A 69397-nucleotide genomic window follows, 5' to 3' on the forward strand; every position below is an offset into this window, starting at 1 on the left:
GGTCAACGGAACAAGGAATGACAATACCAAAATTAAATGCACGATTATTTTATCCCGCATTTAGTTATGAGTATTAGTTAGACCCGAAAACAATATTGTACATAAAAAGTGGGATAATTCATCTCAGAAGTCATTAGATATCATTGTCTATCCCATCCAGGTAACCAAAACAACTTCTTTAAGGTATATGACAATACAAGACAAGAAATGCATCCCCCAAAACTATACGACATACATACCAAGTATATTATAAAATATTTTTACCAAATTTGGTATACAATCTAATATTTCTGAAATGGGTATTTTTTTCTGGTAATATTTTTGAGCCTCGTGGGCAAACAGTAAATGACTAAATTCTCCCGATTTATATTCTCTCCCTGACTAGTCTACAGTGACAAAATACAAGACTTTAATTAAGCCACTAAGCATTCAAGTACAGCTTAGTGAAATTGTCAAAAAAATTGCTTCCTGAGAGAGAAAGAAAGGAGAAATTTGAATGTATCATGATACAAATTAGAAAGAACAAAAAATTAGTAACGAACGTTGATAGAAGGTCGAGTACCATTTGGTTCTGATAAGATCATGAGGTCTCCTCCACTCGACTTCGTTTTGCAGAAATATGATCATTTTCTTTTGATGTATTGTCCAGCACTGTAGTACTATCCTTATCCTTCATTTTGAAACTCCAACCAAGAAAATCTGACTCCGGAAACAACATAGTTGGAGTTGCTGTGTAGAACGCAAGGGGGACCTGTTTAACTCGCCTCCTAATCTGCAACGAGGTATTATAGTTAGAACGCTATTACATGGAACATTAACAGATACAGTAAATGAGGCAGATGGCCAGCATATGATAAAGGAGGATCTAAAATGCTTAAACCAGCAAAAGAAATGCCAAAAACCTGACAAGAGATTTAATCTTACTATGACAACCCCTAAAGATAAATGGAAAAGAAACTCAGGCCATTTAACTAATCATCGGTTACAGAAGCAATCATATTAATGAAGAAAGTATGCAAGCCAATTGGAGCAAACTTCTCTAAGAAAAAAGTATTGTCAACCAAGAAGTGAATGATTATATAACCAAAACAAATACAGTTGTGTAGTGAACATTACCTCATCACCAAAAATTGTTGCATATGAACCAGAACTGAAATCTTTGACTGATACTTCAGTAGTTTTAGCTCTGACTGTCAAATCGTTCTCAAGGGACAAAACAAATCTAACACATAAAGAAAAAAGTAACAAACTTAAATCAAAGGCTCAATTATACTAACCGTTAATGCACGTTGACACAGGAAAAGCTATAAAAATATGATACACTTACCTTGAAACTGGCGGGCAGTAGTGATGACGGAGTGTGTCAACTTCCCACAGAGAGCTCCCTGTAGAAAGGTAGAAATTTAACACATCATATAAGTCAAGAATAGTGTTATAAACAAATAAAAGGAAAAACTTTACATTGAGGAACGCGAACACTTCTTCTTTTTTTGAGAAGGTAACAATTTGTAATATAAACCAGTACTTATGTAGTACTGAAAGCCCTTTAACAAAAAAGTATGAAAATCTAGGAACAAAAACAGCAAGCCTAGCATGATTCTAATACTTCTAGGATTGCTTCTGCATCTACAGGGGAACTCTTTGTGTACCAAAAACATAATAATAGAATACAATCTGTTTTGATCAAGTTACAAATACCCCAACACCCAAACATTTCTAATGACTAAAGCAAAAACACTGAGAATGTTGGTCCAGAAAACTTAACATCCACTTAAAGGTACACTTGATCAAGTTACGCTAACAAAACAAAAGTTGAAATGCCAAAGAAGAAATTGCACTTGTTCCCAACACCAATGCAAAGATCATGTAGCTAAGAAAGGTCAAGTAATTCCTTGGCCATCCCTTTCCACCAAAAGAAGAAAGAAAAGTATTCTCCACCAAAAAAAAAGTAATAATACTAATAACCAAAAAACAAAGACAAGTACCAATTCAAGTTGATTGGGGACTTTGAAAAGCCTTTATTGATTAGAAAGAAAAAAGAGGAGATGGCAAAACGCTTGACACTACATTGGTTGAACGACTGAAGCTTAGAGTAATAAGGTCATGGGAATGCCTTTTCAACTCAATTTAGAAAGAAACAAGAAGTGGTATAGGAGACTGTGGTAGCTGAACAATTAACTTTATTTAAAAAATTGATTTTTTTTGTGAAATTGCTGAATGATTGAACTTTAAAATATGACAACTAATGAAACAAGAAAATTACTCATTGCGTTAGTCTTCAAAGGATCAGTCTGCTTGTCATCAAAAGGATCAATGCTCGGCTTGACGCTCGACATTTCTCTGCTGGGACTGGAGGCTTCAGTGCTATCATCGTCAGCCCCACTCTCTGCTCCTGTAGTGTCTTTAGTAGTCTCATTACCATCCTCCTACAAAGAATTTTTATCTCAAAAATGAGTTTTACAACTGTCACAATGATGAGGCAGCAGGCAAAAAACTTTACTATTGACATTTTCCGAGCAGAAATATTTTGCACTTATGTGTGTCATCCATTCATTAAAAAATAATAACTATTCCCCAATCCCAAAGCAGTTGGGGTCAACTATATGAGTGTTGTACATCCACTCTACTCAACAAATTAGTCTTCCACATAAACTAGGGGTTCTCTAAGTCTCACTTTATCCCTTCACTGTCCCACATAGATACGACATCTCAAACAATGACTTCAGCAGAAAAGTAGGGCAAGACTCCATAGTCTTACCTGGTGCACCAAGCAATTTATTGAAGGATGTCTCCGTAAGAGATTATGAATTAGAGCATTAATGACTAATGCTCCTGAAGGAGGGACAGCGAGCGATATCCGACTGAGTTTTTTACAAAACGCAGCCGCCAAATATGCAGGAAGAAGTGGTGATTTCAGGCACGAATCAAGAAGCTGCAAGTGACATTCTGTAGTTAGTGTCCATAAACATAATAACTAGATCTGACATATTGCGACAAATTGAAAAAGGTATTTCCATCTAAGACAACAAAGCAAATTAATTGACAAGTAAACCATGCTGTACTGGCATCTTCTTTTATTGCGCTCAGAAATCAACTGATTTTTCAATGAAGCAATACACAAAATATCACATAATTCAGATATCCCCTTTTCTGCTTTGATCAGATCAGTTCAGAATGCAATTCTCCAGAGAACCAATGATGGAACTACGATGAACGTTATGAACCTAAAATCCACTTCCTAAACTACAGAGATGACAGTAATCTTAAAAACATATGCAGAAAATGTAGCATATGCAGAACATTTCCAAGTGTACAGTAATTCATACTTTCATTGGAAGCATGCAACAAAGATGCACATATTTTCGGCCGAAGTACCTGCCCTCAGGTGGAAATTTATGTTACATATGGGATTTGGTATAGCAGCTCAAGTCAAGAAGAACTCCAAACCAAAACCTTTTAAGCACAAACTACAATCCCTCAAAACAGAACTGATAGTCTGATAGTCCACATAGCAAACCAATACAAAGAGGGGAACATACAAGTTTTTGCTATTACCTGGAAGAACTTTGCCCTATGTTTTGCCATAAAAATAGAAGGTTCCAATAGAGCATAGAGCTTTTCATAGAAGTTGGGGTATTCAAGACTATGTTGTGTCATGAGAACAAACAAGCTGCTAAGAGCCATCACACTGACTACCCCACCAATATCATATGACCGCGTTAAGAAATCACTGCATATGAAAAGTACTGCAGTTACTCAACAAAACTTATCAAGTATGAAAGAATAGAATCAATGAGACAAACAAGAAGAAAGTACAATGTGTTACCACAACATAAGAGGATTAGACAGATAGGGAATAACAACTTGATGAAGGTTAACCAGAACCTGAGATCAGAAAGCAAAAGAGAAAATGTTAAAAATCATCATAATAATCGTGTTTCAGGAGTAAAAAAGCAAAACAGAGTCACAAACAAAGCTGGCTGTGGAATAATACCACTTCAACCAAATTGTTAAGAGGGTAAAACAACAACAACATACCCAGTGTAGTCCCACACAATGGGGTCTAGGGAGGGTAGTCTGTACGCAAACCTTACCTCTACTTCGGAGGTGATGTAGAGAGGTTGTTTCCAATAGACCCCCGGCTCAAGACGAAGACAAACTAGGAAAAGTCATAATGGAAGTACAATAGACTATATCTAAACAAAAACAACAGACAGTAACATACCAATACTATAACAATGTAATACTACAAACAAACTACATGAAATAATAGATATTTCACAAAAATCGAGGAACAAGAAACTACAAGAGTAATCCTACGACCACTAGTAAGGACACAAGACAAAGCACTCCCACGAACTAGTAGGGATGCACTCCTACATATTAACCTTCTCCGCTTATTCGCATCCTCCACACCTTCCTATGTTCCACGGTAACTGCAATTGTGTCATGTCCTGTCTAATCACCTCTCCCTAATATTTCTTTGGACTACCTCTGCCTCTCATGAATCCATCCACAACCAATCACTCACACCTCCGCATTGGGGCATCTGTGCATCTCCTCCTCATCACATACCCAAACCATCTCAACCTCGCTTCTCGCATCTTGTCCTCAACCGAAGTCCCCCCCACCTAGTCTCAAATATCCTCATTTTTTAATTCTCTCTTCTGATATACCCACACATCCACCATAATATCCTTATCTCCACCACTTTCATCTTCTGAATGTGAGTTTTTGACTGGCCAACACTCCGTGCCATACAACATAGTTGGTCTAACTATCACTCTGTAGAACTTGCCTTTATTCTAGGTGGCACCTCTTATCACACAAGACTCCGAAAGCCATCCTCCATTTCATCCACACACTCTACAAATACGATGAGTGACATCCTCGTCAATCTCTCAGTTTCCTTGGATAATCGACCGAAGATACTTGAAACTACCTCTTCTGGATGATCTGTCATTAGAAAAATTAATGTGACATAGATTTTACTTTTCCGCCCCAGAATTGCTCCCCATCGGCTTTCAAAGGCTAGTTGAGGTTGGTTAAAGCTATAGTAAGGATAAAGTTTCACAATTTCACGATAAAGATAAATTCATGAAAATGCTAAATCATATATAAAGGGACTATTAACAATAGGATGCATTTCTATTTCTTCACATAAACATGCTATGCACTACAAAACTTTAAAGGTCAAATAAGAATCAAGGTGTAATATGACAGCATCACTTACACAACTTGGATCAAGAGATACCGGATAAGAAAAGAGGAGAGGAGCAGAGATCATGGAAGCACAAATGTTCCCGGAAAATGGAAATAAAAAGATAATACAAGTACCAAAACCCTGTTCCAATGCATGAAATAGATATCCAGTCAATGGAATTGTTATTCACCTCTTTGTAAACATCAACAGGAAGTGTTAGTCTAAGGAATGATATCCAGGCTTTTGTAAATTTCAGTTTCATCTTTTTTGCAATGTTGGCTGGAGATAGAACCTGAAGATCACAAAGCATTTAAGCTATTAGCTTGCATGAAAACCCAAAGAGAATCAGTAGATGTCCATAAAGGAACAATCCAACAATGTGAGGTACACAGAGGAAAAGGTTCTTTTTTATTCTTAATTTCTTTTCTTCTTAAATCACAAGGTTTTTTCACTAAATACCTTGATATTAGTTGATTCACCCTTGCGCTGCTTTCCAGTGTGTCCTTTGTCATTTTCTTTTTCAGTAAATATACCTAAATAGGATATAAATATAAAATCAAATCACTAGGAAATAAGACAAAAACATCAGGTAGAATATGTCATATTTCAAGCATTGGCAAGAAGAATGATATGGGCAGCTTGCTATAGGCCTAAAATAGTAAAAGCTAGAAACTGCTAAAACTTGAATTGTACAATCCCGTCAAATGAATGTTTCAAAAATCAAAACCAAATAGAGTGATATATGCATCGTATACACATTGCACCTGTGTGATTGGTATTTTACTTCCCTTGCTTTGCAAGTATCTAGCTACCACTCTCAGGGAACGCAACAACCAAGAAAGTACAGTCAAATCCAATTCATCGTCGCCCCTTATTAAAAAAGAAAATCCAATCCATTGTAGCTTGATCCATTGCCAGTAAAAGTTTTAGTTTTATTATAACTATATGCACAGTTTGGAACTCGATTGATAATGAACCTGCCCTACCTTTCTCCAATCAAATTCCAGACTCTTGGAGTGTTTGAATCCGCAACTAGAGGTATTTGAAGTGACAAAAGTTTTACTAGAGGTCAACTAGGCGACCTGGTTGGGACTTCTTTTAGAGAAGCCAAAATGCAAGTGAATTCAATAAAAGGTGGGAATGATGTTATTTAAGAAATCATAATGTTTTTAAAGCGATCATGTTCTTTTTTCTTTTAAATGTTATTTAAAGAGCTCTCACCATCATTCTAAGTATGGAACAATCTGAAGCAAAATGTCGGCCTCCTCCATGGGTAAGCCAAGTCATGGACAGAGGTCAAAGAAGCACACACATAAAACAGATAGGTGCAATCCCAGCAAAAAGCAATTACTTCTTCAATTCTAAATTTAAGAAATGAGGAAAAGAGAGAGAAGGGGAGGAGGGGGGGCTTCATGTACAATTTCCTGTTCTATTTGTCTGTCTCCATATTCTCTGGTTATTAACGACTCTTTTTGAGCTTCACTTGATATGATACTTAGTCCTTTTAACGATTCATGATGACATTTCCGTTTGTATAGGGTGTCTTTTTTGTTATGCCAAGTGCAAGATCCATTTACTACATCTATCTAAGATCTGGTCAGATATATACAGATATGTGCTTTACATGCTACATGTCATATAAAAATCAATTGTGCACTAATCTCCTCCATGAAAGGTATCAAAAAATGGCTTAGTTGAGAGTTCCTTCAAAAAGCATTTGGATGTCACAGAAGAATAAATTATTGGGGCTTGATTCTAGAATTGAAAGTTCTAATGTTCCGTGATTTTTGTTTTTGCACTTTGGACGCATGGACTTCCAAAAGTATTGTGCACTTTTATCCTTGACCATGGACAAACCCCTCAAATCTTAATAGCTTTCATATTTTGAAGTTATATTTAGATGCCTTGTCATTGGGTACTTGAGATTTGTCGTTCTATGTAGAGCTTGAGCTACTTCATGTTTTGTGTTTTCGAATCTTAGAGCGTGCAACTCAAGACATGACATAATTGGTCAACTTCAAAAAACAAAAAATTAACATCAGGGAAATTGTGTAGGTCCTCTTACTTTTTGAATACATCTTGTACATGTGGTTTCCCCATCATTAATAAATTTAGATACCTTATCCCAAAGAAAACAATGTAGGGCATTTATAATCTAAAAAGATCAAATCACTCATCAAACTATGAGCATTGCATTTCAGTAGCTACACTAAAAATGCAATCATACAAAGATACCTCAATCGTCAATCCAAAATTAGTTGGGGGCTAAAAATGCATGTACTCAAAATGCAATCATAATTAGACTGTTTCTACCCTGATCATCAACCCATCGCAATCCTTCCTCCTTTATACGGTTCTTCAAACCGACTTACTTTGCCAACTTAATACAAAAGGCATAAAAATTGCAAATACCCAAAATATAAGGCCATGAAGTGTAATCTTTATATCAAGACCATGAAATGTGATTATTTCAATTGCAATACATCATTAAAAACTTAAAAAGCTATTTGTTCATAAGAAGAGATTACACAACAGTAAATAGCAAAATTAAATACTACTCCCTACGTCCCATTTTATGTGGCACCTTTTCCTTTTTAGTCCATCCCAAAAAGAATGGCACCTTACTACAATTAGAAACAATTTATAACTTTAAAATTCCTCTTTTACCCTTAATGAAATGATATACAACCACACAAATATCTAAGGATTGTTTTAGACCACAAGATCCAAAACTCTTCCTTTTTTTTCTTAAACCCCGTGCCAAGTCAAACGGTGTCAGATAAAATGGGACGGAAGGAGTATGATAGATCATGAAATCCGTTAGGACAAACATTCTTTCATATCTTAAGAGAAGTAGATGTGATATAGAGGTAAATGGAATAACATGGGCAGTGAAGTTCTTATAACCAACCCCAACTTGCTTGGGACTTGGGCTTATTTGTTATAATACTTGTTTTAGATGTCAAACAGAAATGAAGCACTTGTTAGGATTCAACAATCGGTCAAGTGAAATTACCTGCAGGGTTCCACATATCATATTCTGCCTTGTCATCTGAACCTTCCAGGGGAGGGATACGAGATAGTAGATGAGATAACTTGTGAACTGATAGGTCCAAGCTTTAAATCATGAAAAACAAAGTTACAAAAGGAAAATCTTGAGCGCAATGTTTTGACATTAATAAAATAAAACCTCTGGGTAATCACTAGAGGTAAGAACTGCTTCTATGAGTTGAAAATAGACGTGGCACTCAAAACAAAAAACTGTCATGTACACTTTGTCAAATTGGATATCAAAGTATTTAATATACAGTAGAAACATCTTATGAGGAAGATAAAAAGACAAGACTTCTACTGCATATTAAATACTTAGATAACTATCATGGATCTAAAAAGGTGATAAAGCTCGGTTTACAAATGGCAAGCCGGAACTAATCAAGAGTATATTTAAAGGATTACTTTGAACCGATCCCCAAATATAAGAGATCATTTTTATCAGCTATTTCAGCTTCACCTTTTGTATTAACATTAAATAAATTATTATTATTATCTATAAGAAATTATATTGGAACACTTGAAACATATCATCGAGAAAATGCCAAGGCAAAATAAGAAAAAGAAATTAATTTCAGATAATCATTGATAAAAGAGTCGTCGTTGGACCCTATAGTTAAACATTTCTATAACAATCACTTTCTATAACGACAGTTCATTATACAAGCAAATTTTCTTCGAAGCTGATTTTTTCATATTATATTCTACCTTTTAATCTATAATCTTTTATCTATACACAACTTTCACCATTGTACTGGTATACTTCTATAATTAGAAGTTTCATTGCATATCTTTAACCTAATATTCACCATCTGTAGCTTATTGATATTTTAAGTTCATATTCACCAACCAATCATGAAATTTTACTGATTGTTGGAGAAAAAAGATATTGAAAACAGAAGACAAGTTTTTACTCTGACTGCAAGATTCTTTAAGACCAAGTTGCTTCCGAGTTGAAATGATAAAGAGATCTTGAAAGGCACTTCCAAGTTGGATTTCTGTGGCTCTATTAGAAATGCTATTTAATGCATACCAAGGAATGATAATTCCATTTTAACATGCTATTAGTGCTAAACTTAAAACTATTTCCAGGGATCACATAAAACCCCACCATTTTCCAGGCTTATATAGTATTCACTAGTAAATGGGCTAGGGCAACAATAGTAGTTTAGATTTGCTCAATGTTTAACCTGGTAATTGTCCAGAAAATTAACCAGAAATACTTCTTAAATGTCAACTAATGAGAATGTATCTTTGTCAAGTTTAAAATTCAGATTTATGCAAGAAGACCTGTTGAAGTGAAAAACAATTGACACCTTAATTCAGATAGCCACAAAACTTGGCATCTATATAATTGGATAAGGATATAGAAGGTGAACTCTACTGTTTTTGAGAACCATTATGCAGATGACACTCTATGAGAATTGACAGGCAAGATGCAATGACCTGGAAAATACAATTTAGCTGATCCTTTGTCAGACCTATCACCTATGTTTCTTTAACATTCTAGTTATCTATATTCAATTTAGAAGTGCTGCTATAAAATTAAGAAAAATAAAAGGTCAAAGAATACAGTTTCAGGATAAATAAATCACACTGAAGCATCAAAAGCGGATGACATAATCACAATTCGTAGTGCAACAACATTAATTGCATTGGCTTTCTGTAACTCATCTACCATAGTTAATCAAATGTTATAGAAGCAATCAGCATCCAATACAAAAAGAAGAATAGTTAGAAATACATTAATTGTGTAAGAAAACACTTTTGTATCATCCACTTGATAAAAAAAATTGTATTTTCCATTAAGTAATTTCTCACTGAAGGAAATAAGCATAAGCCGGATATTTAAGCCAACCTTGATTCTGGCTGATTCACACCGGTGGTGTCTAGTCTCTCCCTTCTATCGTCTGATTGTAGAAACAGCAAAAAAGGGATGAAAACAGGCACAAGATAAATACAAGAGGCAAAGACAGGATATCAACATATAGCAAATAAGGTAGTGATACCTGAGATATCATTGGCTCCTATGCTTCGGGAAAGCTTTTCAAAGCTGATATAAGTAAAATATCTGATGAAAGAAACCAACTGATCAGAAAAACATGTAAAAATCCCCTACTTCCATTCTCCTTAAAACTCCTACTTCGAATCTACCCGTACCCCCAACCTCACACAAGAAAACACAATCATTTGAGGACATAGTCTCCATACCTGATATCAATGTACTTAAAATACTTTGATGCGAGCAACTCGAGCAAAATATCATCAATTTCAAGGGATGAATGAACCTAAAATTTAGAAAGACAACAAAGTATCCTCAAATCAAATTCCTTGCATAAACTACAAAAGCAATAAATAAAAGAGGTGACTTACAATGTTATGGAGAAGCCTATAGTAAATAGCAGAGTGAAACTTCCCACCGTTTCCAACTTTCACAAACTCCATCAACGTGTCCAACACAACTTCCTAATCATCCAAACACGAAATTAACACATACACATCATATCCATAAATTGAAAAAAAAAAAGTCGAACTAGCACTTACTCTAAGTGAGTCATCGGATTGCGAACAGATTACAATATCCAGAAGTGATTGAACGAAGTCGTCAAACTTGGAACGAACCCATGTTCGATAAATAAACTCAGGATCACCTTGAGAGTCAGAAGTGAAGGAAGAGGATACGGTAGTAGAAGGGAGTTGGGGAAGTAAAGGAATGAAGAATGATTGAAGAGAAAGGAGAGATTCAAGTGCATATTTAGGACGAGTGGAAGGGGTGATGAATGAGAGGAGAAGAGGAAGGTTATTGACATGAGCTCTTGAAGAAAGAAGCTGGTGACCGAGGGTTTTGAGGTCCGAGAGTGAGTATTTGTCATGCTTTTTGTTCTTCTTCTGCTTCTTTGATGGCATTGAAGACGCCATTGTTAACTTCTTCGAGCTTTGGGAGAAAACAGCAGAGCAAGAAGAAGGACGCAAAAGTGAAAAACGTTTAAAATTCTAGGGTTTAAGACAATTTTAAATTCCTATTATACCCTTTCTTTGCTCCTCAAAATTTTTACGAAGATAAAAATACGAGTATCACTAATTTTTTTATGCTTGAACTCTTAAACTAATTAATTTGTGTTATTTGTCTTTTTTTAATTAAAAAAAATACGAATTATTCTTTATAGCCAACTCTCCATAATCTCTTCAAATTTACAAATAGAATTAGAACTACCAACCAGATTTGCGTTGGAAGTACTCTTTCATCCTTAAGCAGAGGGTCATATTGGAATCGTGGCCATCAACAAGCACTATGTCTTCCTTATTATAGGGATAATTGAAAGGAAGCTTAGTGAATATTGAAACTCTTACTTGATTACGGTGGGCAGGTTGTTGTATTCACAAATGGATGGCGCTTGGACATACAGAGGGAATGGGTGAGTCATCGAGCTGGAACTCTTGTCACTACGGTGAGACCAACGCCAGCCAGTATCCTAGCAGAATGTGGCATCGGTTCGTTTCGTGGGAACACTTACATCCACAGCGACAAGCCAGTACTCTCTCATGTTCAATAAGTGGAACGCATTAGTTGTCCGCTCTCAGGTTGGGCAGTCAGGATCGGAGAAGGGCAATGACTCATTCTTAAAATCAGCGCTCTTAAGACCAAAGAGTCGGGTGGAAGGGGGAAAGCCCTCCGTTCCTGGTTCTCCTATAGTTGGATCCTTCAGAACCACAAGAACCCTTAGTTAGAATGGGATTCCAACTCAGCACCGGTCTCCGATTCGAGCCCCGTGGTACAACAATCCTGACATTGATAGTGATGAAACATTGGGGCAATTTATTAAGTCACGTGATTATTTCAGAAGGCTTATCTGGTGACAATGTTGTTTGCCATTGTTATTGATTTTGACACTTGTATTGGCTTTTTTGTTCATTCAAAAATGTGTCCTTGCTATAACGATAAACACATATGTTCCACAGATTCCAATATGTGCTTCAATCTGGACCTGTCCCTTAGCAGGAGTACTGGGCTTTTCTGCGTATCAAATTCTTCCATTCTACCATGATCACAATCTTCTGCAGGTTTTTTTCCTCTTGTCTATTGTTCAAATAGCGCATTTTGTGTGTTGATTATAGCCATTTGTTGAATGTGTTGCATGCAAGATACTGAATTTGAATCCTTGCATTTACTCATATTCCTCATTTTATTGTCTTTATGCCTAAGGGTGCTTTTGTTTCTTTCTTTACAGCTCTTTGGCCTCCCTCAATTGCTCACTGTTACATGGCGGTTACATATAAACAAGGTGATTTTTCATTAATAGATACTTCAATGTTGTTGCTATTTCCCTGAGGAGAACTTCAGGTAATTACAATTTTAATTCACGTGATTTGTCAANTCCTCATTTTATTGTCTTTATGCCTAAGGGTGCTTTTGTTTCTTTCTTTACAGCTCTTTGGCCTCCCTCAATTGCTCACTGTTACATGGCGGTTACATATAAACAAGGTGATTTTTCATTAATAGATACTTTAATGTTGTTGCTATTTCCCTGAGGAGAACTTCAGGTAATTACCAATTTTAATTCACGTGATTTGTCAAGTTAAGCATGTATCATCCTTGAGAGTGATTTGATGACGGTATCGCAGGTTTAAGGAGGAGCTGGAAAAGAGAGGCTGCCAAATAAGAACTTGTTGTAAAGTAAATTCCATAACAACAAATGAAGAAGGTTTAGCTTGATTATATCTTTTGACCTCTTGCAAGAGTTCGTTGTGCTATTTATTTTTTCATAATAGTAGATGGGGCATATATCTGTTGGAAAACGAATAGGCTTAAGGGCAATTTGTTAATTGTATAAACCTTGTCACTTTATGTGGTTAAAATGTTCCTTTGCCAAGGTAAAATCAAAATTGATGAAGATTGAAAGAAATCACCTAATATTTGCACCCACCTCAGTGACTAATAGGACATAGCTTTTTGTCTTTACTTTGTTGTTTCTTTGATGGAATTCCTAATATACCACATTCATTTTCCCTCTATTTTACGACCATACATTTGTATTTTGTTACAAGTATAAAGGATGAGGATGTTTGGGGGGAGGGGTGAAGGCTAACTTGAGACATTAGTGGATTCGACTGAAGATCAAAAGACATTATGTTGTCTAATCTTGGCTTCTAGCTTGTTGATTTGTATAAGAACATGTGTTTCTTAGTTTATATTCATTTGATGATATTCTTTTCAAGTGATAGTGGTCTAGATAGAGCCGTGCTTATCAAAGGAAAAGCCTTCACTTAACTTCTTCTGCTACCATCAGATAGCTACAAACTATTCGTGACTCTACTGTAAATGAAAGAGCCTTTGCAGGTTGTACCATTGCTTTCAATTATGGTGCCAAAGAAGTATTTGATGGATGCATCATGGATGCAGATGCTCCAAGTACTCTGAAAATGTTAGGCAAAGAGGCAACATGCGATGAAACAAGAATACTGGGTGCTTTCCAGTATATCGATAGGTACTTTCGTCTCATTTATTGGAATACCTTGGCTTTCGTTCCTCTTTAATCTACTTTTATCTTTTTGGATTTTTATATATATACTGACGTCACTTATGTTGTTTATCTTCCTCTTTAATTTACTTTTATATTTGTATTCTATTAGTGGTTTGGTGAAGTGCAAACTAAATGCATGTTTAAATGGTGGCTGGTTTTAGTCAATTAACAGCTACAACCAGCTGCCAGATTTCTAAGCTAATATGAAAATTGTACTGGAGACCAAGATTAATATACTTAATCGTTTCACCTTATAAAATTCTACCCACGAGCACGACTTATCTTGTTGAATGGTTGAAAAGAAGGAAGTTGGTGGATTATACCATAGTCTTAACAATATTTATGATGTTAAAAGGCAAAATCATTTTCTCTTCCTCTGTGACAGTGATGTTTTCCTTCATTGTGACAAAACATTCCTACCTCACAACCCGACAACATGGAGTGCTTGTAACTTTCTTGGAACTATGAATAATAGAGGATGTGTGACATATTGGCTCAATATAATCCAAGTGTGTTATCCAGTGATTTTTAGGACATTCTATAGAAAATAGAAGATAATGCTCTGTAGTGGAGAGTTTTTTCTCTTGTAACTGCTCTCTTAATTTATGAGATGTCTAAATTTACAGAATCTTGGTGACTCAAAGTTACCTTATCTAGTAACTGTTGATCCTCCTCACTCACCATTGCATATGTTGCTTAAGTGAACAACACGCTACCCAGTCCTCTCAGTTGCTGCATCAACAGCTTCATGTGAGCTGTTTTATTTAAAAATATATGTAAAAGGAAAATGACTGAGTTTTGAAAAATCGATTAAACTTATGGTTTAAGAGAAATTGGGTTTCCCAAAAGGACAGAGTCGCCACTTAATTTTTAGTAAAAAATCAAGAAAAAATACAGGATTTTTCAAAAGACTTAAACAGATAAAATCAATTGAAAAAGGGTTCGAGTTCAAATGTACATTCCGAGAAGGTGTTAGGCTCTCGGAATGCCCGCTAACTTGCGGTTGACCGGCGATTAGACCAAAAGTGATTTTTGACTAATTTTAAAATTTTTACTAAGTAAAAGAACTCATTATATTTTAACTAATTTTTTTGAAAGAAAAACTTTAACTAAGTAAAATAATTTATTTACTTTAACTAATTTTTTTTGAAATCTTAACTAAATAAAAGAACTCATTTTATTTTAACTTATTTATTTATTACTATTATTATTTTTATCATTTTTTGTTTATTTTAAGGGGGAATGAACTAAAGGGGAATTTTCTAAGCACAGTATAAAATTATAACTATTTTAATCTAAGTATGTAAAAAAAATGACGAGAAATGGCCATCTTTGGGAATTTAATCAAATTAAACCAAATCAAATAAAAGGTTAGAGGTAAAATAAACAAAAGTAAATACAATCAAATAATAGAGAGAAGGAGAAAATAATTTGGGCCCTTTTTTGCCTGTTGCTGCCCAGAACATTGGGCCAAAATCTGCTGATTTTTGGGCTTTGGCCCAATTCTTATTTTTGTATGCAAACTGTATATTGCCCGTATATCAGTGTATATAACTCAATTTTTTAACTCCCGAGAACTGTAATTCAGCTCCCTTTTCGTTGTAATCCCGCCTTTCAACCTGTATCACGTTTTTGCCCTGTATGTGATATTTTCTGACTGTATATTGGTGTATACAGCAGGTATATCAGCCTCTTTTCGACTTTTCCGAAGCCTGAAAATTTAATTTCCAGCATTATCTTGTTGCTTTCAACCTGTACACCAGTCCACAGCTTGCTAGGGGGGTCGACTCGAAAGGAGAGAAGGATTTGGGGCCTTTATGGCCCACCCGAAATGCAAAGTAGAGAAGTGGAGTCCCCACGGACTCAAGAGGGGTTTACATTCAACAAGAAAAAAAAAGAAGGAAAAATATGTTAGTGAATTTAATTTTTTCAATGACTTGAGAAAAGAACATATTTAAAGAACTTTAACACCAACTTAATCAAACGAGTAAACCAAAAACATAGAAAGGGATTACACCGAATTAATATATTAAAATCTTGTGTAGTTGAACAATCATTTTATTATAAAAGAGGGAATGAGATAATACAATGATGGGTCGTTTGGTGTGAGGGATAATACCAAATAGTCTCGGGATTAAATTATAGTACCGCTTATTTTGTTGTTTGGTTGGCAAGTTCGGGATAACTTATCCCGGGATTAATAATTAGTACTGGGATAAGTTATCCCTCTCTTTGGGTGGTATAGTAATCCCGGGATAAGTTATCCCGGGATAAAATAGGTAAATGACAAAAATGTCTCTTTCAACCCTTTTGTTATATCACTTTTTATATTAATGAAGGACATTTTTGTAAACAAATAAATTGTTCTTAAAATTTATTATTTTGAATACAACAAACCAAACACTCAATAAAAAATAATCTCAACATAACTTATCCATCATAACTAATCCCAACATAACTTATCCGACCATAACTCATTTTCAAACCAAACGACCCCTGAAAGTATTAGCATTTCCACCCTTTTCTTTTTTTTTTTTTTTGCCTGACGATCTCAAAAATGAAGGAAATGTGGATATGCATTTTTTAAAAAAGTGAAAAGACTTAGCAACAGGCTTATAGGCTTACTGCAATACTACACATATGCCCCATGGCATGAATAAAATGGTAAACCATGCTAATAACTAAAAAAGGGACATTGTAAATGACATGCAACTCTTATCCCTTCAAAATTTAACATGCTTCAAAGTACATATAAAAAAAATGGGAAAGAAATACAAACATCAAAACTTTCTTAGAACAGTTAGAAAACGAAACAAAACAAAGCTGTCCTAAGTGAATATTCTAACAACTTATCAACTTAGCTCTTATCTTAGTTAAGTTAGGATAACTTAAGAAAAATGACTCAACATACAAGGCAATAGGGACTGCACGACTAACAATAATATGAATGAGATTTGGAGCTGCAAGTAACTAGAATACGAGCCATACTACTTCATTGAACACATATAGAATAAATACCATACAACAGAAGAAGCAAGACTATTCAATCTACAGGACTCATGCTAACTAAATGAATGAAACAACCATTGTATAACAGACCGAGATGAGCAGCACCCTAGATTCAGGAAAGTAATTTCGACCTCAAAGGAAAGCATCCACTCTCAAACAGCAAAGACCGAAATCGAAATGAATGGACTAGGTAAATGAACAGACCATCCATACTAACGATTTACAGCCAACAATCAGTTAGAAAATATCCCAGATCATAGCATTTAAACGCTCAAGGAGTCAAGGATCAGACAACCGGCATACCAAGAATAAGAGAGACATAGGTTGGGATTAGATTGTTACCTTTCAAGGTACAGCGAACAGGAATGAGAAACGAGTAGAGAAGCAGCGACTTCACCACCAACGTAAACCTCGAAAGAAATTCCAACAGGAACGAGCCAAGTGAATGAAGCTAGGACCGAAGAATAGTCCTCCCTTTTGCTTGGATTTTGTCCCCTATGTAGCTATATTTCTATATGAATGTTTCTTTTCTACCAGTGTACTATTGAAAAACGTCTAATTTTTCCTCAACTAAAGAATCGCTCAAATTTCTTAAGTAGAAATTTGTTTTCTGAAAAAAAAAAACCAACCTTTTTCTTGATTCTAAATTTTCCAACCTTTCTCCAAAATTCCCCCCTGCTCAACAGTGATAAGAGTAATTATATAGAAGGGAAAAGGATTCAAAAAATGGGGGGGAAAAACGAAAATCCCGCAGACCAAGGCCCAAATTCGAAATTCAAAAACAAAAACTCTTTCACCAATTTTGACAAACACTCTTTTCTCGCAGTTTCAACTCATTCCGAAAGAGGAAAGGCGCAGGACGCGTGCCCTACTGCTACTGTACGATTTGAGAGGGACATCGGAGGAAAGAGACAACAAAGTTGTTGTCTTCTGCCTGGCTTGCGTGTTCGTTTCTGCTGGGCTGCTGGAGCGTTTTTGGGTCTCGTATGCTATTTTTCTGAAGAAGAAGAGTAGCAGAGGCGGTGGATCTTTTATTGGAATTGGGTTGGGTGTTGTATGTATGGATCTTTTGTGTTGTGGGCTGAAAGTTTTGGGTGTTGGGCCTGGGTTATTTGGAATTTTGTTGAGGGGAAGACTGGGCTGCTGGAAAATACAAGAAGGGCCCAAATAATTGCAATTGTTGCCAACCAAAGTTTAAGAGAAAGCCAAATTGATTTAGTTAGTGAATTCGGCTAAAAATTAAATAAGATGAATCACTATTAATTAACTAACGAGCTTCTTAATCTTAACAAGATAAAATTAACCGACTTAATTAAAAACTAATTAACTCAAAATATAAGTATTAACTAACTAAACCAATTAGCCAACTAATTAAGTAAAATTAAAATCTCCTTGAGACAATTTTCAAATATTTATAAAATATACTAATTTACCTACATAATTGTGTAAAACATCTATATTATCTAAAAATTATAAAAAGTGACAAAACTATCTAGAATAACTTGAAAAAATATTTTGAATTTTATTAAGTCACTTATTTATAATCGTTTGGAATTTTAAGAAGCTCAAAATTAATTCCTATCGTGGATGGTCAAAATTGGGTGTCAACATGAGCTACATCAAATCGAAGGGAAAAGAGAAATATGGTTTTGTGGATAATATCAAGGTATATATCTCTTTTTATGGAGAGTTGTTTCAAGATAAATGTTCCTTTGTAACATGTTATCGTGTATGTCAGCTATTAGACTTCAACTATGTTGAATTTACAGAACCAGTTCCTTTAACTGCAACTGGAAGGATTTTGCAGTTTGCACCACTTACTATTGTCATTTAAATTATTTGCAGAACCTACAGTATGAAACAATAAAGTGTCTTTCCGTAGACTTTTTATAGCTCTCTACATTAGTCCTGGAAATTGCAGTTTATAAGTTTGAATCTATTAAGAGATTATAATGACTCTTCACAGATAAAAGGACTACGTTTCTATTTACTCTTTTTTCAAAAAATGCTTCATTAATTTCTGACTCTTCATTCTTTCCATTCATACTTTATGCAAGCAACTGATTACAACAGCCTAGCTAGTGTATAGGTTTAGTCATTGCCTTGCTTCCATAGGAAACCTACCGGTAACACTTGTAGCTTGAGTTGTTCTGATTTGTCTTAGCTTTCTTTGAGTGTACAAACTTTGTTTTCCGCCTTGTGTTTCACTCTTTATTTTTGTTTCAATACTTTCAGGATATGGCTTCCATGCGAATGGACTAAAGGTAGTACTACTGCTAATAAAAGCTCAACAAATTTAACTTTAAGAATCACTTTACTCTGAAAACAATTTGGAATATCACCTTATGCTCAATAGATTTCCAACTTTTGTTGTCCCTCTGGTCTCATTTGGATGATTGCCTACCTTTTGGTCCTCCTCATGTAGGTGTGGTTGCTGCAGATGGCATCCTTGGTATTTTAGATAACCCCAAGCATATGGTACTAACCTACCCTAAAATTGGAGCACGCCTCATTGTTGCTAGATTTTTCAAAAGTTACATTCAAACATGATGCATAATGTGAGAGATGATAGTAATTTATTACTCGGAGATTTTTGAGTTTCTTTTCTAATAATTAAAGATATCTGGATAGTAACTTTATATGTTTTGGTATATAGCTAGTTGGAAGAAGGAGGTACAATTTTCACCTTCCAAGGCATAGAGAGTAAATGCTCACTAAAAATTTCTCTTAAAATTCGTAGTATGCAGTTTTACTGGAAGATAATTTGGAATTTCTTAAAAAATTATACCCGAAACAATAATGAAAAGTTTCTTAATTTTGACAAATTATGTAACATATCTTACAGGTTGCAACTCAAGCTGACATAGGCCTTGTTGATGCCTTTATTCATGGGTATTTCTCTTTCGTTGATAAGCATGAAGGTCTTCTTAATCTTATCATGGTGGGGAATGACGCGATATATTTGTGAATAGTTTTTGTCGGGTTCTTAACTTTATGGTTTTTTTGCAAATATTTATTGCCAACAGAGATTTGAAAGAATCTGCCAAGAGGTAAAATAGTTTACTGACTGAGATCAAGAAACACAAACTTCTGTTCATATGTTAAAGTTGATCATCACTTCGTGTAGCTCTGGAGGCTGGTGGACACCACTGCTTCTTACAGCAGCATCTGCAAAATATTTCTTTCGACATTGTGTGAAATATAGAAAAATAATATTATTGAATTGTTATTGTTTACATTATTACATTGAGACCCTATTTATAGACACTAGAATACAATCCTTTACCAAGTAGGGTACTATTTACTATTCATATTCCTATTATAAATAGGATTGTATAAACCTATTCTTATTCTAATAGGATTGTGTAAACCTATTCCTATTCTAATAGGATTGTATAAACTCATTCATGTTCTAACACTCCCCCTCAAGCTAGTGCATACAATTCATGTACCTAGCTTGTTACATATGTAATTAATATGAGGACCAATGAGGGGCTTGGTGAGATATTTGTAAGTTGATCAGTCGACTTCACAAAATTGACAGTCAATCTCAATATGTTTGTCTTCTCATTAAATACTGGATTTGATGCATAATGTCAGTCAATCTCATTGTGCTTAATCTTCTCATGAAATACTAAATTAGATGAATAATGCCGATAAAACACAGAGTGATAAAATTATAGTGTTAAACTATCCAAACCAAACATGCAAATACTGTTTCATACCATAAAGTGACTCACATAATTGACATACAAGGCAACTAAATTCCGCCTGAGCAACAAAGTGCTCAAAATCTAGTATAAAGTATATGGATCATGTCGGAATCAATGGATGAGTTGATATTAAACAAGTCACCAAAAAATTGGTCGAAATATGCTCATATGCCGGAGTATTAGATTTGATGGCTAAAAGTGGTCACAATCTAAGAAATAAAATTATATAGGTAGGGCCAGAATGATGTCACGACGCAACTAGAAAATAGAAATTATATAGGATAGTTAAAATTGATGGAACGACCCCATTGAAAAAGAGAAATAATATGGGTAGGGTCGGAATAATGGCACGACCCACTGAAAAAGAAAAATTATGCGGGTAGAGTTGGAATAATGGCACAACCCTACTCAAATCAAATTTAAGGAGTCACCGGAAACACGAATGGAACTATGCAAATCAAATCTGAGGAGTCACTGAAAAGACACATGATGTTGTGCAACTCAGATGTGAGAAAATAGTTTGGAAAAATCCACGGTACTACACAAATTAAATATGAAAAGTAGTCCGGAGAGATGCACAGTGCTACGCAAATCAGATATGCAAAACAAGGTAGTCACTGGAAGGATGACACGGTGCTACACAAATTATATATGAAAAAGTAGTCACTGGAATGATGGCATAGTGCTACACAAATTAAATATGAAAAAGTAGTCACCGAAAAGATGGCATGGTGCTACACAAATTAAATATGAAAAAGTAGTCACCGAAAAGATGGCACGGTGCTACACAAATTAGATACGAGAAAGTAGTCACCGAAAAGATGGCACGGTGCTACATAAATTAAATATGAAAAAGTAGTCACCGAAAAGATGGCACAGTGCTACACAAATTAAATATGAAAAAGTAGTCACCGAAAAAAAGGCATGGTGCTACACAAATTAAATATAAGAAAGTAATCACCGAAATGATGGCACGGTGCTACACAAATTAGATATGAGAATAATCACATGAAAGATACACGGTAATCATTGTCCAGGCGGGTAACATATATGAGTAATAGCCACCCGCCGGCAGCGGAAGCTCTTTGATTTTCTACCAAGATCGTAGAGGCTCTGATACCATGTGAGAAATATAGGAAAAAAATATTATTGAATTGTTATTGTTTACATTATTACATTGAGACCCTATTTATAGACACTAGAATGCAATCATTTACCAAGTAGGATACTATTTCCTATTCATATTCCTATTTGTATTCCTATTTCTATTATTAATAGGATTGTATAAACCTATTCTTATTCTAATAGGATTGTGTAAATCTATTCCTATTCTAATAGGATTGTATAAACCCATTCATGTTCTAACAGACATGTTTCAAATCGAAACACCCTTACTCATGCTCTTAGAAATATCTCTCATCATTATGACCTGGTAATTGAAGTACTAAATCATGATTTTGCCAGTTCCTGTGATGTAAAATGGGATGTCATTGTAAAGATGGTAAGCAGTGTGGTATTAATTGTTTCTTTCCAGAGTAATGAACTCTTCTCACTCTTTATGGATGAGACAATGTTATACTCATGTGATATATTCAAGGTTAACTCTCAAACTTTAAAATGCTTGCCACTTTTTTCTTATTTATGTTTCGCTAAGTTTCCGTCCTGTTCTCTAATCTCATTGCATGATTATCTAATTTTATTTTTTATTTTTTGTAGAATGAGGATGAAGATCACAACTGAGAAAAATGTTTGTTCTCATTGAAAAGTTAAGTCATCAACTAAGTAAAAGTCGTCACCAATTTCTACATAAATTTGATTCTGCTTCTATTCTATTTAGGCAAAAATTAGCAAAGAACATCACATTTTAGAGATTGGATTTGGATGGGAGGTTATGCCGTGGAAGTTGTCAAGCAAACAGGATGTAAATATACTGCTATAACTTTCTCCGAGCAGCAACTGAAGTATGCACAGTTGATAGTTGAGTAAGCAGGTCTTCAGGTATAGTACTACAATGTCTATGAAGCTTGTACGACAGTATAATTGCTATAAACCAAGGCAAATTATAAAGAGCTCCTAGACAAGCTAACATATGATTAGCAGGAGACGATCTGATCTGCCTAAGACTTGAAGCCAAATTTGGGTAATTTTGGAACTAGTGTATCGATTAGTATTTCAATTCAGTAATTTTTCCACAGGATCAAATTACGCTTCTCCTATGTGACTATCGTTAAATGTCAAATAAGGACAAATATGACACGAATATTATAGTATGGCGAGCTTTTATCCATCAATATTTGTACATATTGTATTACACATGACATGTTGAGCCAGTGTTATAGTTGTACTAATAATCATTTTCAGCGAGGTGTTAGAACATGTTGGTCACGAGTTCATAAGAGAATTCTTTAGTCGTTGTGAGTTAGCATTGACAGAAGATGGCCTTCTAGTTCTGCAGGTAATGAATCAAAGTTTAATCTTTGTTCACTTCTTTCGTTGAATTGTTAGAAAATTAAGAGAGAATGAGCACTCTCAAATCACTCAAGTTCTCTTGCTAATACATGAACTAAGATAATTTCATTAATTTGTCTTACAAAAATCTAAGGAAGGTTAATCTTCTTCCAACACGACATTTATTTTCACTTTGTTATATTTTTCCCTTTTATTTCTTGCACTTGTTTTTTTGTATTGATTTCTACAAGTGTTGGCTTTCTTTAGTTCATTTCAGTGCCAGACCCGATGTATGACGAGCACAGGAACAATGCAAGCTTCATAGAAGAGTATATATTCCCAGGTGGATGCTTGACTGCATTAAGTCGAGTAACATCAGCCATGGCTGCTGCATCCAGACTATGGTAACAAAGAGTTGATTTGTGATTTTGCACTAGCATACATGCTTGTCAATCTTTCAGAAGTATTTGATAAATGATATAAATGCAGTGTAGTGCACCTGAAAGATATAAGAGTTCATTACTATCAAACACTGAGATATTGGCGAAAAAACTTCCTGAATAACAAAAGGTAACAAAGCCAATATAAGTCCACAACTAGCCTTCTCTGTTGAGTAAACTCGATTTCTTCATGAATCATTTGTAGCTTGATCAATTCCAACTTCTGATACTTGACTATCAATAACATTGTCACTAGCCAAATCCATGCTTTGGGATTTGATGACAAGTTCATCAGGACATGGGAGTACTACTTTGACTACTGTGCTGCTGGACTCAAAACGCGCACGCTGGGAGATTATCAGGTATATTCCATTTTTTTTACTATGAATGTGAAAACTGTTTCACCAAATTTGAGAAGTAAAACAATTGATCAAGTGATTGTTAGGTAATGTCACTTGCCCTTTCTTAATATGTGCTTATATTTGGTAATTTACTAGATTTTTCATTTGTGCATTTTTCTAACATTTGTAAATTGACTTGATCTTCTCTTTTTGCAGATTTTACTTGAATCATTTGTCTCATAAAAATGAGTTGGATTGTGCTCGCGGCGTATGACTAGATGAAGAGTGAAGTTAGTTTATGGATGGTATAAATATTGCAAATTTGAACTTTCTGAACTATGGATAAGATAGGGTGTAATAGGCAACTCAATTGCAATTATCTTGGACTTTTTTTTACGTAAAAAAATTCTCTGTTTCATTCAATTATGTAAACAAGCACAAAAATGTCTTGCTAATGTTAACTTCAGCGGTTTAGCCAAGAAGGTCGGTGTTGTGTTTAGTTTGTTTGTATTGTTGAATTGTTATTGTGACAAAAAGAAATTGAAACCATGCATGTTGGTTTCGTGCTTAGCACGGACCATACCTTTCTACTATATAACATTATAGTCGTGTAAAACTATACAAATCAATTTTCAAAATTTGAAACTATACATTAATTAATATAGGTATTTTATCATAATATTCATATTAATTATTATTTCTTAAAAATCATACAAAATTTAAAGTGAATGAAATAAATAACTACATTAAAAACTTTAAATCATACCAACGAGAGTTATGGTCGGTGGATAAAAAAGATCCTCTTTAATTAGAGATTGGGTTCGAAGCATGTTGCGTTGATATGAAAGACAAAATCAAAATCAAAATCATAATGTGCATGAACATAGTAATGACAAAAGACAATATAATAACCATCATTGTACTGTTCACGATAAAAAGAAAGAACAATATGAGTACTCAAAAGTCCTTCAAAGACGACTATTATCGTTATAACAAGAAAAAACATTGAAAGAATGAATGTATCTATCCAATTATCACTTGTAAAATTGTATTTAGATATTTTTGTTGTTGCTATATACACCATTCATAGTTTTCTTCACTTTTATACTCAGAATCGATTTATGAGTTATTTGGTAAAATGTATAAAAATAATGCTGAATATGGAGAATTAGTAATGCTTATATCAGTTATGTTGTCATTATTTCTTATACGATGTTGATTTGATACATTAGAAATAACAAGTTTTGTACAGTGATTAACGTTTCAAGTACACCTTATCCAATTGTAGGTGTAAACGATCGTTAACTAGTATAAAACCTAAAGGTTGGGGTCGAACCCACAAGGAGTGGTACATGTTCAAATTCAATTATGAAGTGCAAATATGGTCTAATTAGTTATAGGAATAGAAATTATCGAAAACATTCAAATAAATCTATAGGGGTGACAACGAATGTCAGATAGGAGGTTTGGATTTGTAATTATCAGTTATAACACAATCAAACACTAAAGAAATAACAATATAGAGATGAGTTCTCGAGATGTGATCGATTATAGGCAAATTTCACTATATGGGCAATTGAAACTACTAATAAATAGTTAAATATCAGTGGGTAGTCTAGACTATAAGTGAGATAGTTTTCTCTCGAACAACTATCACGAATCAGGTGATTTCTTTCGAACATCAACAAGTTTAGCAAATAAGAACAACCCATACCTTAATTCTTCTATTCTCTCGAGCTAGATAGGTAGAATCGAGATTAGGATATACTCTTTCGAGCTAAACTCATATCAACCCAATAACTACAATCATCAATTGAAAACTTTGATTCTAAAACCTCTTTTTCAAGCTAGCCAGAATTCTAAGTTCGAATTGTATTTGCAACTACAATTCTTAGTTTAAAACACAACTATCAATTAAACCCACTTTAATTAAGCTTTTAAATTAGTAATAATCAATACCCATAAGTTAATTCAGCCCATAATCACATAATCATACCCCAAGAATTGCGGTTTTAACTACACATCATAAGAATAGAGAAACGATTACCAAATATATTCGCCATGATCTGGGTAAAGGTTCCCAAGTCTTTACAATGATTCAAATTGAGGAAATTCAGAAACACACTTGCAAATTCTCAAACTTAGGTTTAGAAACGCTCAAAGTCTACAAGAAGAACTGAAAAACTCTAATTCTAGAATGGGAACTGCAATAAGTTGGAGAGAACTGGCAGTCACTACTCAAATTTCATTTAAAATTCCAATTTATAGTTGCCCAAAATATGGCCTAAAAGGCCATTGGGCGAGATAAGTCGGGCTTCGTTGAACAGGTCGGTGATCCGCCGTTTGCTCCAATACATCGCCGGTTTGCATTGGTCAGTTGTCCTCAGGGATCTGTGACTTTAGGCGATCAAAGTTGTCATCGCGGAGTAGATCGGCGATTTACCGAATGCCCATTTCTTTCACCAACTTGATTTTTCTCCCCAAGGCTGGCACGCTGGAATTTTGGGTGAGCTAAAGAGTCACTCGACAGTTTGCAGAGTGGTCTTGGCGATCACCAGGATCGCTTTTCTTCACTTCTTCAGCTTTTTAGTTCCTTTTTGTCCGGTCATGTCCTTGCCTTGATCCTTAGCCTTCATAGCTGCAAATCAACACTTTAACATCAGTTTAGAGCATAAATTAGACATTTGAGGACACTAAAACTATCAAAACAAAGCCCTAAATGAGTCTCGGACTTATCACACAGTTTCTCTAAAAGCATATTTGTTTATAAAAATACTCGCACACCCTTTAGCTTTGAGAAATGAGAAATATTTTGAGAAGGATTTGAGGGATAGTTATGTCATTAATCCAATGCATGTGTTGAAATCCTTGTAATTAGTAGAGTGTATAAAAATCTTATGAGTCGAGTGATAGATTGTATAAAAATAGTGCTACATATAGTGCATTGATAATGCTTGTAATGATAATGCTTGTAATTAGTACATAAATGATTTTGTATGCATTGTTTAATTTAATGTATTAAAAATAACATGCATTATATTTAAAAAAATATTTACAAAAATATAGTCCACAATTATGATGGAAAAGATGTAAAAAAGGATTTGAGAGGTAATTGAGTCTTTAATAAAGTTAATGCAACATTAAATTTCTTTGCACTACTAATTCCTAAAAATTCATGGTATTAGTAATATACTCTTTAATACACAATAGAGTGAATACATTAGTCATACATAACTTGAAAAGGTCTAGCAAATAAAGTACTACTAATACACAAAACTTTAGTATGCATTAGTTTTACTAATACGTACACTCTATCAAATAAACCCCTTATTAACACATAAAATTCATAGTATTAATACTAGGGGGGGACCTAGGTGGATGGGAGGGGGTTCAACCGAACCCCCTCAATTAAAAAATTACATTGTTTATGTAAGGTTAAAATTGTTATTTATGAGTATATATATATTAAAATAAACCCTCTCAACACAACTGTGACGCGTAGCTCAGTGCTCAGAATGACTCCAACGTTCCAGGTTCGATTATTGCTAATCGTGCTTATATTTAATTTTAGCTTAAATTTTGTCTTTTCAGAGCTTTTAGTTATAAGTTTTGATTTTGTCTTTTCCCAATGCCTAGCCCACAACTTTCGAAAGGTTGTTTGATTTGATTTTACAAAGGTTAATATCCATACAAAATCACTAAAGCTTATATGAAATTGAGTTAAAGTTTGATGAGAATTAATAAAAGTTGATATTCTCTCCGTTTTAATTTATGTGACAATTTCTAAATTTCAAGATTCAAACAAGTCTTCCTTTGACCTATGAATTTTTCATATATCTTTTAATTATTTTGACCTTTAGTATTTTTTACATAGTTTACAAATATATAAATTTCATTTAAAATTTTTGAAAATTCCATGCGTAAATTTTTTGTCAAACTAAAATTATTTGACTCTCAAAAAATGAAAAGTGTCACATAAATTGGGACAGATGGAGTATTAATTAATATAACATTTGATTTTTTTCATAAATAATATTTATATAAATTATGTAAAAAAATCTATATCATTTTATGAAGGATATAATATAGAATAAGAATAGGTTCCTAGTAATAAATATATTTAAAACGTTAAAACAACAAAATTAATAGCGAAATTGGCCAAATTTATAAAAATTGTTATTGTGAGGAGTACTTTTTATCAGAAGTGATTTCACAAAAAAATTATTTTGTAGATTAATATTTTGTGTTTGGCTAATAAATTCAATTTTTTTCTCGTCAATATTAGAGATCAAATTTGTGCTTGGCCAAAATTTTCAAAAGTGCTTTTAGAGAAAGTTATGTTTCAGCTTTTGAAAAGAAGTTTTGCTACAACTCAAAAATAACTAATGTATTTTTTTTCCTAAAAGTACAATAGATTTTAAAAAGGTTTGATGAAGCAAGACATAAGTAGGAAAAAATATTAAATGGAACATGACAAAACGAGTTAAAATTTAGTTAGTTAAAATTAATCTTGTCTTTTGTCTTTTGCCACAACGCTCCTTTTAATCAACCTTTTTGCATTTTTACTTTTTATATTCGAACCCCCTGAATAAAAATCTTGCTTCCACCACTGATTAATACTACACACCTCACTACACAATAAAGTGTATATCAAATACAAACATTAATTATACATGGGCTAAAAAAGTATACCAAACAAGATACTAATAGTATACAAAATTAATGCATGCAAACGACACAAAATATAGTGTATTGGTGATGTTGAGATTTTTCTTTTAGTAGTGTTTGATTTGGTGTACTAAAAAGAGTATGCATTGCATAATTTTTTAAAAATAATACTTGTTAACAAAAATACTCTCCACAAATATGGTAGACGTGATGTGGAAAAAGTTTTGAAGACTATTATTTTTTTAATAATGCTAATTAGGTTGTTCAAAATCAAACCGAAATCGATAACCCAGATTTTTATTGTTGGTTTATAATGTGTTATCGATTTAGCGATTTTGGTAATAATTTAATTTTCTTAATTATTGGGTTACATTTTTAATGAGTTATATGACCAATAATTCAATAGTAAATTAAATAATTATATTTATACAATTTAGTATATAAAATCCTTGACTTAGAGTTTAGTTTCATACTTTTATGGGAAAATTGTATAAAATAGCAAACAATTAATTTAAATTAAATGTTATAACCACAACTTGATTTAATTGTAACTCGTAGTAAACTGTTGTCATTCGCCTCTCTCCCTAAAATTCTTGCTCGCCACTCTCGTTTCTCGTTGGCTCCCTCGCCTCTCTCACTTTTGTACAAACACAAATATATAAAATTTGTTTGTATTTGTATAAAGTGAGAGAAAACTGTATATATACATATATTTTCGTTCACCTCTCTCCCCCAGAGAATCTCGCTCGCCACTCTCACTTTATACAAACACAAATGTATAAATTGTGTTTGTATAAAGCGAGAGAAAATTGTATATACAAATACATATATTTTCGTCCTATACACTTATAATTATACAAATACAGACTTTTCCCTGCCTAGTTTTCTTTTGTCTTTTTCTCTTTCTCGCTTTAATCAAACACATATTATACAATTGATTTTTGTATATGTATACCGAAACAGATTATACAATTGGTTTTTTTGTATATGTATACCGAAATAATACATATTAATAGTCATAGCAAACATAAAGTTTGCTATGGAGCGCAATTATACAAACTATAACTATAACATACAAATATAATTTTTATGTTTGCTAAACCTAAAGTTTACTCTTTTAATTCTAGCAGTCTCAAACTCTCAATTATTCTACAAAGCGCGTGTTTTGCTTTTGAGCATGATACAATCTGTCAACTCATGTGCATGACTCATTTGGTTCATCACGTTATTTTGAGAGAAGGCCCAAAATAGTCCTTCATCTTTGGGTTAAGACTCAAAGTCATCCTTGAATTTTCACATGGAGCATTAATAGTCACTCATGTTTGCAATATTGGTGCACTTTTGGTCCTCCCCTAAACTTTTGTCTATTTTATAACATTAATTTTCTTCATAATTTTATGTAAGGAATGTGCCATCGTCTTTTTATATATTTAGTAGAAATAATAACTATATGTGAGAGAATGTGAGAAGAAGAACACATTGTTCTGTTCAATATAAATATTATTGCAGCTAAAGAAAGAACATTTTAACATATGACATTGCAAGAAAAGAAAAATTTGTACTATTATACGTGAAATCGTCATGATGAACCTCTCAACTTTACCTGCAATATGATTCTACTAAACAAAATAAACTGTTTTTCTTCTCACAATCTCTCACATTAAGTTATTATTTCTACTAAATATATAAAATAACGATTAAACATTCCATACATAAATTATGAATAAAATCAATGTTAAAAAATATGCAAAATTTTGAAGGAGGACCAAAAGTGCACCAATATTGCAAACATGAGGAACTATTAATGCTCAATGTGTAAACTCAAGGATGACTTTGAGTCTTAACCCAAAGATGAGAGACTATTTTAGGCCTTTTCTCCCTTATTTCTAAGTGTTTTTCAATGATTTCTTTTTGTATTAAATCTTAATGGTTAAACCGATAAACCAATATCTCAATAGTTCTATAATGGTTTAACATGTCTACAAATCAATAACCATAAGTCAAATTGATAAAACTTTAAAATCGAATTGAATCAATCGATACACAACCCTAATGCTAATATATGTATTAGAAATCATGCATTACTAATACATAAAAAGCTATACACAATAATGTATTAGTAATACAAACATTAGTTATACATAAGCTGAAAAAATATACTAAGCGAAATACTTATAATACACAAAACTAATACATACGTTATTTTCTTTCGAATAGAGTATACCAAGTTACATCAATCGACCAATTTGTCTGGTGGGTATCAAGTTCCATCAATCAGCCAAATTTTTGAATGTCTAAACTAGATGGATTATATATTCTGAAAGTAACAAGGGAATCAAGAGCCTTTTGGGAGGAGTGGTGCTTGGAGCCCACAACAATGGCAGCTGTCTCCAGCCAATTTCCCTCCTTAAACCCAAACCCCATAAAATCCCTCTTTATATAATCTGCCCCCACCCATTCTTCTTCCTCACCCATTTACCCTCAAAAGCTCCCACTCTTCTTATTCTTCCATTCATGTCTTCTTTCGTAATGTATGGAACTTTACTGGATCTGTTTCTTTTGTTTATCGTCCTTCAGGTTGGATCTAACAATGGATCCAAAATCGAACAAACTCTTGATCTCCAAAACCCAAATTTCTTCAACCCAAAACTCCCTCCGAGGACACTGTCTTCGAACAAGAAATTTGAAGGTTCTTCAGACCTTGTAAACCTTCGTTACCATATGGGTCCAGTTCTTTCTTCTCCGATCAACATTTACCTCATTTGGTACGGGAAATGGGCACCGTCGCAGCAACTCCTCATTAAGGACTTCCTTCTTTCCGTTTCCACTTTCAATCATCGCGCTGCGCCTTCACCTTCAGTTGCTGAGTGGTGGAGCACCGTTTCCTTATACACCGATCAAACCGGAGCTAACATTTCTCGATCTGTACTCATCGCCGGAGAATACTCCGATCGTAAATACTCCCAAGGTACCCACCTCAACCGTCTCTCAATTCAAGACGTCATTGCCGAAGCTGTTAAATCAAAACCCTTTACAGTCGACCACAAGAAAGGAATCTACCTAGTCTTAACTTCCGTCGACGTAACGATGCAGGATTTCTGCCGCGCTGTCTGTGGGTTTCACTACTTCACCTTCGCATCAAAAGTAGGTTACACACTTCCCTACGCTTGGGTTGGGAATTCCGGTAAGCAATGCCCTGAAGTCTGTGCATATCCATTTGCTGTTCCGGGATACATGGGAGGAAATGGACCTGGTGCATTGAAATCCCCAAACGGTGATATTGGAGTAGACGGGATGATAAGCGTTATAGGTCACGAACTAGCTGAGCTATCGTCAAATCCATTAGTAAACGCTTGGTATGCAGGGGAGGACCCAGTTGCTCCGACGGAAATCGGTGATTTATGTGAGGGGCTGTACGGTACAGGGGGCGGTGGAGGGTATATGGGGCAGGTAATGAAGGACAGAGATGGCCGGACTTACAACTTGAATGGAAGAAGAGGAAGAAAGTTTTTGGTGCAATGGATCTGGAGCCCAATTCTCAAAGCTTGTGCTGGTCCCAATGCGATGGACTAATGAATAATGGAGACTCATATCTGTAGATTATTAGCTTAAAAAAGCTCCAAATAAAGCGAAAATGGAGATTGCACAGCACAGAAACAGAGTAAAATCTCATTATACAATTTTTCTGTCTGTGCGGTGCAAGAAATGGAGAAGATGGTTCAGAGCGGTTTGCCCACTGGTTTTTGGCCTTTTGGGAGTTGCTATTACTCTATTTTTATTTTTATTTTTATTTTAGTCTTTCTTTTTTTTTGTGGATTTATTTTCCATTAAATCGTAATACCAATGTAAAAAGAGGATATTTATTAAATTTCTTGGTGATTCCTAATACACATTAAGTTAATTTTATTAGAAACAGTTATTTCGATATATTATATTGCAATATTTTATTGTATTTTGATTTTTCACGCCGCATTGAAGTAATGATTAAATTTGAATCGTGTATTATAAATCGCCTATTAAAATGTGGCATAGAATTCAACATGATACAATATGGTATGGTATTTTAAAATTCGATTGACAATTTTCGTTTTTGATATTTAAAAGTGTGATATCATTATCATATCAAATTGGATTGGTATGATTCAATTTTTTGCGATATGAGTATTCGATAATCATAATTAATTTGACTCCGACTTATATATAATAAAGAATTTTAATTTTTTTTTTTCAAAAATGTCTCAATCTTATTAGACTAACAACTATATTTGTTAAACAATTTCATTAAAAAAAAAAATATTTCAACCAAGATCGAGTAATCAAAAATTATTATTGGTTGCTAAATCGTAAAGACACATATAACTAATTCCTTGCAAATTGCAATAAAGTTCATGTGTCCGTAGCAAAACAAATTCTTTACCGTGTTTTTTTATCGTACAATTTGTTGATATGTATTTATATTTTAAATGTTAAAATAATATATAAAGGTTCTAACTTCTATATATTAATATGAAACTTCGATGCATTATATGATCTTCGGTATTTATTTTATAAACATTTGAGATATCAAAAAAATGTAAAAGGTGGACCAAATATCATAATATTTATATTGCGTTATAGAATATTTCGAATTCGATATAATATTTAGTATATATCATATCATGCCCATTCATATGTAATACTCCTTTCATGTTAATTTACTTGTCTTGTATTAATGTGGCACTTGAGCAAAAATAAAATAATAATTTTATCATATTGCTTTTTTGTTATTTAAGAAATGACTTTAGTAAGGAGAAATTAGTAATTAAGTGATAAACTATCTTTTGATTTTTAAAATCAAATTTATATAAAAAGAACTATAATTTATAGTAGTTTTTCTTTAGTTTTTGAATATTAAATTTTTTAATTTAAAATATTAATTTAATGTAATTTAATCACATTCGAAAATTAGTCATATTGTTTCTTGAAAAGCACAACATGACAGCTAAAAATAACGGAAGGAGTATAAACTAAAATAGATAAAATAATAAAACTTTTTCAATTTACTAAAATTAATAAATAGAATAAAATATTTATTTTAATATAATTTATTTATTTTTAAAAAAATAAATATAACAAGTAAAATGGTCCACACAAAATGACATTTAGATCCAATGAATAATATAATACAGGTATGCTTAAGTCAACTAAGTAGAAAATGATATCTATGCAATTTGACTTTGGTCCCTTGTGGGAACACTTTGACACAATTTCAATAATTGTAAGAAATAATATTAGCCAGCTGGAATGCAATCTTATACTAAAAAGTAATCGAATAAAATTATGCTGTTTTCTATCACATGCTCATCGACCATGAGATAAACAAATCATGATTATTTTTTTTGTTGTGAAAAAAAAATAAAAAAATAAGGATATTATTAAAAAAAAAAATGAACACAATATGATCCATTTAAATATTTTTCTCTCCAACAATTTAAATATAATTGTGCCAAAAAGGAGAAAAAAAGTAGTCATACTAAAATTGATTAAATTATGATTTTTTTCCAAATAAATACAATAAAATTTTGTTATAATAATCACTGTTATGATAATATTTTATTATAATGATCTGGCTTTCTATGAAATCAATTCGATTTGTTATGTTGTATCTTTTGCTTTTCTATAATAATATAGTTTATGTGTAACAATAGTAATATTCATTATAAATTTATAGCAGTACTCCTATTTATAATTTTAGAATACACAAAATTCTTAAATTAATTTTTTACATGCTCCCACTAATAATAACTAACTGAAATTTAAACGTTAACTATTAATATCTATATATAGCAATATTCATTATATTCGTCATTATATTTTTAGACAAAGATTATCATTGTCATAAATTGATTTGTGACAACACGTAAAATTAAATTGTGATAAAGACTTGAGTGGTGTTCTCATTCGTTTTCTACTTGTTGGATTTCGTGTTTGGCCATGTAATTTTTCAACCTTTTTCTTAGTTGAATTTTTGAAAAATATGTCCGATTTTAAGTTAAATTTCAGAATTTTTAAGAATTTAAAAATAACATAAACGTATTTTCACTCTAAATTACTCACAATATTTTTTTTTAAAAAAACTCCAATTTAAATACATGATCAAACACAATTTTAATTTTTAAATATTATTTTTCATTTAAACATAATTTATTTATTTTTCAAAATTCTCAACGAAATATGACACAATGCCCATTAAATTTAGAACAACTTTCACATATAACAAACACAAAATTCATATATGTATGCTATAACAAAGTCCGCATGATTGTGCTCCATAGCAAACATGCTATGACTAGGCTATTTCGCTATACATATATATATACAAAAAGAAACAATTGTATAATTTGTTGGCTCCTCTTCAGATTTGTATAATTTCGCTGACAGACCATTTGTATAAATTGTTGTCAGCTTCTCGTTTGTATAAATCGTTGAGAGTCTCTCAATTTAATTTTATGTGTTTGTATATCTGTATAAAATTTGAATTTGTATACAATTGAATCGAAATAAAACGTTTTGTATATCAAATATCGTTCTCTCTCTCTCGCTTTATACAAACATAAATTATACATTGTATTTTGTATAATCTGTGTTTGTATAAAGCGAGAAAGACAAAAGAGAACTGGACAGGGGAATATTTGTATTGTATAATTATAAGTGTATAGGACGAAGATATATGTATTTGCATGTGTATATATAATTTCTCTCGCTTTATACAAACAGAAACACAATTTATACATTTATGTTTGTATAAAGCGAGAGAGGCGAGCGACAGAGAGAGTGAGCGAGAGAGGGAGAGTGGCGAGCAAGAGTTTGAGGGAGAGAGGCGACTGACAAACAGTTTGTTACAGGGCACAATTAAATCAAAATGTGGTTATACCATTTAATTTGAATTAATAGTTTGTCATTATATACAATTTTCCCTTAAATTTATCTGATTAGTTGTTGGAAAGTTTAATTTATTATTAGTCAATGATGTTAACCTAAACGCGTCGGTTATGGAAAGAAACTGCCAAATGACATTGACAAGTTCATAAGTAAAATATGTTACTACTTGCATTTGCTATTTATATCACATGGTTAATTATTACTACTATATACTTTTATGTCATTAAATTACCTCATAAATAATATCAAATGCAATTAAAATCATTTCTATGTTTTTTTGTAGTGTATAGGTAGCTAGATGGAAATGAATACTTCTTGTAACGTCATTCAATTTTTAGGGAAGTCAGAGAAAAAAAAAAAAACTTATTTGGGATGATTTTAATTTACCAGAGTAAGATTTTCAAAAGAAATTTATGGATGTCTTAAAAGTGGGACAAGATTGTTTAATTTTTTTTACTTTTCAATTCGGTGTTTAAAGTTCGCATTTGAATTCTGACTAAATTCGGATAGCACACTATAGAACTCATTTAGAGATAATGCTCCTGACAAGATTTTTTTCATATCAAAAAGTCAAACTCGAGACCTCTAATTAGGGTGAAACAATTTCATCACTACACCACAATCTATATCGATAGAACAAGATATTTTTAATTGATTTATTAGATTATAAAAGTGCATCAAAGCACTTCACATTTAAAACCTCAAACCAAAAAGGTTTTATTTTCTTTTTCCAACCCTGGACCCTTCTTCACATCAAAGTTATAGAAATATCTGATACGTGAGATAAATAATAATAATTTTATAAAATAATTTGAAATTAATTTTATTTTATATTTAATTTTAGTTATGAACACATTTTAAGGTTATTTTATATTATTATTTATATTAAAAATGATAAAATTATTATCTTATATAAAAAATAAGAAAAAATATTTTCACAAAATATCTCTAACCCATGAAATATCTTACTTATCATATCCCGCGTATCAAGCTATCGATGCCCAATTGACCCACACATGCCACAGGAGACAAGCACCATCATTTTCATTTATGGTCACAACTGGAAAATTATGAACATTTTTAATTCACAGCTATGACCACACACTTTTTGCAACTTTAATTATCACATATATCGTTCTTTCATCTTGGAGCCAATCCCTCCCCACCCCCCACCCCCGCACGCCCCACCACACACAAAATAATGGTATAAAATTTGCTCTGGGTTATAAAGTTTGAATTATAGTGCTCTTTTTATTTCGTAAGTTGATTCGATTTATTTGTTTGTTTTTAGGTATAGTTGAATCGTTACTAATTAAATGATAAATAGTTAATTTTAGAAAACTTAATGTCGATTTTCTACGGATGAAAAACTCTTTTAATTTTATTTTAAATTCTTTTGTTAGGACTTTTCACGAGTCATTCATCTTAATGTTATTCTTACTGGAATGTAAAAAGTATTTTAGTGAGTCGGAGTTTATCGAAATCAATTATGTTCTCCATTTCAGAATAAGTATTGTTATGTCAAAAGAAAATTCTTTTGGAACAAAGAAATTATTACTCTTTAGGTGCAAAATTTTGAAAATTCGATAACTTTACCTTATACTATATGTGTTATAAATATTGTATATGAATTTAACAATCAAAGTAAATTTTTTTAAAAAATATTATAAAAATTCATAAATTTTAAATTTTGAACGAAAGAATGAGCTGGACTAAGCTTATTTGGACCACTTATTATGCTAGTTAGATAATAGTGATGTCCCATGTCCAATGTCCTAACTATTGGCCCTTTGCAAATTGTCATGCAAGAAAAAGACATTTCAAAATTTGGATATGTTAGCAAGGAACAAGCATTCTATTGGCCAACTCTCACAACACTAAAAACAAAAATAGTAGCTTCAATTAAGGACACAAATCCAGGGTGGCATTTGTGTTCTCTCTAGTCACTAATATACTTCTTCCGTTTCTAATTATATGTCCCCTCTTTCTTTTTTATTTGTTTATTTTGACAATTTTACTTATTATATCTCAATTAATTACTTTGAAAAGGTAGAACTTCTTAAAAATATTAAATTTTTAATTCATCAATTTCATAATTAATAGGGGTAAAATGGTAAATTCACCATGTCAACCAAAGATTTTTTAATAGATGTACCAATTCAAAAGTGAACAAGTAATTAGGGACAGAGAGAGTATTATTCAGGTTAAAGCACAAATATTTCACTTTTTTTAAAAATATTTAAATTTAATGTAGTAAAATCTATATCGGTCTATCAATATAATTCTTGACTTGTATTTCTAGGATATAATAGTCTCATAATGTAATATTTCATCTGTCTCAATTTATGTGGTACTTTTCATTTTTTGAGAGTCAAACAATTTAAGTTTGACCGAGAATTTGTGTAGGAATATTCAATTTTTTTGAAATGAAATTTATATAATTTATAAACTACGTAAAAAGTACTATAAGTTATACTCACTCCGTCCCATTTTATGTGGCACTTTTCAGATTTCGAGATTCAAACAAGTCTATCTTTGTCCATAAATTTTTCATAGAAGTTTTAAACATTTTCAATTATCAATTATTGTGACTTATTGTACTTTCTACATAGTTTACAAATATATAAATTTCATTTCAAAAAAATTGAAGATTCCATGCGCAAATTTCCGGTCAAACTTAAACTGTTTGACTCTCGAAAAACAAAAAGTGCCACATAAATTGGGACAGAGGGAGTAATAATTGATAATTCAAAATATTTAAAAAATCTATGAAAAATTTATGATAAAAAATAAATTTGTTTAAATCTCAAAATTCAAAAAGTGCCACATAAATGGACGGAAGGAGTATTATTTTTTTGGTCTAAACGCTTCTTTTACTACACCAATCTCACTTTTTTCAAGCCTCCAGAATACTCACACTTCTCATAGACAATACAATATTACTTTTTTTATTTCACAACTCATATTTCTCATACATCATACAATATCCTGACTATCCATCTGAATATTTATTTATTTATTTTTCAACCGTCATTTATGGTATTTTCACTAACAATACTAGGTATGGCCAAATTCGAATTAACTCAGTAGCTTTTATTTGAATTATGAATTTATATAAAGAAATCTATTATATTTAATTGTGCGTCCAATAATTTAGACAAGCTAAAAGTTTTTTGACACTTTCAAAATCAATAAACTTCAAATACTAACTCCGTCACACCGTCTCTATCAAACAAATGTTAGCCGTCATAATCACTAGCTGTGCGTGTCAATTATAAGAACTAATGGCAATTAACTTCAATCAACAGCATACCGGCTCCTTTGATGGAGAATTAGAGCAGATGGAGAAGTCATTTTTGGTAAAGACAATGGAAAGACATGGACGGCAGAGACGAACTCAGAATTTGAAAGCTTCGGGTATATCAATATTACTTTAGCTTAAATATGAGGTTTAAGCTAAACTTAAAATAAAAATAATGATAAATGACTTTAGCTGGATTCATGAGTGATTCCTCTGAATTGTACCAATGGTACAAATCACTCATATGCTCCTTATCGGTGTACGGTTAATTATATTCTAATTTCTATTAGTTTTTTTAATATAAATATACATATATACCCATAATTTTTTTTGAAGTTGATTGGTGCACGTACACCCCTAAATTATATAGGCTGATGTGGAGCCAATGCCATCTAAACCAGAGGCTACAAATTCATACAAATATTTTGCAACTTGCAACTCTAAAAGATGTATTATAGACTAGCTAATGACTCGTGGCCGCATAATATACAGAAGCGTTTGGCCATGAAAATTGTAAATATTTGAAAAAAGTAACTTTGCGAGTATTTGAAAATTAAAATTGTGTTTGATCATGAGTATAAATTAGAGTTATTTTTGAATTTTTGTGAGTAATTGGAGTAACAAAAGTGAAAACAACTTTTTGATATTTTTCAAATTTTTAATAAAATTGAAATGAATTGAATTCAGAAAAATTATTTCAGAAAATTTATGGCCAAACATTATTTTCAAAGTTTAATTTTTTTTAAAAAGAAAAAGAATCATGGCCAAATGCCCTTTGTTTGACTTCTCCATTTTCATTGAAACAAGTCGAGAAAAGGCTTAAAACAGTCTATTATCGTTGAGTTCAGCCTAAAAATAGTCCTATTTTTTTTTTACTAGAGCATTAATAATCCGAATTCTTTAATAATGTGGTGCATTTTCAGTATAATTCCTAACCACTGTGAGTTTTTTACTCGAAGTACAGAGATAGAGCAAAACTATGTTGCTTGGACTCTTCAAAAATGTTGATGGGTGCGTGTCGGATCGATTTTTAGAGGATCCGACTCGGGTGCGATAACAATTTTGGAGAGTTTGAGCAACTTAGGAGCAAAACACAATGACAAAAATATAGTATATTGGCAACATCGCAGAACCAAAGGATTTAGAACGATACAACACTTGAGAACAACAGTACTTGAAAATGAAACAGAGGAACACCACATGAGAATGCAATATAATTGCAGCATCATATTCACCAACAATATGACTTCTTCATGTCCTCTTCTAACCCAAATCATAAATACACATATAATTTATGTTAGTTTAAGATCATCCAATAAGAAACTAATTATGATATAGTAGTAGATGTAATTTTTGACGAGCTGAAGTCAGTGGCGGATCCAAGATTTAGAGTCTCTGGGTGCCAAACAGACTTATTGCCTAAATTATCTTTATGTTTGATTCAAATTACTCGTCTTTTCGATTTATATGACAAATCAATCAATAAATTGGAAATAAATAACATGTATAAATTTTTTAAAAAGTGCTTGTAGGCTGTTTACGAAAAATTTATGGTGGTTCATAATGGTCATTTGTCAAAAATCAAATAAACATAAACACAATAATATTTATTTTGATTTAAAGTCAAATAATTACGTATTTAAAAAAGAGTTAAACTAAGATAAATTAAGATATTTGTTTTAACCTCTACAAAATCAATTGTCTTAATTTTAGGATAAACATAAATAGTTATTTAAAATTACTTGTCAATCCAGGGCCGGCTCTTGCCTATAAAATTTTAGGCATTGGCCTTAGGCCCCCAATTTTTGGGGGCCTCAAATTTTTATAAATAAAAAATTATGTATCTTAACCCCATTCAAATAGAAGAAATTAAGGAAATATTGTTTTGAATTCTTACATTTTCTTCGTTAACACTCACATTATTTATCCTTTGTAACTCTTTTTGCACTCTATTTCTTCAAATCTTTGATAGTTAGAGTAATACACTCTCAAAAATATGAATCAATAGTCGAAAAGTGTTGAACAAAGTGCATTACAATTTTTTAAAAAAAATTATTTGTTAGTTTTCATATTAAAGTAGGTATACCAAGTTATCAACTTTTTGAATCAAATTCTATGATTCTAACTCTTATCTTTAAAGTTTATCAACTTATTACTTATAAAATTGTGTTACTAATTCATATAATAATTGTCTCAATAAAAGGATGTTTTTCAATGTTGAATTGATAAAATCTTACTTAAAACTAATAATTAAAAAAAAAAGTGTTTGAAAAATCATTTATATAAAAGATATTAAGTAGTAATTTACGTCTAGAAATTTAGAAAAATAAATAGATATAGATAAAATTTATATAAATTTTAGGCCTCTAATAAAAATTTCGCTTTAGGCCACAAATTATGTTGAGCCGCCCCTGTGTCGATCAACAAAATATAAATATAATTAACCTATTTTCTTTTTTTCATTTTACTCTCTCCATTAATTTATAGGTTATTTTTTGTTCTTGAAAGTCAAGCTATAAGGTGTATTTTTTTGTTCCTTTTTTTAAAAAAAAAATTATATAAACATGACAAGAATCGCAACTAATAATGTTTTTGGTTGAATTGCAACTTAGCGAGAAGGTAATATTTATGAACAAACATAAGTTGCAATTCTTATTATGTTAATGTAATAATAATAAATATTTTAAAATATTAATTAAATTTCACATAGCTTGAATTTCAAGAATAAAAAAATATCATATAAATTGAGAGAGTATGTATACATGTAGGAGTTTATGGATGATTTTCTATTTTGGGTTATGTAGGAGTTTATGGATGATTTTCTATTTTGGGTTACAAGAAAATAGTACCAAAACTTATATAATTATTGGTTAAAATTACTGATGATCTTTTTGTTATATTTTCTTGTTGCAGAATATTTGATGCATTTAAGTGTTTCTGAAATTATTGAGAAGAGAAAAAAACAATTTATACCTCTTTCTATTAGTTATTAACTTTTTCTTTTACTTCTTTAAGAAATTATAAATAAAAATGATAGTTTACTATTTTAATCTTTAAGATAAACATTTTTGTAATTTTTTACAAATTTTGTTTACACTTTAAAGAAAAAAATTAAAATTTGTTGTTTAATTTTGTTAATTGACTTATAATTTTTAATAACTATTTTTAGTAAAATGTAAATAATTAATATAGAATAGAAAAATAATATCTAATGTTAGGAGTAGGATGAATTAGGCTAAATTTCTTACTTATAAAATTATTTAAAGATAAAGAAAGTAGCAAATAATTTGAAACAATGGTAAAAAAGAAAAAAAGTGAAATCGTGTCAAATGGGTTCGATCCCGCGACCTAAGACTCAAACATTTGACCTTTTACCACAGGCACCACAGAATACTTTGGTATTATGGGTGGCGGATTTATTATTTATATATAGACTGTTTATATATATATCTATATACATAAAGTTTCCGTTGAAGCTCGAGAGTGGCATGACACCCCCAACTGCCTAAATAGATCCGGCCCTGGCTGAAGTAGTCTGATCTTGTGACAACATTATATTTGCAAGTTTTTTTGTTATGATCAGGCTTGTTGCATGTACTGCAGTTTAGAGATTGGGTCTTTCTTTTCATCCTTTTGTTTTCTTCCTCTCTTTTTCTTTCCTACAATTGTTGGAGGTAGCGGTGACAAATGGGTGGGTTGGGTTAAATTTGAACGGATTGAAAATGGGTCAACATAAAATGAGTAATAATTCAATCAGTCCATATTTGATATGGGTAAAAATGGATTGGGTAACAAATGAGTTGGGTAAAATACTAATTTACCCATATTTTTCATGAGTAAATAGTACTCTACTTAAAAATTCAACATGGAGAAAATATTTTAGTCTTTTTTTAGATGAAAAATGTTGAAAATGCTTCATTTAGTTTTATTCTATCATAAAAGTAAAAAAAAATCCTATAAGTTTTCAATATAAAATAAATTTATGTAATAATAAGGGGAACATATTTTTAATTTCAAAATAAATGAATATTTGCATTTTAGAACTAAAACATGCTTAATGTACTTTAAGCAATGTCAATACTAGTACATGATTTGCTTATTTTACACTATTATTTATTATCCAATATAAAATTAAGCAAATAAAAAAAATATAATTATAATTAACAAAAGAAATGTACATTTAAAATATATATTTTTGGAGGGCTAAAGACTTCACCTTTTCAATTATAGAGAACATAATTAGTTTTATAGAACATAAAAAGGAAGAGAAGTTACAATATTTTTGGTGATATCATGAATTTTGAGTTAATAAAAGTTAGAAGCTTAACCCATTTGACTAATCCATATTTTACCCATATTTTTATGGATTGAATATGGATATCAACCCATATTTTATCCATGTAAAAAGTCACTCACCCAACCCATTAAAATATGGTCAGATTGGAGGGGTTACAAAAATATGGGTTCATTTTGTCGGCATTAGTTGGAGACAATGGAGGAACTTTAGTTGATTTAGCCCACATTTGTGGTCCATGTATCGGAAAAATTGCATGTTCATAGATTCTTCTATATGTTTTGACTTCGTAACAATCATCCACATAGTCAAGAATGTTATCCTTCTTCACCCAAATTGCCGCAATAGCATGCTTACAAAGAATTCCCATGATACTCATTTTCTACAACTACATATTTTGTTCTCCAAATCAACAACCCAACTATCGTGAATAGTAGCTCCTATAATCTCATTATCTCATTGATTAAAATTGTTATGAAGATGTCTCGCGCAAAATCTATGATTGACATACAATATGACCTTTTCATTTGTCGGACATAAAGGTCCAACCAGTCTCGTCTATATCTAAATCACCTGCCAAATAGTTCAAAAACCAAACCCACGACTCTGTACTTTATTTCTCAACAATTGCATACGCAATGAGAAATATATTATTATTACCATCAATTCCAACAACAGTTAAAGTTGCCTCCCATACATTGAATCCTTCAACCAACAACCATCCACGCCTATTATTTTTTTGCATCCTACCTTGAAAGCTAGCTTTCAAGCAACAAAACAAATGTATATCTTTTGAAATTGTATGGCTTGTTCGGTATCTCATTCTCAGTGAACTTCATCTGACTTATACTACCTGGATTTGTTCTATCAATTTCAATACAATAATCCCACATCATTTTGTATTGATCCTTGATATCACCATCAATCAATGCAATAGCTAATATGTTAGTTCTTTTGGTCAAATTAGTTAATCAAAGTAAACTAATTCATGTTTATTTATTGAAAACTTTACTTCAAGAAAATACTAGATAAGGGTATAATGGTAAACTTACCTATTGTGGCGCATTCAAAATTTTCATTCAAGGAGTTCGAAAAATAAAAGTATAAACGTATGAATAAGCCAACAAAACACAATTCCAAGGAAGTAGTAGTATATAGTTTATAGCTACAAAAAGTTAGTTCTGTTCCAAAAGACCTTTTATCACGTTTGAATTTTCTTTTAGTTTGGATTTTTTTTGGGTTTAAATCTACTCTTTTAGTACTTTTTTTTTAAAGAGAACCAAAAATGTGAAAGATTGGTCCCTGAAACAGAATGAAGAGAAACTAAAAATAAAATGTTCACAATGGGATTCAAACCCTAAGAGATCTACAACTACGCTACAACTTGTTATCTACATAAATACATAAAATTTACCTTATTTATACAATGTAATTTTTTTACCGAAGGGGTTCGAGTGAACCCCTGGAACCCACGTGGGTCCGCTCCTGCTTACCTAGTCATATGAACGAGAAATGTAAGTTCAACGTGAGAGAATTGTCCGTACTATGTGGGAGGACTATATTAAAGACTAGTACACCACAACTTATATATGTTTATTGAATTAAATCTTGATCAATAAATATTATATTTTTTAAGAATATCTTTTTGTGATAGTGTCTTATAGGTTTTTATAAACTTTTTTTTATTTGGTAAAATTGTATAAAGAATTGAGACAATTTTAATAGTTTTATAACTAATGATACGCTCACTCTACTCTCGCTAATACATCCCTATCCTCCTCTCGCATACATCTCTCCTCTCTCTGATACACCCCTCACCTATGTATCCGGATGTCTGCTGATGTATCCGAAGTCTAATGATGTATCCAGATGTCCTGTCTCCTCTTTTATACATGTTGACACCCAATTTTGGCCCTCCACAATTTAATTAATTTTCAAGGTTCTTAAATTTCAAACAAATTGAAGTACTTATTTTGAAAAAAAAAATCAATCAAAATTACTTTTGAAATCATTTTCAAGGCAATTTTCCATTTTTACTATAAAATATATCTCTATATACTTAAATATATAGACTTATATAATTTTTCAATTTGAATAAATAGTTAGTAAAACGTTTTACCAAAAATAGAGTTAATTAAGTAGGTATCGTATTTCCTTTAAAACTGATCACGATTTAATAAAGATCTTTCTCTTCGAAATAATTATTTTGTGTTGTCGAAGTTAAGAAGCTTAAATAATTAATCAGATTCATAATTTATCTAGTTTCCATTTTATCAAATTTGAACTAAAACAGGGCGATTTGATGAAATATAGAGACCAAGGGACCTACTCCCTTTGATATCCAATTGGAGCCTTAACTTGATGAGCCCAAAGCAATTATACCCAACCCAGCCCAATTCCTTTTATGCCAGAATAGACCCAATACTCATCAGATTACATACAATAACAATACATCAGTACCAGCCGACCCTATCACGTTTCTGTTTCACGCGAAGAACCTAGAAGCGACAACAACGTCAATACACAATGATACCAGACTGCGTGAATATATGCAGCAAACGGCGTCAAATAGACGAAACAGTACGCCCTACGCGTACAGGCGGTACACAACTTTATTCTCGTCGTCTTCTTCCTTTCCCTCGACAAACAGTACGCCTAGTACTGTTCCAGCCTTATCCAGTCAAGAATTTTCAAATTATTCACAGTCCCACATCGATTCTAGGCTATATTTTTTCAGATTTCCCAACCCCTATAAATAGCCTCCTTCTTACTGTTCAAGGGCACGTTTTGAGACCTGAGAGTACCCCTATAAGGTTTGGGAATTCTCAGTTCAATAGTTTAAAGTTTTTTTGTGGCTTTTCGAGTTGAAGAGGTGGAATCGTCTTCATTGAACTCGTTTTCCGGTTCGCTGCCCAGAACCAGGTAATCTTCTTCTCTTTTTGTCATTTCTCTTTTTAGTTTGTTTATGTTCTTTGGGAATCCATTGGGGTATTAGTTGTAGTTTAGGAATTATGTCGATTGTCTTAGTATAATCTTCCTGATTTATGTGTTCCAGTAGCCTATTTTAGCTTTATTTGTTCTGATTTAGCTCAACGTCTATGTAAAATTATTGTTTTAAGACATTTCGATCTAGTTGCTATAGTCAGATTTATTATTCATATAATGTGGAGTTTAGTTTTTATTCTTATGATTGAATTTGGGTGTTGAGTTCATATATAGAGAATGTGAATACTATAGATATTTTACTAAGTTGAGTTCATATGAAATATGTGCTTCTAGTTACTTTAATTGTTATTCGACTTTGAAATCCATATTATACAGTGGCTGATATCAGTTGTGCACTCTTCCGCCTCGATTTTGTTTGGATTAAAGTGTTATGATGAGCTTTGTTGTTCCAAAATTGTGTGTTCCGCTGATTTCTTGTCTAATTTGAATCAACCAAGTTGCGGTTGCTTCATCTAGCTTTTCTTAGTTATCATAGGATGCTTGCCCAAATTTCAATTTTAGTGCAGTTGACTGTCGTCCTTGTGGTTGAAGGTTATTCTAGCTCAAGTTAAAACTCTTTTCCTTTCTTTCGCTAGAGAATACACTTGCTTCTTACTTCTAATTAAAATAGATATAGCTTAGTCATATGGTCGTCTGATTTAAGTGTATAACTTTCTAACACATGTTCTGTTATGTGTGAACTTTGATTATTACCATTGAATTCTTAATTCCTCTTTCCTACATCTAATTGCCTGTTTATGAATTTAGAATATGAGTTGTCGATTTTCTGTATGTTTTCGCTTATAACTTGTCGTAATAGCTACCTCTAGTTTCTTAAGAATCAGAAATGATTTCTATTTGCTCTTATGTCTGAGAATTCATGTTACTTTTTTCCTTCCAACAACTTTATAATCATTATTGTTTCTCTGTTTGTTGTTGTAAATTTTAAAATTTATAATGAATTATTAAATTGTTCTGTTCCTTGTCCACTTGTTGATTCTCTGTTGCTCAAATCCATGGCAAAAATTTATGTTTATGTCATTTCTTAGTTGAACATGAAAGACGTGTTATGATTGGAAATCAATTGCTTTCTCTGCTTTTTGTTGGCTTTCTCTGGTGTTGGGTAGATCTAAATGGAATTTTAATTGTTGTGCCCCTTTTCAATTAGTTACTAATTCTTATCCTTTGTTTTCATACGCATGAACTCTTCCATTGAGTCTACTCGGACTCCCATTCTCTTGTATTTGATCCTCTTCGAGTCAACCTCATCGAAATCGTGAAAGGGAAGTTAATATTAATGGGTTTAAACCCAAATCAGTGGCAGCAGCTAAGTAGTGGAGTAATAGCAATAAAAAATGATCGGGAATTGAATTTTGGATTTAACAATCCAATTTGATTATTGCAGCAGTCCCAAATGGACTAAAATTGAGGATTTTTGGACTTAAAAAGGTCCAATTTTACACTGTGGCAGCAGCAGCAGTAGCCTAAATGGCTGAAACGAAAATTGAAAATTGGACTTAAAAGAAAATCCAATCTGAATTCAGCAACAGCAGCGCCTACCTGCGTTTGGACCAAAAGATTTTGTCATACTTTACCATGTCGGATGTGCTATTATTTATTATTTTATTTGTTAACTACTAACTTTTTTTTATCAATTTAGATGAATCCTTGGGGAGATATTTTGTTCAAGTTCTTCAAAAACTTTTTTTTTACTCTTTTATGTTAGACATTCTAAGCTGCAAAACTAACTTGAGAATTATCCATATTCTTTTCGTAGTTAGTATCTAGCTTCCAAATCCACGCTTAAGTTATTGTGTTGACTTTTTGACTCAAAAACTTGACTCGGATAAAATGTTAAGTTAAAATTATCGTTTTGACATTTCAACATTTGACTTATTTCAATATTTGGGATAACACGAATATACACGTATCAAAAGATTTCTCATTTGAAATAATAATAATAATAAAAAAATATAAAATAAGATTTTTCAAGTAATTTAAGTTTTCTTTTAAAATTAGCCAACCTTTAAATCCGTCGGTTAACCGCGTGTTAGCGGATTCTCTAAGATGCCTAAACCCTTCCTTAGAGAATTATTTGAACCCTTACCTGACTCTGGTTTTATCTAAAATATTTCCTTTCAAAAAATTTCTTTTAAAATGGTTTTCTTAATTTTTCCTAAAGAATTAAGTGGCGACTCCAAATTACTCATTTTTCCAAAACTCAACAAAATTGCCAAAAGTTGCGAAATTGGTTCCGAAACCTTAGTTTTCAAAATCAGGTCGTAACAGAATGGCGACTCCCCCGGGGATTCATCTAGGTTCTAACCAAAAGGATTTTATTGCTTGGCTAACTATTATTGTATTAATTGTTACTTTATGCAATTTTGTGTTTAAATTTTGAATATTAATTGTCATATTGCATTCATGGCACTTTCTGATATTTGTATAGTATATTAAAGAACGGTTTCTGCATAATCGCAGCCGGACTTTTTGTACTCAACCCTTTTTCGGAATGATCGGCAATTTATCGGTACGTCATGCGTCCAATGGTTGTTGTGAGTTCCAGCCTAAGTTGTCCACTTGGGTTCTCGGTCTTTCAAAAGCCACTCTTAGTCAACTAGCGTAGAGCGAAACCAAATCCCAAATTTAGCGCATTTTGAACTAAGTTGACCCAACACCCAAGGCGTGCTGGGCCCATTAGAAGACCACCTTAAGTCTAATTGACTCCCGATCAATATAAGACGATCATTCAACTATTTGTTAAATTTGAAGGATATGTATGTCGATTTGTGCGTACATGACCGTTTGGGTTGGGTTTTTATTTACATAGGTAGTTTCTTTATTGAAGTCAAAGGAAGATCATCCTCACCCAGAAGAAATTCAAAAGTACCAATAAGCTCGGGAATGAAGATTACATATGGAAGCTTAGTTTAGTTTACCATTGTATCCCTGCGTGGGACTGATATTTATTTCCCTATCCTCTAATATGTATCCCCATTTATTTTATTCATAAGGTTTGTATAAATGATTTTTAGGGCAATGGAACGTTTCACAAATGATATACACATCCTTCAAACGTTAGGCCCACCTTTGGCTCAAAAAGGTCACATGTATGTTAGGAGGCGTTATATATTGTTTGTGTGTTAAATGTTACAAATTTTGTTTCATTTGTGCTTGCTTGACTTATGGGTTCTATACATATGTTTTGATTTAAACATGATTGGTCCATTATTCCATTCCAAAGTCTTAGAACATCTTTTAATATATATACTCAATTTTCAAGCTTTCTGAAATATTCTTGACTCCATTATCAAAATACGTTCAAAATCGCTGAAGTTCTAGGTTCAATAGAGCTTTACAAAATTTATTAGGTCACTACTCAAATTCACGTTGACCTTGTTGTTTCTTGAAAATTATTTTTTACGCCTACCTAGCCGGTATTACTAAATATTCCTTCAGTTTCAAGTCAACTTTAAGACGTCTTTGTTTCTCGAAAGGACTTTTCAATTGAACCTTTCAAAAGGTACCTTCAAATCTTCACCCAAATCACATAGTTTGCTTTGGTCAAACTCCTTTCTTTCGTTAAAATTTTAGTTCACAGAACAATCAAGTTTTTCCATTTTGCTCACCCTTTCAGAGTCTTTTGTTCTTCAAATTTTGGACTATTTTGTTTAGAGCAAAACAAACGTTATTTGTTTTATATGTTATTTTGGTTGATTATTATGATTAACGGACTAACTCTCTTATTTTTGAGTTGTTTTTAGAAGAAGAGACTGATTTGTGTCCGTAATCAAACTTGCTCACTTCACCAAAGTACCCGCTGGCAGAACATCCATATTTTACACGATCTAAGGTCAAGGAAATTTCTACAGACTCTTCATTTCTTACTTGGACTACTAAGCGGACTCGGTCAAAAATGGATCCCACTATCAACGCAGTTGCTTCGTCTGAAATGATCCCCACTCCATCTGTTGCGGCCAATCCTAGTGCCCCAGTAGCAACAAAATCACCCATGGAAGTTATTGCTCGTCTAGAGCGACAAATTGGTGAACTAAATCTCCTAGTAGCTCATTTCCAAGCTGCTTCTCAGAACCTACCACCTGATGCTCGCCAAAAAGGGCCCATGCCACCTTCGTTTTCGACTTCGGGTGAGCTCAATCAAGGAGATCATTTTACCACCTTTCAGCTAACTCAAAGCGCCTGACTCACTAATTCAGCTCAGGATACTCCTCTTGTGTACACATTTGCTCCTCCAAAAGCTCCAACAATAACACATCATGCTCCACCAGTGTACACTTATGTCACTGCTCCACATGTTACCAAGGCTCATGAGTTTCACCGCCAAGATGTTAATCACTATGTTGAAATTGAAAATGATACCAAATCAATTGATGCTGAGATGATGAATAAGAAGATGAAAAGCTTAGAGGATGCTATGAGAGGTCTTCGTGGGTTCGATAATAGCCAAAGTGTTAGATATGAAGAGTTGTGCACATTCCCTGAGGTTGAGCTTCCACTCGGTTACAAGATTCCAAAGTTTGAAAAGTTCAGTGGATCAGGAAATCCTTTCTTTCACTTAAAAATTTACTGCGAAAAGCTGATTGGCGTTGGAAACAACGAAGGGATAAGAATCAAGCTTTTTAATCAAAGTCTGACCGGAAAAGCCTTGGAGTGGTACTCAAAGCAAGATGTGACTAAATGGCGTACTTGGGATGATCTAGCAAATGCTTTTGTGGATCACTATAAGTTTCATGTTGAAATCGCTCCTAATAGGATCTCTATTACCAAGCTAAAACCAAAGTCGACTGAATGCTTTCGAGAATATGCCATTCGTTGGAGAGAAGAAGCTGCTAGGGTGCATCCACCTATGGAGGAATCAGAAATGATCACCTACTTCATTCAAGCTCAAGACTCAGAATACTACGAGTGAATGGTGACAATGGGTGAAAAGACATTTGCGGAAGTTATCAAAGCCGGAGAAATGATTGAAGACGGTCTCAAGACTGGCCGAATAACGAGTTACACTTCATCTCAGTTTGCTAACAGAGCCTATCAAACTGGTTCCTTTGGAAAGAAAAAGGAGAAAAAGGTTATGATGTTAACAACCCGAGGAGCTACCTCATATAACCGTCAACCACCTCTAAGCTATCCTGGTTCACAATACTATGTTTGCAATAATTAAGCAACATTTCGTACTCCACGACCAATGCAAAATCCCCGAAACAATGCACCTCGTCCCAATTTTGAGAAAAAACCTCCACGAGTCTTCACTCCATTGTGTGAGACACGTACTCAACTTTTTGAGAGGTTGAAAGAGGCGGGAATATTGCATCCAGTGGAAGCCAAAACTGTGAATACTGCAGCCGAGTGGTATGACCCAAATAAGCGGTGTGCTTATCACTCAGGAGTTGTTGGACATGACACAGAGAAATGTATCACCCTTAAACACAAAATTCAAGATCTGATTGACAATGAGGTGGTAAAATTGGCTCAAGCTCCATCGAATGTGAACACCAATCCACTACCCAAGCATAAGGAGTAGTTATTGGCATAACCAGTTGAGAGAAGAAGCAAGTTTCCTGAGAGTCGCACTTTTGGCATCTTTTAGTCTTGCATTTGGAGTTTGTTGTTTCATTTCCATGTAATCGCATTTTTATCGCTTTGTTTCCTTTGTTTTCGTTTGTTGGGATTTTATTTGTAAGCATCTTTCATTTGTAATGAACTACATCTGACCTGAATTCTCAAGAATGAGATACGTAGGCGGCCTATGTCGGTTTCGGTCACCCCATTATCCCTTTTTAATATTTCCTTGTACTCGAACTACGTTCGACCTGAATTCTCAAAAATGAGATACGTAGGCGGCCTTCGCTGGCTTGGGTCGCGTTATAAAAAATATTTCAATTTCTCTGTATGTTGGAACTACGTTTGATCTGATTCTTGCTCAACGGGATACATAGGCGCCACACCGGCTCGGTCATATTCCCCGTGAGATTTTCATTTCCCTTTATACTGAAACTAGGGCAGAATTTTGAGAGGATCTCAAAATTCGTTGGAAGAGGAAATTTTTCCAACAAGTTTGAATCAAGGATTGCTTCAAAGTTGCAACTGGGGCAGAATTTTTGAGATTCACTCAAAAATTCAACCAAAAACTACAGAATGTTCAAAAGTTATATTATGTTTTAAATCGGGGCAGAATTTTTGAGGAGGTCCTCAAAAACTCCATCATGCGACAATTCAAGACTTGTAATCCAGAAGGCAAAGAAGTATCAGGATGGCAAGGCAAAACCAACATGAATCAGTCTCTCAAAACTAAGAATCTTTCTTTGGATGCAGGAACTACAAAGTTACAAGGCATCATTAGACCCACAGCGGCCTCATTATAACTCAGATGATTTCTGCTCTTACTCATCTACTAAAATTTTTCTTTCACTCTATTGTGACTTATACATTCTCAATTTTACAGATGGAATAGCTTGGCATAATGGCGAAGACCATAAGGCGTTATTCAGACCAATATATGCTGAAAAACTTCATCCTTAACTTATCTTTTGTTATATCATTTACTTTGATAATTTTATTTTGTTACTAACTCACGATTGAGTTTTGCGGGTATCATTACCAGAATTTAAGGAAAAATTTCAAAAGATCTTCTGAAATTTTAAATGATCAAATCAAATATTCACCAGAAAAATGACAAGAGCCAACCTTCTTCAAATTTCTTGCCTTTTTATGGAAAATCTTTCGTTCTCTTTAATTTCCGATAAGCTTCAGGGACGACAATATTTTAATGACAACCAATGATGTTATCGGCTTCACAAACTACAAGGAGCTAATCGAATTGTTATGTTATAACCTTACTCCCTATTTTGAGATTTGTTCTTCATCATTAAGGTATATTATTGGAGCGTCACTTTCTTCAACGTGACACGTTAAATTATTATTGGAGCGTTACTTCCTTCAACGTGACATGTTTTATTATTGGAGTATCACTTCCTTCAACGTGACACGTTAAATTATTATTGGAGCGTCACTTCCTTCAAAGTGACATGTTTTATTATTGGAGAGTCACTTCCTTCAACGTGACACGTTAAATTATTATTGCAGCGTCACTTCCTTCAACGTGACACGTTATATTATTGGAGCGTCACTTCCTTCAACGTGACACGTTATATTATTGGAGCGTCACTTCCTTCAACGTGACATGTTTTATTATTGGAGCGTCACTTCCTTCAACGTGACACGTTAAATTATTATTGGAGCGTCACTTCCTTCAACGTGACACGTTAAATTATTATTGGAGCGTCAGTTTCTTCAACATGACACGTTAAATTTTTATTGGAGCGTCACTTTCTTCAATGTGACACATTAAGTTTTTTATTAGAGAGTCACTTCATTCAACATGACATGTCATAATGTTATCAAATTATCACATCATTCAAATTTTTATTGGAGCTTGTCTTCCTGCAACGTGACACGTTAAATGTTTTATTGGAGAGTCACTTCCTTCAAAGTGACACGCTATATAATGTTATCGAATCATCACATCGTTCGAATCGACACGCCATTTTGGATCACCACTTCCTTCAAGAGAAATACACTTGAAATTGGATCGTCATCTCCTTCAGTATGACATGTCAAACCAGGTTTGCACAAATTATATTTGTATTTATATTACATTTTCTACTGATGATTTTCTCCAGATTTTGAAACACACGAAGTGGACTCCGTCAAAATAGGACGCAACACAACGTGGAACTTTTCTTAGCAGCGAACTGGAACATAGTCCAAAGAGGAATATCAAACTCTTAGGACGCGAGTTGAGGAGCGACTTCCACCACAATCAAACCACATCCCTATCCTAAGGCGTGTGGGTATTTTCTTGGGTTTAATAGTTTCAGTTTCGCCTTCAGTGAAAATTTCAACTCTCACCCGAGGAAAATTTTTCAAATTTGAGTGACAACACACCTAGAGCTTTGGAAATTATGTCTATGTAAGTTCTTCTCTATGGGTGTGAAGGGCCCCACATTCACAGTTGCGATGTTTGCAAGCCTCTTTTCCATGCTCAACTCATTTGTCACTCGTCTTTTAAGCTAAAGGTTATTTCCGCATAAGAGATTTCCTTTTCAACCGATTGAGTCGAACTACAAGCAGTCTGATTCCCAAAGTTTACGGATATGTAAGCGGACTTAATGTTGAAAACTCGACTGTACTCCAACAATTCTGTCACCACTCCATTCTCGAGCTTTTTGGTCTCTCCATACTTCAACACCAAAATAGCTTTTGCATTCTTTCAAATTGTGCGTTAAACCAAGTGTCTTTCGAACTACTAGAGGCCTGACTTCTCATGTAACCTGAGATAAGTAGGAAACTCAATACCAGAGTTCAGCCATAATTCCTCATAAATCCTTACCATTAACCGTTCCAAAGAGATGAATTAGTGGTTGGACAAAATTGGATTTGTCAACTTCGTTTGTCTCGGATCTCTTTCATCCATCCCAGTCAAACGAGGGGCAGTTGTTGACACCCAATTTTGGCCCTCCACAATTTAATTAATTTTCAAGCTTCTTAAATTTCAAAACAAATTGAAGTACTTATTTTGAAAAAAAAATCAATCAAAATTACTTTTGAAATCATTTTCAAGGCAATTTTCCATTTTTACTATAAAATATATCTCTATATACTTAAATATATAGACTTATATAATTTTTCAATTTGAATAAATAGTTAGTAAAACGTTTTACCAAAAATAGAGTTAATTAAGTAGGTATCGTATTTCCTTTAAAACTGGTCACGATTTAATAAAGATCTTTCTCTTCGAAATAATTATTTTGTGTTGTCGAAGTTAAGAAGCTTAAATAATTAATCAGATTCATAATTTATCTAGTTTCCATTTTATCAAATTTGAACTAAAACAGGGCGATTTGATGAAATATAGAGACCAAGGGACCTACTCCCTTTGATATCCAATTGGAGCCTTAACTTGATGAGCCCAAAGCAATTATACCCAACCCAGCCCAATTCCTTTTATGCCAGAATAGACCCAATACTCATCAGATTACATACAATAACAATACATCAGTACCAGCCGACCCTATCACGTTTCTGTTTCACGCGAAGAACCTAGAAGCGACAACAACGTCAATACACAATGATACCAGACTGCGTGAATATATGCAGCAAACGGCGTCAAATAGACGAAACAGTACGCCCTACGCGTACAGGCGGTACACAGCTTTATTCTCGTCGTCTTCTTCCTTTCCCTCGACAAACAGTACGCCTAGTACTGTTCCAGCCTTATCCAGTCAAGAATTTTCAAATTATTCACAGTCCCACATCGATTCTAGGCTATATTTTTTCAGATTTCCCAACCCCTATAAATAGCCTCCTTCTTACTGTTCAAGGGCACGTTTTGAGACCTGAGAGTACCCCTATAAGGTTTGGGAATTCTCAGTTCAATAGTTTAAAGTTTTTTTGTGGCTTTTCGAGTTGAAGAGGTGGAATCGTCTTCATTGAACTCGTTTTCCGGTTCGCTGCCCAGAACCAGGTAATCTTCTTCTCTTTTTGTCATTTCTCTTTTTAGTTTGTTTATGTTCTTTGGGAATCCATTGGGGTATTAGTTGTAGTTTAGGAATTATGTCGATTGTCTTAGTATAATCTTCCTGATTTATGTGTTCCAGTAGCCTATTTTAGCTTTATTTGTTCTGATTTAGCTCAACGTCTATGTAAAATTATTGTTTTAAGACATTTCGATCTAGTTGCTATAGTCAGATTTATTATTCATATAATGTGGAGTTTAGTTTTTATTCTTATGATTGAATTTGGGTGTTGAGTTCATATATAGAGAATGTGAATACTATAGATATTTTACTAAGTTGAGTTCATATGAAATATGTGCTTCTAGTTACTTTAATTGTTATTCGACTTTGAAATCCATATTATACAGTGGCTGATATCAGTTGTGCACTCTTCCGCCTCGATTTTGTTTGGATTAAAGTGTTATGATGAGCTTTGTTGTTCCAAAATTGTGTGTTCTGCTGATTTCTTGTCTAATTTGAATCAACCAAGTTGCGGTTGCTTCATCTAGCTTTTCTTAGTTATCATAGGATGCTTGCCCAAATTTCAATTTTAGTGCAGTTGACTGTCGTCCTTGTGGTTGAAGGTTATTCTAGCTCAAGTTAAAACTCTTTTCCTTTCTTTCGCTAGAGAATACACTTGCTTCTTACTTCTAATTAAAATAGATATAGCTTAGTCATATGGTCGTCTGATTTAAGTGTATAACTTTCTAACACATGTTCTGTTATGTGTGAACTTTGATTATTACCATTGAATTCTTAATTCCTCTTTCCTACATCTAATTGCCTGTTTATGAATTTAGAATATGAGTTGTCGATTTTCTGTATGTTTTCGCTTATAACTTGTCGTAATAGCTACCTCTAGTTTCTTAAGAATCAGAAATGATTTCTATTTGCTCTTATGTCTGAGAATTCATGTTACTTTTTTCCTTCCAACAGCTTTATAATCATTATTGTTTCTCTGTTTGCTGTTGTAAATTTTAAAATTTATAATGAATTATTAAATTGTTCTGTTCCTTGTCCACTTGTTGATTCTCTGTTGCTCAAATCCATGGCAAAAATTTATGTTTATGTCATTTCTTAGTTGAACATGAAAGACGTGTTATGATTGGAAATCAATTGCTTTCTCTGCTTTCTGTTGGCTTTCTCTGGTGTTGGGTAGATCTAAATGGAATTTTAATTGTTGTGCCCCTTTTCAATTAGTTACTAATTCTTATCCTTTGTTTTCATACGCATGAACTCTTCCATTGAGTCTACTCGGACTCCCATTCTCTTGCATTTGATCCTCTTCGAGTCAACCTCATCGAAATCGTGAAAGGGAAGTTAATATTAATGGGTTTAAATCCAAATCAGTGGCAGCAGCTAAGTAGTGGAGTAATAGCAATCAAAACTGATCGGGAATTGAATTTTGGATTTAACAATCCAATTTGATTATTGCAGCAGTCCCAAATGGACTAAAATTGAGGATTTTTGGACTTAAAAAGGTCCAATTTTACGCTGTGGCAGCAGCAGCAGCAACCTAAATGGCTGAAACGAAAATTGAAAATTGGACTTAAAAGAAAGTCCAATCTGAATTCAGCAACAGCAGCGCCTACCTGCGTTTGGACCAAAAGTCCAAATTCTTTTAAATTTTGTCATACTTTACCATGTCGGATGTGCTATTATTTATTATTTTATTTGTTAACTACTAACTTTTTTTTATCAATTTAGATGAATCCTTGGGGAGATATTTTGTTCAAGTTCTTCAAAAACTTTTTTTTTACTCTTTTATGTTAGGCATTCTAAGCTGCAAAACTAACTTGAGAATTATCCATATTCTTTTCGTAGTTAGTATCTAGCTTCCAAATCCACGCTTAAGTTATTGTGTTGACTTTTTGACTCAAAAACTTGACTCGGATAAAATGTTAAGTTAAAATTATCGTTTTGACATTTCAACATTTGACTTATTTCAATATTTGGGATAACACGAATATACACGTATCAAAAGATTTCTCATTTGAAATAATAATAATAATAAAAAATATAAAATAAGATTTTTCAAGTAATTTAAGTTTTCTTTTAAAATTAGCCAACCTTTAAATCCGTCGGTTAACCGCGTGTTAGCGGATTCTCTAAGATGCCTAAACCTTTCCTTAGAGAATTATTTGAACCCTTACCCGACTCTGGTTTTATCTAAAATATTTCCTTTCAAAAAATTCCTTTTAAAATGGTTTTCTTAATTTTTTCTAAAGAATTAAGCGGCGACTCCAAATTACTCATTTTTCCAAAACTCAACAAAATTGTCAAAAGTTGCGAAATTGGTTTCGAAACCTTAGTTTTCGAAATCGGGTCGTAACAATACATCCCTCCCCTCCTAAATACATTCCTCACCTATGTATCCATGTCCAGTGATGCATCTATAGTCCAGTGAAGTATTAGGAAGTCTAATAATGTATCCGAAATCCATAAATTTTAAGGAAATTTTTGTAATTTAAAAAAAGTAGAAAAATAATATAATTAACTTTTAAAGATTTATATAAATTATACTTATAATGTTTAAGCAGGCAGAATAGACCTAATTTATGCCAATTTTGGCGAAAAGCTTAATATAGGGAGTACAATAATTACTTGCAAACAGAACTCTTGTTCAAAACCCAGAACATCATCGTCCCACACTCTGAGAGAGTAAGAAAAAAGGAAAACAGTTTAAGGAGTTTACTGAATTTGCAGTGGACACATCAAATTCGAAGAAAATGGCGCTCAATCTTCGTCAAAAACATACAGGTAAACTTGAATTGAGCGGAATGAATATAGCTATATAGACTTGATTTTCAATTGAATTTTTGTTGATTGATTTGATTGTTCAGAGTGTATCACGCGGATGTTGAATCTGAATCAGCCGGTGAATGCTGGTGGCACCGCCAACGAGGAGGTTTACAAAATCATCATTTACGATCGGTTCTGTCAGGACATTTTATCGCCGTTGATTCATGTGAAGGACCTCCGTAAGCACGGAGTTACCCTCTATTTCCTCATTGACAAGGATCGTAAGCCTGTTCACGATGTTCCTGCTGTATATTTCGTCCAACCCACTCACCTCAATGTCCAGCGCATCATTTCCGATGCATCCAGCTCTCTTTACGATTCTTTCCATTTGAATTTTTCGTCTTCCATTCCTAGACCTTTGCTCGAGGATCTCGCTTCAGGTTCCGATTCAATTCCATCTTTATCTTACATATTATTTCATAATGTGTCATATTGTACTGTGTTGTATATTGTTTTAATGAATATAATGTTTGGATAGATAGATAAATATAAGTATTAAGTAATAAGTAAATACAAAATGAGATGAAAATATTAAGGTAATGACGCGACCACACCAAATCAGTGGTTACACAAAATGATACTTTTCGTTGTTACCTAATGATGAATTTAAGCGATATTATACAATAAATTTAGGAAACAATCAAAATAAATATGATACTTAAACTAACAATACAATACAATGCAAAGGGTAACAACCATCCAACCAAGGTGTTAGCTTATTTACCATTGTAGTCTAAAGCCTATGCTTTTGTTTCAGTGTCCCACATCGAATGAAAACGTATGGGTGGACTTGGACAATCTTCCCATCCGGAGCTAGCTTTTGGGGAATGACTTGCGAGTTAGGTGCAAGACCTAATTTGACGGTTTTTCCCAATAAAAGTGGTTTTTTTGGGAGTTGTTAGGTGTAAGGCATTGGATCTGATTTGGTTGATATCAGAAAGAAAAAAGAAAAGAGTATAAGTTGAAGTTGAAATTCCTATTGTCTGTACATGAATCTTGTTTGGAAAATAAAGTGAATTTTTTGTGCGCCGAGACCATTATTTCACGTGTAATATTCCTTATACCTATCTTTTAAATTTCAAATTTGAAGTTTTGAAATAATAGACAAGATAGATACACAAATACTTGAAATAATTTGCAAATATTTCAACTTGTTGAGTGATATGCTTGTTTTTTGCTTCAGGTACGATTAATTCAGAGTCGATTGAGAGGATCGCGAAAGTGCATGATCAGTACTTGGAGTTTGTCACGCTTGAGGATAATTTGTTCTCCCTTGCCTACAAGAACTGTTATCTTCAGTTAAATGATCCCTCAGCTGGGGATAAGGAAATTGATGAGATTGTTGAAAAGATTGTGAGTGGGTTGTTTAGTGTGTTGGCTACTCTTGCTGTTGTCCCTGTCATCAGGTGCCCTCGTGGTGGGCCTGCTGAGATGGTGGCATCCCTGTTGGATCAGCGACTGCGAGATCATTTGTTGGCGAAGAACAATTTGTTTTCAGAGGGTGCAAATTTCACTAGCTCATTTCAGAGGCCAGTTTTGTGTTTATTTGATCGGAATTTTGAATTGTCAGTAGCGATACAGCATGATTTTAGGTATAGGCCACTTGTTCATGATGTGCTTGGGTTGAGATTGAACAGATTAAATGTGCAAGAAGACAAGGGTGGGATGAAATCCTATGAGTTAGACAGGTCTGATCCATTTTGGATGGCCAACTGGTCATTGGAGTTTCCAGAGGTTGCAGTGAAGATAGAGTCTCAATTGGGGAAGTACAAGAAGGATGTTGAGGAGGTAAATAAACGAACAGGGGGGAGCGGAGGGACTGAGTTTGATGGAACAGACTTGGTTGGCAATACTAAACATTTGATGAATGCTGTAAATTCCCTACCTGAGTTGACTGAGCGAAAGCAAGTGATTGATAAGCACACAAATATTGCTACTTCATTACTGGGCGAGATCAAAGAGAGATCCCTTGATTCGTATGCTAAAAAAGAGAGTGATATGCTGGTGAGAGGCGGGATTGATCGTAATGAGCTCCTTGGAGTGCTCAAGGGAAAAGGGAGTAAAGCGGATAAGCTGCGATTTGCTATAATTTATCTAATCTCAACTGAAAGTATGCCTCAATCTGAAGTCGAAATGATTGAAGCAGCACTTAGGGAGTCCGAGATCGATACCAGTGCTTTTCAGTATGTTAAGAAGATAAAATCATTGAATGTCTCTTTTGCGTCAGCAAATTCTGCAAGTACGAGTAACATTGTTGATTGGGCTGAAAAACTCTATGGGCAGTCAATCAGTGCTGTTACTGCAGGTGTGAAGAATCTTTTATCCAGTGATCATCAACTGGCTTTACCGAGAGCAGTAGAGGCATTAATGGAGGGGAAGCCAAATCCTGAAAATGAATCTTATCTTCTTCTTGATCCTCGTGCACCAAAGTCAAGCTCTGCATCTAGTAGCGGTCATCTAAAAGGACCATTTAAAGAAGCTATAGTGTTTATGATAGGTGGTGGAAACTACGTGGAGTATGGAAGCTTGCAAGAATTTGCCAATCGCCAACAGCCAGTCAAGCATATCATATACGGGACAACAGAAATTCTTACAGGAGGTGAGTTTATTGAGCAGCTTGGAGTACTGGGGCAGAAGATGGGACTGGGAAGCAGCGGAGCTGTACCTACCCATTGATAGGTTGAATTTTGTTTATCAACCATTTGTGTTTCAGTATCACCGTTGTTCACTTTACTCAGCCACCTTGCCTCTCACTAGAAAAGTTTACGTTGAACCTAATAGTCTAGTTTGAGCAAATGTAGAATCTAGCTGACTGTATTGTTGATAGCGCTAGACTTTTAGTATTCGACTGTGAGGCGTACTGGTCTTTAAAATTATAGGAATGACTTCCATTTCAACTTTTGAGGTTGAGTTAAGTAGCTGTTCTATAGTCCATACAGTTGGAACCAAAATCTACACATCTTTCAAAGTATGTTTCTTTATGCTTACACGCTCTGTCAGTCCAATTATTGTTTATGGGATTATGTCCTTGTCATTTATAAATAAGAAAATTCATTTTTTATTTGTAATGCTTGATGCATGCAGCTTAAATGAGATAAGAGTAGTGCTGTCCAAGTAAAATCAGTATGCTTGGAAGAGCCTCATATGACAAAATTCCAACATAGTTGCAGTCTCTGATCATTCTGCAAGAACCTCAGTTGTGTTATCCTTCGATATGACATGATTTACATTCTGTCATTCTTCGTTTTACACTGGATTCTAATTGATGGACCTATAAAATTATAAACTAAGCTTTACCTATGGGTTCAGCCTTGAATTCGCTCAGGTACGAGCTTCTCTATCATGGTTTGAACCTTCAAACAGTGATCCTCATGCAGTGTTTATATCTTGGTAAGAGTTCATTTTCACATTTCCATCTTAGTGTCTGCTCATGTGCGTGTTATAATATGCATACTTTCCATGTTATCTTTTTCTCCTTTGAAGGTTTTGTAGCTTCCCTTTCTGTCAGAGCTTTAAATGAAATAGCTTGGTGCCTCTGTATTGTTTTAGGGAAATGTGAAGTGGAACTGGAAAAGAAAAAAAAAACATGTTACAGGATTCTTGAAGTGGTAAAATTTCACCATGTGTTTGACCATAGTATTTGGGAAACATATTTTCAATTTTTAGAAAAAATATGATTTATATCCATAAGTTTTAAAAACTATCAAAACTAACCATAAGTTTGTATTACAAGTCAATTGGATCTTCGTTGCAACAAATAACAAGTAGTGTCCATGACAATGGAGGAATGTGGTAGTTTGGAGTGAGTGCAACAAACATCATTTCATACAACGTGAAGTAGACAAAGTACATGATTTTGTTACCCCGAGCCGATTGTTCATCAACAACCATATCATCACTTTCATAGAATATTTCATCACTACTTTGGTGTTCACGTAAACAATTATGTANGTTTGAACCTTCAAACAGTGATCCTCATGCAGTGTTTATATCTTGGTAAGAGTTCATTTTCACATTTCCATCTTAGTGTCTGCTCATGTGCGTGTTATAATATGCATACTTTCCATGTTATCTTTTTCTCCTTTGAAGGTTTTGTAGCTTCCCTTTCTGTCAGAGCTTTAAATGAAATAGCTTGGTGCCTCTGTATTGTTTTAGGGAAATGTGAAGTGGAACTGGAAAAGAAAAAAAAAAAACACGTTACAGGATTCTTGAAGTGGTTGAAAGTCCGTTAGGCTCTCAACCTTAGCTAGATCGATTCAGTCAGTGGCTTGTTCATGGGCTGACTACATAGATGGCAAAAATTATTTGGGTGAAAATTTCATCATGTGTTTGACTATAGTATTTGGGAAACATATTTCACTTTTTTAGAAAAATATGATTTATACCCATCATAAATTTTAAAAACTATCATAACTAACCATAAGTTTGTATTACAAGTCAATTGGATCTTCGTTGCAACAAATAATAAGTAGTGTCCATGACAATGGAGGAATGTGGTAGTTTGGAGTGAGTGCAACAAGCATCATTCCATACAACGTGAAGTAAACAAAGTATATGACTTTGTTACTCTGAGCAGATTGTTCATCATTTTCATCAACAACCATATCATCACTTTCATATTTACTGAATATTTCATTACTACTTTGGTGTTCACGTTAAAAATTATGTAATAGAGCACAAACAACTACTATAGAGAGTGTTTGTAAAAGATAAAAATTTGGTGTATAATTTGAATTTTTAAAAGATCCCAAATAATGAGATTTGATCCAAATACTAGTTTTTTTTAGTATTTGGAAATTTGGGTTATTTGCCAAATAATGACAAATTGTATGGACAAACACTATTTGCCAAATTTTCCCCCAAATTTTACTTGAGAAATCTATGGCCAAACGGGTACTAGCCAAAAAACGGGAGGTAAAGAACAGGAAGTAGAAACAGATTGCGTATTTGTTGTCAAGCTTCTCAAAGAGGGCTATAACCAAAGATTATATGCATAATACATAAATATGTCTTTTAACTTGATTTTTTATACATCCAACTTTGGGTGTATACAAATAAATACTTAAACTATCATAAAATGGAACAAGTAGACACGCACGTCCTACGTAACATAATACATGTAAAAACGCCACATAGGACACAAAATTGTCATGTAGGACGCCATGTAAGATGAATGCGTCTATTTGTTCAATTTTATACAAATTCAAGTGCCTACTTATACACATTCAAAGTTGAAGGGTATAGATGTCAATTGAAACAAAGTTAAATTAGATGTTTATGTGAAATATTTTGAAATTAAATTTCATTTGAATTTATCTTAAACAAACACAAATTTCAAATTTAAAATCCAAATAGCACCATATTGACAATTTGACAAAAAATAAACGTCAGTATGTATGTACAAACGGAATTGGTATCAGACGTTAAAAAATTACTAGTTGACACTTGACATTGCCCCTCCCTTGCTCTCGTGGGCCGTCAGTGGTCAGTCTTCCGGCATCTCCTTTTTCCTCTTCCTTTCCTTCCCTTTTTCTCTCTCTTTTTTTTCACTTTCATCACCCTCTCTGTCTCTTCCCTTCCTCAAACAGCTCCCACCCTAATTTCCATGCCCCAATAGTCAAACCTCCTCAACCATTTCCGATCAATGGCCAAGCGAACCCTACCCATCCTCAAGCACTTCCTCACCTCCCCATCTCCCTCTCCCTCTCCCTCTCCATCCCATGCCTTAACATCCGTCCGATCCGTCACCTACATGCCCCGACCCGGTGACGGTACCCCACGCGCCGTCACACTCATCCCTGGTGACGGGATCGGACCTCTAGTAACCGATGCTGTTGAACAAGTCATGGGGGCGATGCACGCTCCTGTATACTTTGAGCGTTATGATGTTCATGGAGACATGAAGAGTATGCCTCCGGATGTGATGGATTCGATTCGGAAGAATAAGGTCTGTTTAAAAGGAGGGTTGAAGACGCCCGTGGGTGGTGGTGTTAGCTCTCTCAATGTTCAGCTTAGGAAAGAGCTTGATCTATATGCTTCCCTTGTTCACTGCTTCAACTTGAAAGGCCTTCCTACGCGTCATGAGAACGTTGATATTGTTGTTATTAGGGAGAATACTGAGGGCGAATATTCGGGATTGGAGCATGAGGTTGTTCCCGGTGTTGTAGAGAGTCTGAAGGTACTCTTACTTTCACCTTTATTCACTACTTGTTTATTCTGAGCTTGACTTGATTTTAAACGTGTAGTGTTGTGTGTAGGATCGTTGTTTTTGGAATAATATTCATGCAATGTCAAGTAGTAATTCTTTTAGGTAATCAAAGAGGTTTTGGTGCTATATTGATATCAACCTTATCTTAGACATTTAGAGAAAATGGAAATGGCAGCAGAATGAAGTGACTAGAGGCTTGGATTAATTGAAAACCAAAGAGAACCTAAACTTAGAAGGCTTCATCAAATGGATTTTAAAGTAGATTAATGCAACTGAGTGTTGAGGGTCATAAGAATTGTCTACTTTTATTTCCTGTAATGTAGAAGGTATTTTATTTATACAGAAGTTTCAAACAAGTTAGGGAGATTGAAGGCATATCCTTGTCTTTTAACGAGATTTAGACCCATCTAGTCCAAAGCTTATCCTTGCCGTGTAATAGACAGAATCATTCTGGATCAGATCAGTTCTTCCGTTCCTGGATTTGAAGACCCAAATCCTCATCCTTAGTAGGATTTTAAATTGTATACCAGCTGAGTTTAGTCCCATACTTTCTAAGATTGACTTTGTTTATTACCCTCTCAGCAAATGAAGGTCCATTGTTGAATTCAATTCGTTATATTATTAAGATTCTAATAAATATTGGAGGAAAAGCCTAAAGAAACCTTGAACATTTTCCGAGAAAGTCTAAACAGTGCTAAGCATCTGGTTCTGCCTACTCCTGCAACAAAAGGAACTGTGTTTTTACAATTTCAGATGGAGACCAAAGTGCTTATACCGAGCTAGAACAAAGTCTATGTTGATGGCCCATATAGCTTTAGTTGTAGGTCCTGCTGCAATGAAGAAATCAGAGAAAAATGCACTATTCTGCTGCTCTTCGCATGGACTTGCTCTGTTTTTAACTGCAAATTGACAGTAAACACCATTCTGATGGTATCCGATCAAATAGTTAGGTCACCGCAGAGAACCATCACATTGACTCTTATCACAAATTAGGGGACAACACTAAACTGCCAATGTCATTATAGATTCTAAGTGACAATAAAATTCAAAATAATTGGGGTTAGGCCTCTAGAGTTCCAACACTTCTTTGGGATCAAATAGAATTCAACACTTTGTCCTAATTTTTAACTATTACCTATGGTTGCTCAGTCAAGCATGCCTGACCTCTGGGATGGTTGTGAAACTTAGAGAGTCATAACTTTGCATGGGCAGGATGGCTTTGAATTTCACCTGCCTGATTTATTGAATAATTTGGTGTAGTTTGTTGACCAAGGAAGATAAGATGTTCAGATATTATTAAAAACCACTGCTAGTGATCATTTCATTTTTTTTTGGGATCAATTTTCTTGCACTTGTAAAGATGCAAGCAATGGGAATAGTTGATAAGATTTTGATGGTGATCTTGAGAATTTTATTACGCACCATTCGAGAAAAACGAGAAGAAAAAATAGTAAGAACTTACAGACAATTTATTTGTAATACTGCTGCATCAAAAGAGAGCATGTTACTTCAACTAGGTGATCCTGATCCCTCAGATATTCTGCTATTTCTGTTTTCTTCATATTAACCAAAAAACAAGGTGGTTTCCGTCTTCCAAATTTTCTTCTAGCTCCTCGAATTGCTTATTGTCCAACTTGTCGCCATCTCTATTGCAATACTGGGGAGCGACGATTGAATGTTAAGAATGAAATATGTTGAGGCCATAACTCCCAAGTGAAATTTCAGTTTAGTAGAAGATAGATTCTCCTCCTGCTGCTTACATAAGCAACACCAACTATTACAGCATAAACAACAGTACCAAATACATTAATACAATATCTCTCCCCCTTAAGCTATCTAGTCAAACCGGCATCCACATCGGATTCGCACACCATGAAGAACTCCTCTTTTTCTGGTGCTCTAGATCCAAAAGGGTCTTGAGTCACCTCCATAAAGTAGGCTGTAGTATGAGCTCATCGTAGGTCATCTCGAGATGACTCTTTTCATCTACCTATCAACCTACCCAAACTGTATGTTGTTATACTTGTTAAAGCATTGTGGTGATTTCCATTCTAAACATAATACAACCATGAGGTGCACTTTTATGATATTAAATGAATGAAAAATTTAATTTTTTATTAAGTTGAGTCATATTTATCCATAAATGTTGTTTATATAAAGGGAAAGTACCATTGAGGTCCTAGCTGTCTTTTTGTGGCAACTTCTCCTTAAACTATATAGTTTGTTTGTTTCATTTAATATGATGGTGGACATGGAGTTTAAGATGTTATTTTGGCTTATATATTATAGGCCAAATACATCGACGGCCCTCGAATTTGGCATAATATTCTATATTGACACCTTATCTTGGGGACAATAACTAGCTCAGAAAACAGAGCAGCAATCATCGGACTTTGTCATGAAATTTCCATGTTTCAGGCATCATCTTCTCACATAAAGTTGTAAGTGAGTTTATAATTAACCAGAAAAAATGAAACTATATATGATGACCTCAAGATGAGGTGCCAAAATGAAATATTGTCCCATGTTTGGGGGGCCGTCAATGTATTTAGTGGAATAAACTATTTAAGTAATGTTTGAAAGGTTAGTATGCTGGAGAAAATTAAAGGTAAAAGTTCAAAGTTTGAATAGCTTCGTGGATTTGAATTGTTAATAGTTGTAAGTTGTATAAAGATGGAATGGTGTCAAACATTTGGAAATATCCAAAAATTAAAGAGTGTCATATATATTGGAACATTGGGAGTTTGTTTCTCTTATTGACCCTTTAACTATTGGATAATTAGCGACCCGTCTGAAGCACCCCCTTTCCATTCATAGAGAGATCCAATCGTCAAAATCAATAAAAAGGCGCTCTCCGGTAAAATTCTGTTTGAAAGTGTATGAGAAAGTTTGTCATGTACTTTTTGAATGAGTAAATTTTGAAAGTTAGACAACTCTAAGATTTAAAGGGAAAACAAAGAAAATAGTAGTTTCTTGTGTTTTCTGCCCCTTTTTTGCTTCTTTCTTTTCTTCTTCGTTGTCTTCACCAAGTGCTTTCTTCCTTTTCTGAATGCCATTTTGCTGTGAAGTCTGGTGGATCAAAAAGCTTGTAAATTAACACTGAGCAATTTATAATGGATGTGGAAGAGAATGGAAATAAATTTTAGTCTATGCAAATGTGCCTTTCGTTTTAAGGTGATTAAAAAAAGAGTCGAACAGCAGCACTAGTTCTGTCTTGGGGTGGGGGGAGATGAATGAGGAGGACCTAGAAAAAGATTGACAAGAAGAGGTACAAGTGAAAATGTAATTGAAATAACTTTTTATTCACGCAAATGTGTTTTTTTAATTTTAAGGTAATAAAAAAAGAGTTTAATGGCAGCATTAATTCTGTTTGTTAGGGGGAGGATGGTTGGGAGAAAGGAGGATGACCTAGAAAAGGTGATCTGAAGGAGGGGGAGGGATGCTCCTGGAATGTTGGACCTTGAATCATTGCCAAGAATAGGTAAAAGTGATAATGTCTATGCCCATAAACTTCATAGTTGCTGTAGTGAAGCTAACTAAAGGTAAACTTGTCATCTTTTGGAGAGGCATTTGGGGAAAATAGAGTTGGAACTTGGAAGGAGTAAGTTGCCACTAGTTAAATAGTTGAAAGGGCTCTGTTGCACTTGTTTGTATTGAAATAATTCTATGAGAAAAGTGCTAGTGTTTCATATTTCTTAGGGATGTGCCAATCTCCTGTTAGATAAGTTGCTCATGTATAGTTTTGTTTGTTACCAGATTTCCAATCTCCTGTTTGATAAGTTGCTCATGTATAATTTTGTTCATTATCAGATGTTCAATTTGTTGCTGAGAAGTGTGTAGTTTTGTCGCATTTCTTTCTTGGTTGTTTTGCCTTAATGTATGAACAAACTCAGCCTTTGGGTTTCTCTGTTATTCTTCAAGAGTTTCTTTCTTACTTTCTCTTCTGAACATACTCTCTCCTTTCACTCTTTCTGTCAAAATTTCTATGTTAAGGCCCAAAACATTACATTTTGTGTTGTTAACCAGCACCTAACATATTCTGTGCAGCACAGCCAAAGATATGCTGTGCCAATAGTCTGTGTTGTACTGAAAAGAACTAGTTCAAGTACATCATATGCTAAGATTATCTGAATGATATTTGTCTAAACCAGATAACATATCCAGGTTTTTAAGTAGTTTGCAGGACAGTTTAATTACTCATCTGAATCTAATATTGATGTACAAATGAATCACTGCAGTCTTTTTACCTGAGATCTGGTGTGAGCATTCTTTGCTCTTACCTTGATTTTCCTTCTAAGTTGGTAAACTTACTGTAACGAGTAGCATTTTCATTAGATCAGGACCTAGCTCGTGCTTGCTTTTAGAGGATATATGAATTATCAACTCCATCATCTGCTTGTTGCAATATTTCAAGAACAACTTTGTTTATCTCACTGTTGCAATTTCCAAGCTGGGATGGTTTGTTACATTTTTTTGCTTTTTCCAATTATCTTGTTGTGGAATACTTGTTCAGTGGTCCCTATGTACTTTTGTTTGCCCGTGTGCTCAAGAGTTTCTCCGCCCTCATTTTATTTTTAATTCCCCCCGGGCTTTAATTCCCAAGCCTCAAAGGCATCTCTTGGACAATGCCCAGGAAGGTGGCTGAGGCATTACTATGCTGGGAGGAAGCAGGTGTACATGCTAAGGACAGAGATAGATGGAGAATTATCCCGGGGGCTATCTGGTGGGCTGTTTGGAAAGAAAGGAATTCAAGATGTTTTGAGAGCATAGAGAACAATGTGCAGAAAGTTAAACTAAACTGCATTTTACTTTTAGTCTTTTGGTGTAATCAATTATACTCTAATGACACTGTCTCTATTATTGATGTGTTAGACTCAATTTAGACGTAGAGAAGTGAAATCAGGAGTACACTTGTA

At 33.6% G+C, this 69397-nt stretch overlaps 4 protein-coding genes and 1 pseudogene across 5 annotated transcripts in view; 4 read left to right on the plus strand and 1 right to left on the minus strand.

Moving 5' to 3' along the window:
- Window positions 1-225: 225 nt before the first annotated feature.
- On the minus strand, window positions 226-11222 carry LOC125866104 (protein NUCLEOLAR COMPLEX ASSOCIATED 4). 2 transcript variants are annotated; one of them, XM_049546400.1, is made up of 16 exons: window positions 10799-11222; window positions 10628-10720; window positions 10466-10542; window positions 10264-10325; window positions 10113-10164; window positions 8220-8320; window positions 5663-5736; window positions 5394-5495; window positions 3827-3885; window positions 3556-3730; window positions 2759-2932; window positions 2264-2426; window positions 1328-1385; window positions 1117-1222; window positions 563-772; window positions 226-468 (listed from the first exon to the last, which is right to left on the minus strand). In XM_049546400.1, exons 1-15 carry the CDS (start codon window positions 11171-11173, stop codon window positions 581-583), a joined length of 1863 nt encoding a protein of 620 aa, XP_049402357.1. In that variant the 5' UTR covers window positions 11174-11222; the 3' UTR covers window positions 226-468; window positions 563-580. The 2 variants fall into 2 exon arrangements, with proteins under 2 accessions (XP_049402357.1, XP_049402356.1); XM_049546399.1 differs by having other exon boundaries at window positions 226-772.
- Window positions 11223-11642: 420 nt separating this feature from the next.
- On the plus strand, window positions 11643-24001 carry LOC125864159 (uncharacterized; annotated as a pseudogene).
- Window positions 24002-30852: 6851 nt separating this feature from the next.
- Window positions 30853-32172, plus strand: LOC125866109 (protein EXORDIUM-like 5). The gene has a single exon (XM_049546404.1). The coding sequence runs from the start codon at window positions 30910-30912 to the stop codon at window positions 31966-31968; it is 1059 nt and encodes a 352-aa protein (XP_049402361.1). The 5' UTR covers window positions 30853-30909; the 3' UTR covers window positions 31969-32172.
- A 25912-nt stretch (window positions 32173-58084) lies between these two features.
- Window positions 58085-61341, plus strand: LOC125866105 (SEC1 family transport protein SLY1-like). The gene is made up of 3 exons (XM_049546401.1): window positions 58085-58231; window positions 58315-58653; window positions 59457-61341. Exons 1-3 carry the CDS (start codon window positions 58201-58203, stop codon window positions 60947-60949), a joined length of 1863 nt encoding a protein of 620 aa, XP_049402358.1. The 5' UTR covers window positions 58085-58200; the 3' UTR covers window positions 60950-61341.
- Window positions 61342-63758: 2417 nt separating this feature from the next.
- The window catches only part of LOC125866107 (isocitrate dehydrogenase [NAD] regulatory subunit 1, mitochondrial-like), a 14069-nt gene continuing 8430 nt past the window's right edge, over window positions 63759-69397 (plus strand). The window contains exon 1 of the mRNA XM_049546403.1: window positions 63759-64451. Coding sequence (XP_049402360.1) covers window positions 63918-64451 — 534 coding nt within the window. The 5' untranslated portion in view covers window positions 63759-63917. The remainder of the gene's footprint in view (window positions 64452-69397) is intronic.

This window comes from Solanum stenotomum, chromosome 5 (genome assembly GCF_019186545.1).
Source record: "Solanum stenotomum isolate F172 chromosome 5, ASM1918654v1, whole genome shotgun sequence".
NCBI classification, from domain to species: Eukaryota; Viridiplantae; Streptophyta; class Magnoliopsida; order Solanales; family Solanaceae; genus Solanum; species Solanum stenotomum.

What these genes read in the sequence shown, in the direction of transcription:
- LOC125866105 (XM_049546401.1), top strand. Translation starts at nt 58,201, where the DNA reads ATGGCGCTCAATCTTCGTCAAAAACATACAG. An exon ending in TCTTCGTCAAAAACATACAG is followed by an intron (nt 58,232 to 58,314) that starts GTAAACTTGAAT and finishes TTGATTGTTCAG; the next exon opens with AGTGTATCACGCGGATGTTG. An exon ending in GCTCGAGGATCTCGCTTCAG is followed by an intron (nt 58,654 to 59,456) that starts GTTCCGATTCAA and finishes TTTTTGCTTCAG; the next exon opens with GTACGATTAATTCAGAGTCG.
- LOC125866109 (XM_049546404.1), top strand. Translation starts at nt 30,910, where the DNA reads ATGTCTTCTTTCGTAATGTATGGAACTTTACTGGATCTGTTTCTTTTG.
- LOC125866104 (XM_049546400.1), bottom strand. Translation starts at nt 11,173, where the DNA reads ATGGCGTCTTCAATGCCATCAAAGAAGCAGAAGAAGAACAAAAAGCAT. An exon ending in GTGAATCAGCCAGAATCAAG is followed by an intron (nt 8,321 to 10,112) that starts GTTGGCTTAAAT and finishes CATGATTTAAAG; the next exon opens with CTTGGACCTATCAGTTCACA. An exon ending in CAACAATTTTTGGTGATGAG is followed by an intron (nt 773 to 1,116) that starts GTAATGTTCACT and finishes ACCTCGTTGCAG; the next exon opens with ATTAGGAGGCGAGTTAAACA.